Below are 72089 nucleotides of genomic sequence, written 5' to 3' on the forward strand. Positions count from 1 at the left end.
AATTTGCCATATAAATTTGTTGAACAGTTGTAATTATGTCTTTCTTTAAGGACTGAAAAACACCATTAAGATTTAATTCCTTTTGAAATTTAAGTAATTTTTTTATTGTTACATAAAGAAACTAGTAATAATTTGGATTATTATACTCACATATTTTATAAAGATTTGGTTTTAAAATAAATTGATTGAACATTATGCTGTCAAAGTAGTCTCTTTTGTGATAATTGATTTATTCAAAACATTAGGAATATGGTGATATGTAATTCGTGTGAATATTGGTCAGTCCAAAGGAAGGTCTATATTTGGCCGAATTACATACACATATTGATGGTAAATACATATTTGGGTAGCTAATTAAGAATAAAGTAATGCTTATTATTTATGCGAACAATAATCGGTCCAAAGAAAGTTTATTGTTTGGCCAAATAATAAGTATCGCACACTTTTGTTTATTTTTTATTAATTATGCGGTCAATAATCGGCCCAAAGAAAGATTATTGTTTGGCCAATTAATAGAAAATATATGCGGTAATAAATATGTTGCGAAGTTTAAATTTCCAAGTGCGCCGGTCCAAAGAAAGGCTTAATGTGTGACATAAATTTTGACAATATTTGATTACTGCAATGAGAGTATCACTTACAGTTAATTTTGTATCCAAAGATTGAAAATTAATGTTGTTCTAGATATCTCAATATGGACTTTTTCCTATTATTTAACTAATATTTACTGCATGTTTCTTTTGTTCTAATATAGAAACTATGGCTTTAGCTACCAATATTTCTGCACAAATTAGCAGTATTCCTATGCTGAATGGTTCAAACTTTAAAGTTTGGAAGGATACCGTGGAGATTGTCCTCGGTTGTATGGATCTGGATATAGCTCTTTCGAGAGGAAAAATCCACTTCCATTCTAGAAAATCTCAACGAGGTTAAAATAGAAAAGTGGGAGATATCCAATCGAATGAACATTATGATCATGAGGTGCTCAATTTTTGAGGCATTTCAAAGCTCAATTACTGAGGATAAAGATCCAAATAGTTCCTGAAAGATGTTGAAAAATTCTTTGCTAAGAATAAAAGGCGGAGGCAAGTAGCTTTTTGAGCAAGCTTATCTCCATGAGGTATAAAGATAAAAGGAACAGAAGGGAGTACATTATGGAAATGTCTCATCTTGCTTCAAAATTGAAAGCACTAAAGTTAGAGTTGTCTAAAGACTTACTCATGTATTTCATTTTGATCTCCCTTTTTGCACACTTTAGGCAATTCAAAGTGAGTTATATCACTCTGAAGGATACTTGGTCTTTAAATGAACTCACAACTAGAAAATGGATTAATACAGACAGATTTACAGACGGATTTGGTCTTTATTATAGACGGATTTTTGGTTACCGACAAAATTACCGACGGATTTTGTCCCTCTGTAAAAGCCCCGTCGGAAATTATTTATCGATGGATTTTTTTTCTGTCGAAAAATTACCAACGAATTTTTACCAGTTACTGACAGATTTTCTGTATGTAATTATAGACGAATTTTTCGATGAATTTTCCGGTTTCAGAAGAATTTTCCGTCTGTCATTACAAACATATTTTCAGACGAATTTTCCATCTGTAATTACAGACGAAGATTTTCTATCTGTAATTTGAACCTTGAAAAATCATCTCACACTCTAATTACAGACAGAAAATCTGTCTGTAAATCCATCAGTAAGGTAAAATAATTTTTTTTATTTTTCCAATTACAAAATAAACTTGTTTTCATACAAAATAAATATAAATTTAATACAAATTTTTATCTAATTTGTATTCAAATATTTATAATATTTCAAAAAATAAACAAATTCATCGTATTATCAAACTAAAAGAAAAGTACTATAAAGAAGTAAGTCAATATAATTCAAAACATAAACAAAGTGTATTAATACATCAACTATAATAATAAGTAATAACCATACATCAACAAAGTGTATTGATCCATGAATTATAATTCAAAATATAAACTGTGTATTCAAAACATATTTTTGAAATCCCATGTCCAGTAAATGATCAGCTTCATCGAGCACTAACACTTTCACACCCATCAGCCGAGTTGCAAAGCCAACAGTATTCTCCACATGATCTCTAAGCCTTCCAGGTGTAGCAACAAGGATCTGTATAGCATGTATAAAACATTAGTGATTATTTCCTAATAGATCATAATATTCAGCATCTATATGAAAAGGTTATTTAGTAATGTTGAAAAACTACTGATGTTTTTGTTTGCTTATATACATGTCCTTTGGAAAGTGTGCGTGGTTCTATTCCACTAGAAATAACACTTCAGCCGCAATAATAGAAGGATTTACCTGACAAGGATTTGCTTGCATACGTTTCTGTTCTAAGGCAAGTCTCGTCCCTCCAATTACAACCTGAACACCAATGGTAGGATGATACTTAAGCAATTCAGCAACTTCTGTAGCCGCTTGACTTGCAAGCTCTCGAGTTGGACATATGACAAGCACATGAATTGGTGGCCGCCTATGATCACGTTCAATTGGTGGTGAATTTGCAACAACTTCAATTGATGGAAGCTGAAATAAAAAAAATGAAAAAATAAGTTTAGTCAAAATTACCATTCATCACTTACTACAGGTAGAATAAAACAAGCACCAAGTTCTAGCTCAAAGATGTGTCTCCATCAACAAGCTAAAGAAATAAGAAAGCCCAAAGACCACAAACGAAAACAATTCAATTAGGCGAATACAAATTTTAAGAGGCTTACCAAAAAGGCAACTATTTTCCCAGTGCCTGTTCTAGCCTTGGCAAGGACATCCTTACCTAGAAATACAGTTACAATGTAAGCCAACGTCATAAATAAATCGAAGAAATACAAGAATGATGTCAACCATAGCAGGTATAAGTTGCTCTCATGCTAAATATTATCACTTAGGGATAGCCCTATTATAAATGCTAAAGATCTTACATATTTAAATGCTAGCACCCAGCAAACTATATCCTTAACAGTTTACACATGAAGGATCCCAAAATGAATAAGCCAAAAAGGAAAGAGTTAACAGGGCATACTGCAATAAGATGAAATCTCTTACAAATGGAAAAAACACAACCAGCACAAAATGACATTATTGTCAAGATTGCTTTTTCTTAAAATTGATTCGTTGCTCCTGACCAAGATAAAAAAATTAACCTGAGTATTACAAGAAGAGTTTTCCGCCTGTACAATAGTAATCTTTCTCATATCCAGCATCCTTGACTCCTTTTAATGATAGTGGGGAGATTGAACATTGATCAAACCTGTGGCATTATATTTCAAAAATTAGATATACGGAATACATGAGTGCTGGTACAACATAATGAACAAAACCTTATCCATGGGATTGGATTCGAATGCCTTAATTAGAGAAGAAGACACACATTAATTTTAATATAACTTAATAGGGTAGGAGGGTACCTGAGAGTCATGAGGCCCCATAAGATAGGGAAGAGGATATTTTCCAAGCGGCTATCATTGGTGACAAGCTGAATGGTCCATTGATAAGCACTATAGTCATAGTTGTCAAGGCCATCAAGGCATGTTGACTTTGCTTCCCTATTTGCTGCCCAAGCGAATCTTGGCTTCTCATTCACTATCCCATTGCTTCCATAATTTATATGCTGCTTGCAAGATAAGCTTCTCACTCCACAAGGACAAATCACACCTTCTACAATTCTCTATTCTAACTTATATACTACTTTGCTACACTATCTTTGATTAATTGTATGATTTCAAATGGCAGCAACTGAGTTATCTTTTCATCTCTTTGTTCTTTTCCCATAGAACCATGTATAGTCCACACACTATCAGCACTACTCCAAGCACATTGCATATATACCAAATCATATATCTATATTAATACCAAAACCAATAATAAACAACATACATAGAAAAGTCTATATTAATACCAAAATCAGAATATTTTTCAATTGGCTTCCATCATTTTCTTTTGCTTTCTTTTTTTCCTCTTAATGCCTAATGTTTTGCAAATGAAATCACACATTGAACCAGATTAATGATGTAGCAAGCAACTTCCAAGTTACCTTTTCAACAAAGAGGATGTGAAAGAAGAAAAGTTGTGCAACAGGCAAGGTAGCAATCATAGTCAGAATGGTGCAAACAGACTGAAAACAAAAGAAATGAAATATATTTTGATTTCTGAACACGTAATAAAGTAATATGTTATAGCAGTATAGTAGCTATGTACTAAGATAAGAGAAAGACAAGGCAGAATGCTTACCACCACAGTGACAAAGGGAACAATAGAGAAACTACTTCCCAACTTGGAGATGTCAGCAGAAAATTGCTTTCTCTCAACAAAACCATAGATAAGCACAAATATCCCAGTCAACCGTTGAAGAATAAGCTGCAATCTTAAGCCCAAAGATTAAAAAAAACCATGTATAGACCTTTTAGTAGTTAATCTAAATTTAAAATAAATAGGAAATAAAAATGAATACTAGTGTTGCTCTTTAGTAGTTTGGCGCTTGGAAGGGAAATCATAGAATCATGGAAAAGACACAAGATATTTTAGGTATATTCCCAAAAATTGAATCTGGTACTCTTTTAGTAAATAACAGTCAGATTAGGGCACATAAGAACACAGTAAGAGGATTTGGCAATTCAACGAAAAAAAAGCAAATCAAGTGAGAAATAATGCACAACTAAGCTTCTAATCTAAACAAAATATCATTTGGAAGATCCACAATAAACCATACAAAGTATTAAATCCAATAACAACAAAGCAAGACAAATAAGTAACAACAAAGCAAGACAAATAAGATGCATAAACCAATGAAAACACTGACCAAAAATGTGGATAACTCGGTTGACATCTCCAGCATAAGACTGAATGAATGGAATCTGCCGCAGCAGAAGAAAACTCTACAACAAGCAACATAAAAAAAAGAGTTAATCCATTCCATTCCATTCCCTTGCTTTCTTCTCTATCTTATTCCATTCTATCAGCTTCCACTAATTACCAATCCAAACATAAATATGACATGGGTTTATCAGAATTTAGCACTCTTAGTACCTTGTCTGGATGAGGAAGGAAGCAAGACCCAACAGAAAATGAAACCTCTGACCTATCAACATAGAAGAATGAAGGAGTGGTTGAGAGTGAGGAATGATTGCAGCCCTCAATATGGGAATTTCCATTGCTTCCCTTCTTCCTCTCCTTTACACACTGCCACTACCATGAATTGTGAAAATGAACATTTATCGCTTACGATAAAAGAAATAAAATTACAAAGTATGATATAAATGTTAAACAAAATTACAAAGTATGAATGTTTATCCATATTGAAGAACTACTAAACTAAACAATCAAGAGATTTTTCTTGGTCTTGTTAGGTACCTGAGTAAGGGAGGCAGCACTTCAATTGCTTAATTAAACTATTAAACTAAATAAAGTATGAATGTTTATCCTTAATTGATCTGATCATCACTTCAATTGTCCCTTTCTTACCATATTTGCTACCACTCCTCCTTCAAAATGCTCTTTGTTTCTTCTCTAATGTAAACAAATCATTTTATCCTTCAAATTTTAGGGACATACATAACTCTGCTCTGGTTTCAAGACTTTTGCTAATTATTAAAAAGAAAAAAGAAAAGAAAGAATTGCTTGTTTGTCACCTGATCTGAAAAGGCTGAATGGAAAACCAATTCTTTCTGAATGGTGGCATGTCCCATCACCAACACCATCTAATTCATTAGTTTGAAACCACTTCAATGCAAACAACATGGCGTCATCATTCGTCATCATCATCATTCATGGAAATTCATCAACAAAATAATGTTGTAAATTGCTCACCTAAGAATAATAATCACCAAAACCAAGATTCCTTCTACAACAACAACAACATCGATCATAACAACCTTTAATTTGACTCCTCAGCTTTGAGCTCAATGGTTTCATCTCCATCAACAGTAGCACCGAATTTCAACATGATCCAAAATGACAACAGTTTCGTCATAAGAGCAGAAGCAGCAGAATGTACAGTAATAAAGAGTAAAAGCAGAATAAACACAGATAATAATGATATACCTTGAAGGCGAAACAGGGGAAGGTTCACAACAGAATCACCATCCAAGAAAGCTGTTCTGTGGTGAATGTCTTCAATTTCTATGGCATGCAAGTATTATTAATTAGGTTAAACAGAAATGTATTTCTCTTCATAAAAAACTAACCTATGTAAAAAAAAAAACGTACCACCAAGATATGTGAGCAAAGATGGTTCAGCTAAGTGAACAACACCATCACCATCGTCATCCTCGAGGCGGTCTTCCTCTTCCAAATATTGACGAAGAAAGTAGGTGTAGTCTTGTTCCACCTCATCATCTTCCAACAAAAGATCCTGATCCTCCAGATCCATGGCTATTGTGCTAGGGTTTAGGATTTTGTGGGAGGGTAATTGAGCATAAATTTTTGTGTGTAGTTTGCAATTGGAGCTCACTGGTACGGGGTAACTGCATCGGTGTTAGATTTAAAAGGAAGAAAAAGTCGCTAAAGAAAGATTAGGGTTTGTCCTTGTAAAAGAGGGGAAGAGAAGGGACAGCACGGGAACAGCGATAATTGACGACGACGAGAGTGATAGAAGTCCCAAAGGTGTTGATGATGGAAGAATGTGGTGGATGAAGGCGCTGAGGAGAAAGGTTTGGAGTGTGAATGGAGTTCTTGTTTGGAGTATGGAGAAAGGTGCTGATGGAAGATGACTCTGAAAGTTCTCGTTTGGAGTGTGGAGCTCGAGAGGATGGAGGGAGAGTTGGATTTAACTCAATATTTTCGACAGAAAATTTTAAATTATAGACAGATTTTTTATCTGTAATAATTTAATAAAATGCAGCATTTTTGTCTCTTTAATTACAGACGAATTTTCTGTCTGTAACTATTTCCCACGAAAAAAATTAATTTTTTCGACAGAATTATCGACAGATTCTCTTTTCTGTCTGTAATTTATGCTAATTCATTTTTTTGTTTTCCAACAAAAAAATCCCTCTGAAATTCCGTCTTTATTTCTGTGGGATAAAATTCGTCGAAAATATTTGTTTGTAATAACTAGTTTTCTAGTAGTGACTTATATCTCACTGTGTGCAAAAAGAAGAGAGGCTACAGCAAGATAAGACTCAAAGTGCTCCAATGGCTTTATGTACTTAGCAAGATAAGAAGGTGGGACACATGAAGAAGAATTGTACTAAATATGTCACTTGGCGTGTAAAAAATGGTATAATTCTTACTTTTGTTTGTTCTGAGGCTAGTTTAAGTTATGCACCTGTTGATACCTAGTGGGTAGATTCTGCTGCTACTACTCATGTAAGTGTTACTATGCAAGGTTACCTGTGGAGTCGACTGCCAAGTGATGCTGAAATATACATCTATGTGGCAGACGGTGATATAGTTACAGTTGAAGCTATAAGAACCTTTAAATTATGTTCCATGAGTGGATTTTACTTGGATTTATTAGAGACATTTTATGTACCGTCATTTAGACAGAATTTGATTTCTTTTTTTTGTTTGGAAAAATCAGGTTATTTTTGTTCGTTTGGAGACAATAAAGTCAGTCTCTTTTATAATTCGAATAATATTTGCTCTGGTCATTTGGTGGATAATCTATATAGGCTTGACCTAAATTCCTATAATAATGAAATACTACGAACATGTATAAAACAAAAACTAAATGAGAATTCGGCATCATTATGGCACAAACGCCTAGGTCACATCTCTAAATACAAAATTCAGAGGCTCGTGACGGATGAAATTCTTGGACCCCTAAATTTGGCAGACTTTGAAGTCTGCATTGAGTGCATAAAGGGGAAAAGGACAAACGAAAGGAAGTTAGGTGCCGATAGAGTTAAAGATGTCTTAGAACTGATACATACCGATATATGTGTCACATTCCCTACTGTCTCTTGGAATGGATAACGGTACTTTATTACGTTCATAGATGATTACTCTCATTACGGGTATCTATATTTAATTCATGAAAAGTCCCAAACCTTGGATGTTTTTAAGTCTTTCAAAGCTGAAGTTGAACTTCAACTTGGAAAGAAATTAAAGTTGTCAAGTCTGATCATGGTGGTGAATACTATAGAAGATGTGACGGTTCAGGTGAGCAATGTCTCGGACTTTTGCTCTTTTCCTAGAGGACTGTGGTATTGCTCCGCAATACACCATGCCAGGCAAACCTAGCATGAATGGTGTTGTAGAGCGAAGGAACTGAACTCTTAAGGACATGGTGAGAAGTATGATTAGTCATTCTTCCTTGCCTGAATCACTCTGGGGAGAAGCCTTAAAGACCACAGTGTACATCCTTAATAGGATGCCAAGCAAAGCAGTTAACAAAATCCCATATGAAATTTGGACTAGGAAAAGGCCAGTATAAATCATTTGCATATTTGGGGATGTCTAGTTGAGGCGCGATCTTATAGGTCGCATGAAAGAAAATTGGACTCAAGAACAATTAGTTGATACTTTGTTGGTTACGTTGAGCATTCACGGGGGTACAAGTTTTACAATCCTACATTAAGGTCTATTTTGAAACGGAAAATGCGAGATTTCTTAAGGATGTTGAGTTTGAGGGGAAGAAAATATTAGGAATGTAGCTTTTGATGAGGATTCTATAACTGCCAATTATCAGGTCTTTGTGCCTATTATTGTTCAAGATACAGTTATAGTACAAGAGTATAATGAGAATCCTACTGTAGATCCAGTTGCAGTACAAGAGAACAATGAGAATATTGTTGTTGCTCAAGATGCTGCTACAATACAAGAAAATAATGAGAATCCTCCTCAATCCCAACTCATGCAGCAAGCTCAACAACCTTAAGAAGTGTCATTAAGGAGATCCAACAGAAAAAGGAGAAAATTCATCTATGGTCTCAAACAAGCTTCCCATCAATGGAATCACAAGTTTAATTAAGTCATTATCTCATATAATTTTGAGGTAAATATTATAGATGAGTGTGTATACCGCAAGTTAAGTGAGACTAAATACATCTTTTTGGTCTTATCTGTTGATGACATTCGACTTGCCAGTAATGATATTGTTGCATGAAACTAAAAAATTTCTATCGAACAAATTTGAAATGAAAATTCTTGGTGATGTCTCTTTTATATTAGGAATCGAGATACTAAGAGATCGCTCTCAACGTATTCTTGGATTATCATAAAAGGACTATATCGAAAAGATTTTAAGTAGATATGGTATGGAAAGTTATAAACCAACAGACACACCCGTAACTAAAGGAAACAAATTCAGTTTCAAGCTATACCCTAAAAAAATGATCTTGAGAGGACATCAATGCATGATAAATCTTATGCATCAGCATTAGGGAGCTTAATGTATGCTCAAGTCTACATACGTTCTGATATATCATTTATAGTGGAAATGTTGGGTAAATACATGAGCAAATACGGGCATGAATCATTGGACAGCTATGAAACGTGTAATGCTTTATCTAAAGAGAACAAATGATTACATGCTTACTTATCGGAGATAAGAAAATTTGGAGATCATTGGGTACTCTGATTCCAATTTCATGGCATATGGTTGCAAAACTTTGTCACTGAGCTTCGTATAGTAGATGACATTAAAAAGTCATTAAAGATATTTTGTGACAATAAGTCAGCAGTACTATACTCCAATAACAATAAGAGCTTGACAAAATCGAAGCATACATACATCAAGTTCTTAGTTGTCAAGGAGAAGGTTTAAGAAAAACAGATTTTCATAGGACATATAGGAACAGAGTATATGCTAGCAGACTCAATAACGAAGGAATTGATCTCTACAGTCTTTCATGAGCACATTGCTCGGATGGGTGTCAATATTTGTGATGCCTTGATATAGTGGGAGTTTATTTTATGCTATATGTCTTATGACAGATATTGAGTTATTTTTCTGCAGAATTAAGTTGATGGTTTATTTCATGTTATGTGACATGTTCATTTTGCAATATTTGTATTGTGTTTGATCTCAATAAAGTTTTAAAGTTGGACCAGCTGGAAATAGACATGCATGAGATCACTTGGTATGTAATTTCCATATTACTCATCCAAATTTGATCTATGTCGTTAAGTATATTAGGATGGTTGATGAGCGGATAATTTATACACTTTTTGGCACTGTTTTTATATAGTTTTTAGTATGATTTAGTTAGTTTTTAGTATATTTTTATTAGTTTTTAAGCAAAATTCACATTTTTGGACTCTACTATAAGTTTGTGTGTTTTTCTATAATTTCAAGTATTTTCTGGCTGAAATTGAGGGACCTAAGCAAAAATTTGATTCAGAGGCTGATAAAGGACTGCAGATGCTGTTGGATTCTGACCTTCCTACACTCGAAGGGGATTTTCTAGAGCTAAAAAACTTCAAATGGAGTGCTTCCAATTGCGTTGGAAAGTAGACATCCAGGGCTTTTCAGAAATATATAATAGTTCACACTTTGAGCGAATTTTGACGACGTAAATTACCGTCAAAACGCCAGCTCTCTACCATTTTCTGGCGTCAAAATGCCAGAACTGGCATAACTGTTAGAGTTAAACGCCCAAACTGGCACCAAAGCTGGCGTTTAACTCCAGAAATAGCCTATGCACGTGAAAGCTTCAATGCTCAGGCCAAGCACACATCAAGTGGGCCCAAGAAGTGGATTTCTGCACTACCTATCTTAGTTTACTCATTTTCTGTAAACCTAGGTTACTAGTTGAGTATAAAAACTACCTTTAGAGATTTATTTTGTACCTCATGACATTTTACATCTGATTTTGCATCTTCTACGGCATGAGTCTCTAAACTCCATGGTTGGGGGTGAGGAGCTCTGCTGTGTCTCGATGGATTAATACAATTACCACTATTTTCTATTCAATCACGCTTGCTTCCGTTCTAAGATATTCATTCGCACTTAAACATGATGAATGTGATGATCCATGACACTCATCACCATTCTCAACCTATGAACGCATGACTGACAACCACCTCCGTTCTATCTGAGATTGAATGTTTATCTCTTAGCCTCCATTCCGAAAGATCGGAGTCTTCGTGCTATAAGCTAGGATTATTGGCGGCCATTCCTGGGATCCGAAAAGTCTAAACCTTGTTTGTGGTATTCGAAGTAGGATCTAGGAAGGGATGACTGTGGCGAGCTTCAAACTCACGAGTGTTAGGCGTAATGACAGACACAAAAGGATCACTTGATTCTATTCCAACATGATCGAGAACCGACAGATGATTAGCCGTGCGGTGACAACGCATTTTGGACCATTTTCACTGAGAGGATGGGAAGTAGCCATTGACAACGGTGACACCCTATACACAGCTTACCATGGAAGGAGCCTTGTGTGCGTGAAGAAGAAGACAGTAGGAAAGTAGAGATTCAGATGACAGAGCATCTCCAAAACTCCAACCTATTCTCCATTATTGAATCACAAGTACCTTTTATTTTATGCTCTTTTATTTTATTGCAAACAAAACCCTTTTTATTGATAATCTCCTGACTAAGAGTTACAAGGTAACCATAGCTTGCTTCAAGCCGACAATCTCCGTGGGATCGACCCTTACTCATGTAAGGTATTACTTGGACGACCCAGTGCACTTGCTGGTTAGTTGTGCGGAATTGCAAGTGTGATTGCAATTTCGTGCACCAAGTTTTTGGTGCCGTTTCCGGGGATTGTTCGAGTTTGGACAAATGACGGTCTATCTTGTTGCTTAGATTAGGAAAATTTTGTCTTTTGGGTTAGAGTCTTTTATTTTCTTTTCAAAAATTTTTCAAAAAAATTATTATCTTTCTTTTAGATTTTCTATTTGAGTATAGTTGCATGTTTTAAGTTTGGTGTTTTCTTGTTAGTTTTTATTTAAATTTTTGAAAATTTATTTTTGGTTTTCTAAAAATTTTAAGTTTGGTGTTCTTTTTATGTTCTTGAATCTTTCTTGTGTTTTGATCTTAAAATTTTTAAGTTTGGTGTTTCTTGGTGTTTTTCCTCAAATTTTCGAAAGTTTTGCATTAAATTAGTCATCAATTTTCAAAATCAAATCTTTTTAAATTATTTTTCAATCATATCTTTTTTTCCTTTCCAATATTTTTTCATTATTATTATTTCAAAATATATATATATAATAAAATAAATAAAATAAATCCACATCATCTCCCTTTCTCCATCATGAAACTAAGTAGAAATGAACAGTCCATAAGGACTCTGGGGTCATATGCTAACCCCGCTACTACTTCATATGGGAGTAGTATCTGTATACCCTCCATCGGAGTCAGTAGTTTTGAGTTGAATCCTCAGCTCATTATCATGGTGCAACAAAATTGCCAGTATTCTGGTCTTCCACAGGAAGAACCTACTGAGTTTCTGGCACAATTCTTACAAATTGCTGACACAGTACATGATAAGGAAGTAGACTAGGATGTCTACATATTATTACTGTTTCCATTTACTGTAAAAGACCAAGCTAAGAGGTGGTTAAATAATCAACCTAAGGCCAGCATAAAAACATGAAAACAGCTGTCAGAAAAATTTCTGAATCAATATTTTCTCCCAAGAGGATGACACAGCTAAGGTTGGACATCTAAGGCTTTAAACAAGAGGATAATGAATCCCTTTACAATGCCTGGGAGAGTGACATGCGAAATTGTGATAAATACTTTTCACAATTCAAATAATCCCCGGTAATGAATCTAAAAACTTGGTGTTCAATACCATGGCATAAACACAACTTCGCACAACTAACCAGCAAGTGTACTGGGTCGTCCAAGTAATAAACCTTACGCGAGTAAGGGTCGATCCCACAGAGATTGTTGGTATGAAGCAAGCTATGGTCACCTTGTAAATCTCAGTCAGGCAAACTCAAATGGATATGGGTGATATACGAATAAAACATAAAGATAAGATAGAGATACTTATGTAATTCATTGGTAGGAATTTCAGTTAAGCGTATGAAGATGCTGTCCCTTCCGTCTCTCTGCTTTCTTACTGTCTTCATCCAATCCTTCTTACTCCTTTCCATGGCAAGCTTAAGCAAGGGTTTCACCGTTGTCAGTGGCTACCTCCCATCCTCTCAGTGGAAATGTTCAACGCACCCTGTCACGGCACGGCTATCCATCTGTCGGTTCTCGATCAGGCCGGAATAGAATCTAGTGATTCTTTTGCGTCTGTCACTAACGCCCCGCCCTCAGGAGTTTGAAGCACGTCACAGTCATTCAATTATTGAATCCTACTCAGAATACCACAGACAAGGTTAGACCTTCCGGATTCTCTTGAATGCCGCCATCAGTTCTAGCCTATACCACAAAGACTCTGATCTCACGGAATGGCTGGCTCAGTTGTCAGGCGAGCGCTCGGTTGTCAGGCGATCAACCATGCATCGTGTATCAGGAATCCAAGAGATATTCACCCAATCTAAGGTAGAACGGAGGTGGTTGTCAATCACACGTTCATAGGTGATAATGATGATGAGTGTCACGGATCATCACATTCATCAAGTTGAAGAACAAGTGATATCTTAGAACAAGAACAAGCGGAATTGAATAGAAGAACAATAGTAATTGCATTAATACTCGAGGTACAGCAGAGCTCCACACCTTAATCTATGGTGTGTAGAAACTCCACCGTTGAAAATACATAAGAACAAGGTCTAGGCATGGCCGAATGGCCAGCCTCCCAATGATCTAAGATAGCATCAGAACAAAGATAACTACCCCGATATATCAATACAATAGTAAAAGGTCCTACTAATAGAGAACTAGTAGCCTAGGGTTTACAGAGATGAGTAAATGACATAAAAATCCACTTCCGGGCCCACTTGGTGTGTGCTTGGGCTGAGCATTGAAGCATTTTCGTGTAGAGACTCTTCTTGGAGTTAAATGCCAGCTTTTGTGCCAGTTTGGGCGTTTAACTCCCATTTTGGTGCCAGTTCCGGCGTTTAACGCTGGAAATTCTGAGGGTGACTTTGAACGCCGGTTTGGGCCATCAAATCTTGGGCAAAGTATGGACTATCATATATTGCTGGAAAGCCCAGGATGTCTACTTTCCAACGCCCTTGAGAGCGCTCCAATTGGGCTTCTGTAGCTCCAGAAAATCCACTTCGAGTGCAGGGAGGTCAGAATCCAATAGCATCTGCAGTCCTTTTCAGTCTCTGAATCAGATTTTTGCTCAGGTCCCTCAATTTCAGTCAGAAAATACCTGAAATCACAGAAAAACACACAAACTCATAGTAAAGTCCAGAAAAGTGAATTTTAACTAAAAACTAATAAAAATATACTAAAAACTAACTAGATCATACTAAAAACATACTAAAAACAATGCCAAAAAGCGTACAAATTATCCGCTCATCACAACACCAAACTTAAATTGTTGCTTGTCCTCAAGCAACTGCAAATCAAGTAAGATAAAAAGAAGAGAATATGCAATGAATTCCAAAAACATCTATGAAGATCAGTATTAATTAGATGAGCGGGGCTTTTAGCTTTTTGCCTCTGAACGATTTTGGCATCTCACTCTATTCTTTGAAATTCAGAATGATTGGCTTCTTTAGGAACTCAGAATCCAGATAGTGTCATTGATTCTCCTAGTTAAGTATGATGATTCTTGAACATAGCTACTTATTGAGTCTTGGCCGTGACCCAAAGCACTCTGTCTTCCAGTATTACCACCGGATACATACATGCCACAGACACATAATTGGGTGAACCTTTTCAGATTGTGACTCAGCTTTGCTAGAGTCCCCAACTAGAGGTGTCCAGGGTTCTTAAGCACACTCTTTTTGCCTTGGATCACAACTTTATTTCTTTCTTTTTCTTTCTTTTTCTTTCTTTTCTCTTTTTTTTTCGAAATTTTTTTTTGTTTTTTTTTGTATTCACTGCTTTTTCTTGCTTCAAGAATCATTTTTATGATTTTTCAGATCCTCAGTAACATGTCTCCTTTTTCATCATTCTTTCAAGAGCCAACATTCATGAACCACAAATTCAAAAGACATATGCACTGTTTAAGCATACATTCAGAAAACAAAAGTATTGCCACCACATCAAAATAATTAAACTGTTATAAAATTCAAAATTCATGCAATTCTTTTCTTTTTCAATTAAGAACATTTTTCATTTAAGAGAGGTGATGGATTCATAGGACATTCATAACTTTAAGGCATAGACACTAAGACACTAATGATCACAAGACACAAACATAGATAAACATGAGCATAAAATTCGAAAAAAAAAAACAGAAAATAAAGAACAAGGAAATTAAAGAACGGGTCCACCTTAGTGATGGCGGCTTGTTCTTCTTCTTGAAGATCCTATGGAGTGCTTGAGCTCCTCAATGACTCTTCCTTGTCTTTGTTGCTCCTCTCTCATGATTCTTTGATCTTCTCTAATTTCATGGAGGATAACAGAGTGTTCTTGGTGCTCCACCCTTAGTTGTCCCATGTTGGAACTCAATTCTCCTAGGGAGGTGTTTAGTTGCTCCCAATAGTTTTGTGGAGGAAAGTGCATCCCTTGAGGAATCTCAGGGATCTCATGATGAGTGGGGTCTCTTGTGTGCTCCATCTTCTTCTTAGTGATGGGCTTGTCCTCATCAATGGGGATGTCTCCCTCTATGTCAACTCCAACTGAATAACAGAGGTGACAAATGAGATGAGGAAAGGCTAACCTTGCCAAGGTAGAGGACTTGTCCGCCACCTTATAAAATTCTTGGGATATAACCTCATGAACTTCTATTTCTTCTCCAATCATGATGCTATGAATCATGATAGCTCGGTCTATAGTAACTTCGGACCGGTTGCTAGTGGGAATGATTGAGCGTTGGATAAACTCCAACCATCCTCTAGCCACGGGTTTGAGGTCATGCCTTCTCAATTGAACCGGCTTCCCTCTTGAATCTCTCTTCCATTGGGCGCCCTCTTCACATATGACTGTGAGGACTTGGTCCAACCTTTGATCAAAGTTGACCCTTCTAGTGTAAGGATGTTCATCTCCTTGCATCATGGGCAAATTGAATGCCAACCTTACACTTTCCGGACTAAAATCCAAGTATTTTCCCCGAACCATAGTAAGCCAATTCTTTGGATCCGGGTTCACACTTTGGTCATGGTTCTTGGTGATCCATGCATTGGCATAGAACTCTTGAACCATTAAGATTCCGACTTGTTGAATGGGGTTAGTAAGAACTTCCCAACCTCTTCTTCGGATCTCATGTCGGATCTCCGGATATTCACTCTTTTTGAGTGAAAAAGGGACCTCGGGGATCACCTTCTTCAAGGCCACAACTTCATAGAAGTGGTCTTGATGCACCCTTGAGATGAATCTCTCCATCTCCCATGACTCGGAGGTAGAAGTCTTTGCCTTCCCTTTCCTCTTTTTAGAGGTTTCTCCGGCCTTGGATGCCATAAATGGTTATGAAAAAACAAAAAGCAATGCTTTTACCACACCAAACTTAAAAGGTTTGCTCGTCCTCGAGCAAAAGAAGAAAGAAGAGAGTAGAAGAAGAAGAAATAGAGGAGAAGGGAATGGCTTTGTGTTCGGCCAAAGGGGGGAGAAGTGGTGTTTAGGTTTGTGGGAAAATGAAGGAGTGAAGAAGGGTTTATATAGGAGTGGGGGGCTTGGTTCGGTCATGTATGGGAGGGTTTGGGAGGGAAAGTGGTTTGAATTTGAAGGGTGAGGTAGGTGGGGTTTTATGAAGGATGGATGTGAGTGGTGAAGAGAAAGATGGGATTTGATAGGTCAAGGGTTTTTTGGGAAAGAGGTGTTGAGGTGATTGGTGAATGGGTGAAGAAGAGAGAGAGAGTGGTAGGGTAGGTGGGGATCCTGTGGGGTCCACAGATCCTGAGGTGTCAAGGAAAAGTCATCCCTGCACCAAATGGCATGCAAAAATGCGTTTTTAGCCATTTCTGGCATTAAACGCTGGGCTGGTGCCCATTTCTGGCGTTTAACGCCAGCTTCTTGCCCTTTTCTGGCGTTTAAAGCCAGTCTGGTGCCCCTTTCTGGCGTTAAACGCCCAGAATGGTGCCAGACTGGGCGTTAAACGCCCAACAGCTAGCCTCACTGGCGTTTAAACGCCAGTACGCTCTGCTCCAGGGTGTGCTATTTTTCTTTCTATTTTTCATTCTGTTTTTGCTTTTTCAATTGATTTTGTGACTTCTCATGATCATCAACCTACAAAAAAAACATAAAATAACAAAAGAAAATAGATAAAATATAACATTGGGTTGCCTCCCAACAAGCGCTTCTTTAATGTCAATAGCTTGACAGTGGGCTCTCATGGAGCCTCTCAGATACTCAGAGCAATGTTGGAACCTCCCAACAACAAACTTAGAGTTTGAATGTGGAGGTTCAACACCAAACTTAGAAGTTGGTTTTGGCCTCCCAACACCAAACTTAAAGTTTGACTGTGGGGGCTCTGTTTGACTCTGTTTTGAGAGAAGCTCTTCATGCTTCCTCTCCATGGTGACAGAGGGATATCCTTGAGCCTTAAACACAAAATAATTTTTCTTTGATTTAATCTTGTGCCAAACTTTAAGTTTGGTGTTTTCTTGTTAGTCTTTTCATAAATTTCGAAAATTTACTTTGATTTTCTAAAAATTTTAAGTTTGGTGTTCTCTCTTTTGTTCTTGGTGTTCTTGTGAATCTTCAAAGTGTTCTTGAGTTTTTCTTATGTCTTGATCTTAAAATTTTTAAGTTTGGTGTTCCTTGGTGTTTTCCCTCCAAAAATTTTCGAAAATAAGGAGCATTAGATCTAAAAATTTTAAGTCTTGTGCCTTTTGTGTGTTTTTCTCTTTCATCATAAAATTCAAAAAAAAAATTAAATAAATATCTTTTCTAACTAATTTTAAAAACTACATTTTCGAAATTTTTTTTATAAATTTCAGATTTCAATTTCAAAATTTTTCGAAAAATTTTCACAAAATATTTTTAAAATTCTTTTTATATATTTCGTTTTTATTTATTCCACTTTTATAAAATAAATAAAATCAACATATAAATTATCTCTTGTATTCCATCATGGAAGCAAGTAGGAATGAACAGTCCAAGAGGACTCTGGGGTCATATGCTAACCCCACTACTGCTTCATATGGGAGTAGTATCTGTATACCCTCCATTGGAGTTAGTAGCTTTGAGCTGAATCCTCAGCTCATTATCATGGTGCAGCAAAACTGCCAGTATTCTGGTCTTCCACATGAAGAACCTACAGAGTTTCTGGCACAATTTCTGCAAATTGCTGATACAGTACATGATAAGGAAGTAGATCAGGATGTCTACAGATTATTACTGTTTCCATTTGCTGTAAAAGATCAAGCTAAGAGGTGGTTAAATAACCAGCCTAAGAACAGCATAAAAACATGGAAACAGCTGTCAGAAAAATTTCTGAATCACTATTTCCCTCCAAAACGGATGACACAGCTAAGGCTAAGCATCCAAGGCTTCAAACAAGGAGATAATGAATCCCTTTATGATGCTTGGGAGAGATACAGAGAGATGCTAAGAAAATGCCCCTCTGAAATGTTTTCAGAGTGGGTGCAATTAGACATCTTCTACTATGGGCTTACAGAAAAAGCTCAGATTTCTCTAGACCACTCAACTGGTGGATCTATACATATGAGAAAAACAATTGAAGAAGCTCAAGAGCTTATTGATACAGTTGCCAGAAATCAACATCTGTACTTAAGCAGTGAATCTTCCATGAAAGAAGAAGCTAAAACAATAACTGCTGAACTCAGTCCGGTGGATCAGGCTAATGAATTTAATCAGCAATTAGACTTTCTAACTCAGCAGCTGGCCGAATTCAAGGAAATATTACAGGAAACAAGAATGGCTAACAGGAATATGGAAGTGCAATTAAAGCAGACAGAAAAGCAACTGTCAAAACAAACAGCAGAAGAATGTCAAGCAGTTCAATTAAGAAGTGGGAAAACATTAAATACCTCACTTCAAAGCAGCAGGAAACCAAGAAATGAACAATTGGTTACTCAAAATCCTTCTGAGGATAACCAGAGCCCAGAGAGGAATGAAGCTGGCGCTGAACGCACAGACCATGCTCATTCCTGGCATTCAACGCCAGAAACAAGCATGGATCCGGCGTTGAACGCCCAAAGGGAACATGGTTCTGGCGTTCAAACGCCCGTAACAAGCAAGGAGGTGGTGTCTAACGCCACTCCAGCTTCCACCCCTGGCATTCAAATGCCAGTGGGTGATCAGTCACATACAAGTGATGACAACCCTTCTAAAAAGGCTTCCCAAACCACTGCTGTAGGTAATAAACCTGCAGCAACTAAGGTTGAGGAATACAGAGCCAAAATGCCTTATCCTCAAAAACTCCGCCAAGCGGAACAGGATAAGCAATTTGCCCGCTTTGCAGACTATCTCAGGACTCTTGAAATAAAGATTCCGTTTGCAGAAGCACTTGAGCAAATACCCTCTTATGCTAAGTTCATGAAAGAGATCTTAAGTCATAAGAAGGATTGGAGGGAAACAGAAAAAGTTTACCTCACTGAAGAATGCAGTGCAGTCATTCTGAAAAGCTTACCTGAGAAGCTTAAAGATCCTGGGAGCTTTATGATACCATGCACATTAGAGGGTACTTGTACCAAGCAAGCTTTATGTGATCTTGGGGCAAGTATCAACCTAATACCTGCATCTACTATCAGAAAGCTTGGTTTGACTGAAGAAATCAAACCAACCAGGATATGTCTTCAACTTGCTGATGGCTCCATTAAATACCCATCAGGCGTGATTGAAGACATGATTGTCAAGGTTGGGCCATTTGCCTTTCCTACTAACTTTGTGGTGCTGGAAATGGAGGAGCACAAGAGTGCAACTCTCATTCTAGGAAGACCTTTCCTAGCAACTGGCCGAACCCTCATTGATGTCCAAAAAGGGGAAGTAACCTTGAGAGTCAATGAGGAGGAGTTCAAGTTGAATGTTGTCAAAGCTATGCAACATCCAGACACACCAAATGACTGTATGAGCGTTGATATTATTGACTCTCTAGTAAGAGAGGTCAATATGGCTGAGAGTCTCGAATCAGAGCTAGAGGACATCTTTAAAGATGTTCAGCCTGATTTGGAGGAATCAGAGAAGATAATAGAACCTCTGAAAATCCCTCAAGAAGAGGAGAAACCTCCAAAACCCGAACTCAAACCATTACCACCATCCCTGAAATATGCATTTCTGGGAGAAGGTGATACCTTTCCTGTAATTATAAGCTCTACCTTAGAGCCACAGGAAGAGGAAGCACTAATTCAAGTGCTAAGGACACACAAGACAGCTCTTGGGTGGTCCATCAGTGATCTTAAGGGCATTAGCCCAGCCAGATGCATGCACAAGATCTTACTAGAGGATGACGCCAAGCCAGTGGTTCAACCACAAAGGCGGCTGAATCCAGCTATGAAAGAAGTGGTGCAGAAAGAGGTCACTAAATTACTAGAGACTGAGATTATTTATCCTATTTCTGACAGCCCCTGGGTGAGCCCTGTCCAAGTTGTCCCTAAGAAAGGTGGCATGACAGTGGTTCATAATGAAAAAAATGAACTAGTTCCTACAAGAACAGTTACAGGGTGGCGTATGTGCATTGATTATAGAAGGCTCAATACAGCCACCAGAAAGGATCATTTTCCTTTACCATTCATAGACCAAATGCTAGAAAGACTAGCAGGTCATGAATACTACTGCTTCCTGGATGGATATTCAGGTTATAATCAAATTGCAGTAGATCCCCAGGATCAGGAGAAAACGGCATTCACCTGCCCATCTGGAGTATTTGCATACAGAAGGATGCCATTTGGCCTGTGCAATGCACCTGCAACTTTTCAGAGGTGCATGCTCTCAATTTTCTCTGATATGGTGGAAAAATTCCTGGAAGTCTTCATGGATGACTTTTCCGTATTTGGAGACTCATTCAGCTCCTGCCTTAACCATTTAGCACTTGTTCTAAAGAGATGCCAAGAGACTAACCTGGTTTTAAACTGGGAGAAGTGTCACTTTATGGTGACTGAAGGAATTGTCCTTGGGCACAAAATCTCGAACAAGGGGATAGAGGTGGATCAAGCTAAGGTAGAGGTAATTGAAAAATTACCACCACCTGCTAATGTTAAGGCAATCAGAAGCTTTCTGGGGCATGCAGGATTCTATAGGAGGTTTATAAAGGATTTTTCAAAAATCGCCAAACCTCTAAGCAACCTGCTAGCTGCTGACACGCCATTTATCTTTGATAAAGAGTGTCTGCAGGCATTTGAGACTCTGAAAGCTAAATTGGTTACAGCACCAATCATCTCTGCACCAGACTGGACATTACCATTTGAATTGATGTGTGATGCCAGTGACCATGCCATTGGTGCAGTGTTGGGACAAAGGCATGACAAGCTTCTGCACGTCATTTATTATGCCAGCCGTGTTCTAAATGATGCACAGAAAAATTACACAACCACAGAAAAAGAGCTACTTGCAGTGGTTTACGCCATTGATAAATTCAGATCCTATTTAGTAGGATCAAAAGTGATTGTGTACACTGATCATGCTGCTCTTAAATATCTACTCACAAAGCAGGATTCAAAACCCAGACTCATAAGATGGGTATTGCTTCTGCAAGAGTTTGATATAAAAATAAGAGACAGAAAAGGGACAGAGAATCAAGTAGCAGATCACCTGTCCCGAATAGAACCAGTGGAAGGGGCGTCCCTCCCTCTCACTGAGATCTCTGAAACCTTCCCGGATGAGCAACTGTTTGCCATCCAGGAAGTGCCATGGTTTGCAGACATTGCAAACTACAAGGCAGTAAGATTCATACCCAAAGAGTACAGTAGGCTGCAATCAAAGAAATTGATCACAGATGCGAAGTACTATCTTTGGGATAAACCATATCTCTTCAAGAGGTGTGCAGACGGAGTAATCCGTAGATGTGTGCCTAAGGAAGAAGCACAAAAGATTCTATGGCACTGCCATGGATCACAGTATGGAGGACATTTTGGAAGTGAGCGAACAGCCACAAGAGTCCTCCAAAGTGGCTTCTACTGGCCTACCCTTTATAAAGATTCCCAAGCGTTTGTGCTTAATTGTGACAGTTGCCAAAGATCAGGCAACCTACCCCACAGTTATGCCATGCCTCAACAAGGAATCTTGGAAATTGAGTTGTTTGATGTATGGGGTATTGACTTCATGGGACCTTTCCCACCATCATACTCAAACACTTATATTCTGGTGGCAGTGGATTATGTATCCAAATGGGTGAAGGCTATTGCAACACCCACTAATGACACTAAAACAGTGTTAAAATTCCTCCAGAAACACATCTTCAGCAGATTTGGTACCCCTAGAGTATTAATCAGTGATGGGGGCACTCATTTCTGCAATAAACAGCTTTACTCTGCTTTGGTTCGTTATGGAGTTAGCCACAGGGTAGCCACTCTATACCATCCACAGACTAATGGGCAAGCTGAAGTCTCAAATAGAGAACTCAAAAGAATCCTGGAACGGACTGTAATTAACCGTAGAAGGGATTGGGCAAGAAGCTTGGATGATGCTCTGTGGGCGTACAGAACAGCATTCAAGACCCCTATAGGGACCTCTCCATACCAGCTTGTGTATGGAAAGGCATGTCACTTGCCAGTGGAACTGGAACACAAGGCCTACTGGGCAACCAGATTCCTAAACCTTGATGCCAAGTTAGCTGGAGAAAAACGATTGCTCCAATTAAATGAGCTAGAGGAATTTAGACTCAATGCTTTCGAGAATGCAAAAATTTACAAGGAGAAAGCAAAAAGATGGCATGATAAGAAATTGTCATCCAGAGTCTTTGAGCCGGGGCAGAAAGTTCTGCTATTTAATTCTAGGCTCAAATTATTCCCCGGGAAATTAAAATCCCGGTGGAGAGGTCCATATGTAATTACAAGTGTATCACCATATGGATACGTAGAGCTTCAGGATAATGAATCTAACAAAAAGTTCATTATTAATGGACAGAGAGTTAAACATTATCTTGAAGGCAATTTTGAGCAAGAATGCTCAAAACTGAGACTTGATTAAAAGCTCAGTAATAGTCCAGCTAATGACATTAAAGAAGCGCTTGCTGGGAGGCAACCCAGCCATTCACAAAATTTAATTTTATTTGTTCTTTTTTTTAATTGATCAAGTTTTACAGGTAGATGCCAGAGTATCTTCAAAAGGTGAAATAGCAATTGATTGAAGTCACAGAGTTACAGGGAAATTTGGAAGCTCACTGGCGTGAAAAAGCCAGTAAGAAACATTTTGGCCGTTGAACGCCCAAAAGAAGCACCCACTGGGCGTTGAACGCCAGTAAGGGTAGCCATCTGGGCGTTAAACGCCAGAAAGGAGCATCTTCTGGGCGTTGAACGCCAGAAAGAAGCACCTTCTGGGCGTTCAACGCCAGATTGTTAGCATCCTGGGCGTTCAGAAAAACGCCCAGTGACAAAGGACTTCCTGGCGTTCAACACCAGAAAGAAGCATCAGCTGGGCGTTGAACGCCCAGGAGAAGCAGCATTTGGGCGTTAAACGCCCAAAACATGCATCGTTTGGGCGTTTAACGCCAGGATGGTGGGGAGGAGGTAAAATTCGTTTTTCTTTATAATTTTTCTAAATTTTTATGTTTCAATTCATGATTTCTTGCATAAACATGTTTCAAAATGTCATCCTTCAATTCCAAAATTTTTAATCCTAATTTCTAAAAACACTAATTTCTAAAATCCCTTTTTCAAAAATATCAAATATATCTTAATTCATAAACCCAACTCTTTTTCCAATCCAAATCTTTTTTCAAATCTTTTTCAACTCATCATATCTTTTGGATTTCGAAATTGCCTCTCCCTCTATTCCTCTCCTGTCCTTTCTATTGCTTGAGGACAAGCAAACCTCTAAGTTTGGTGTGAGTTGCCATGATCACTGAGCTAAAACTCATCAAGATCATGGCACCTAAGGGAACAAGAAGAGCAAGGATGTGAAATGAAGGAACTAAAGCGTTAGAAGTTATTCCTTGAAGGACCAAGCACCCCACAGACTAGAGGAACATCCACTTCCCAAAAATACAGGTTGTTAAGTTCTAATTTTAAGCTTTAACTCTGTGATAGTATTTTTATAAAAATTTACCTTAGAAGTTATATAGGAGTAGTAGTAATTAGCATATCTATTTTGATTTTATTTTCAATTAAGTTATAATTTATTTTTCTCATCATCATCAAACATGAATAAAATAGTAGATTTTTAGAATAAAGAGGCAATAATTTTTTTGAGATCTTAATAAGAAAAATTCTAATTATTTATATGTGGTGGCAATACTTTTTGTCTTCTGAATGAATGCTTGAACAGTGCATATTTTTGATATTGAATTTTATGAATGTTAAAAGTGTTGGCTCCTGAAAGAATGATGAACAAGAGAAATGTTATTGATGATCTGAAAAATCATGAAAATGATTCTTGAAGCAAGAAAAAGCAGTGAAAAAGCAAAAGCTTGTGCGAAAAAAAAAGAGAGGAATAAAATAGAAAGAAAAAGAAAAAGCAAGCAGAAAAAGCCAATAGCCCTTAAAACCAAAAGGCAGGGGTAAAAAGGATCCAAGGCTTTGAGCATCAATGGATAGGAGGGCCCAAGGAAGTAATTCCAGGCCTAAGCTGCTAAATCAAGCTGTCCCTAACCATGTGCTTGTGGCATGCAGGTCCAAGTGAAAAGCTTGAGACTGAGTGGTTAAAGTCGTGATCCAAAGCAAAAAGAGTGTGCTTAAGAGCTCTGGACACCTCTAACTGGGGACTTTAGCAAAGCTGAGTCACAATCTGAAAAGGTTCACCCAGTCATGTGTCTGTGGCATTTATGTATCCGGTGGTAATACTGGAAAACAAAGTGCTTAGGGCCACGGCCAAGACTCATAAAGTAACTGTGTTCAAGAATCAACATACTACACTAGGAGAATCAATAATACTATCTGAATTCTGAGTTCCTATGGATGCCAACCATTCTGAATTTCAAAGGATAAAGTGAGATGCCAAAACTGTTCAGAAGCAAAAAGCTACTAGTCCCGCTCATCTAATTAGAATCTGAGCTTCACTTGAAACTCTGAGATATTATGGTTTCTTAATTTCTTTTCATCCTATTTTATTTATCTAGTTGCTTGAGGACAAGCAACAGTTTAAGTTTGGTGTTGTGATGAGCGGATATTTTATACGCTTTTTGGGGGTAATTTCATGTAGATTTTAGCATGTTTTAATTAGTTTTTAGTTAAATATTATTAGTTTTTAGACAAAAATCATATTTCTGGACTTTACTATGAGTTTGTGTGTTTTTCTGTGATTTCAGGTATTTTCTGACTGAAATTGAGGGAGCTGAGCAAAAATCTGAGTTAGGCTGAAAAAGGACTGCTGATGCTGTTGGATCCTGACCTCCCTGCACTCGGAATGGATTTTTTGGAGCTACAGGAGTCTAATTGGCGCGCTCTCAACGGCGTTGGAAAGTATACATTCAGGGCTTTCCAGCAATATATAATAGTCCATATTTTGCGCGAAGATAGACGACGTAACTTGGCGTTGAACGCCAAGTATATGCTGCTGTCTGGAGTTAAACGCCAGAAAAACGTCATGATCCGGAGTTGAACGCCCAAAACACGTTATAACTTGGAGTTCAACTCCAAGAAAGGCCTCAACTCGTGGATAGCTTTAGTCTCAGCCCCAGCACACACCAAGTGGGCCCCAAAAGTGGATTTCTGCACCAATTATCTTAGTTTACTCATTTTCTGTAAACCTAGGTTACTAGTTTACTATTTAAACAACTTTTAGAAACTTATCTTGTACCTCATGACATTTTCAGATCTGAATTATATGCACTTTGACGGCATGAGTCTCTAAACTCCATTGTTGGGGGTGAGGAGCTCTGCAGCGTCTCGATGATTTAATACAATTCCTTTATTTTCCATTCAAACACGCTTGTTCTTATCTAAGATGTTCATTTGCGCTTAATTATGGAGAAGGTGATGATCCGTGACACTCATCACCTTCCTCAATCCATGAACGTGTGCCTGACAACCACCCCCGTTCTACATCAGATCGAATGAGCATCTCTTAGATTCCTTAATCAGAGTCTTCGTGGTATAAGCCGGATTGATGGCGGCATTCATGAGAATCCGAAAAGTCTAAACCTTGTCTATGGTATTCCGAGTAGGATTCTGGGATTGAATGACTGTGACGAGCTTCAAACTCCTGAAGGCTGGGCGTTAGTGACAGACGCAAAAGAATCAATGGATTCTATTCCAACCTGATTGAGAACCGACAGATGATTAACCGTGCTGTGACAGAGCATAGGAACGTTTTCACTGAGAGGATGGGAAGTAGCCACTGACAACGGTGACACCCTATATAGAGCTTGCCATAGAAGGAACCTTGCGTGTGTTGAAGGATTTCAAGGAAGAGTTGAAGTTCAAAGGACAAAGCATCTCCAAAACTCCAACATATTCCCCATTACTGCACAACAAGTAACGATTTGATTCTCTCTTATTTTTCTAATAATTTTAAATACTTTGACTTCTTACAATTAAATCCAAATAATCTTATTGGCCTCCTGACTAAGATTAATAAAATAAACATAGATTGCTTCAAACCAATAATCTCCGTGGGATCGACCCTTACTCACGTAAGGTATTACTTGGACGACCCAGTGCACTTGCTGGTTAGTTGTGCGGATTAAAAATTCGTGCACCATCACACAAGGCCTTGTTGAAGGTCATGGTGCCTATGGTACAAGGTATTGAAAACTTCCCAGGATCCTGTCTCTTTTGAGGTAATTTCTGCCTAGACAAGTTATCCAGTTCTTTGGTGAGCAAAGGGGGTTCATCCTTCCAAGTCTCATTTCCAAATAACTTGTCATTTAGCTTCATGATTGCTCCAAGGTATTTAGCAACTTGCTCTTCAGTGACATACTCATCCTCTTCAGAGGAAGAATACTCATCAGAGCTCATGAATGGCAGAAGTAAGTCCAATGGAATCTCTATGGTCTCATTTTGAGCCTCAGATTCCCATGGTTCCTCATTGGGGAACTCATTGGAGGCCAGTGGGCGTCCATTGAGGTCTTCCTCAGTGGCGTTCACTGCCTCTTCCTCCTCTCCTAATTCGGCCATGTTGATGGCTTTGCACTCTCCTTTTGGATTTTCTTCTGTATTGCTTGGAAGAGTACTAGGAGGGAGTTCAGTAATTTTCTTGCTCAGCTGACCCACTTGTGCCTCCAAGTTTCTAATGGAGGACCTTGTTTCAGTCATGAAACTTTGAGTGGTTTTGATTAGATCAGAGACCATGGTTGCTAAGTCAGAGGTGTTCTGCTTAGAACTCTCTGTCTGTTGCTGAGAAGATGATGGGAAAGGCTTGCTATTGCTAAACCTGTTTCTTCCACCATTACTATTGTTGAAACCTTGTTGAGGTCTCTGTTGATCCTTCCATGAGAGATTTGGATGATTTCTCCATGAAGGATTATAGGTGTTTCCATAGGGTTCTCCCATGTAATTCACCTCTTCCATTGAAGGGTTCTCAGGATCATAAGCTTCTTCCTCAGATGAAGCCTCCTCAGTATTACCTGGTGCATTTTGTATTCCAGACAGACTTTGAGAAATCATATTGACTTGCTGAGTCAATATTTTGTTTTGAGCCAGTATGGCATTCAGAGTGTCAATCTCAAGAACTCCTTTCTTCTGATTAGTCCCATTGTTCACAGGATTCCTTTTAGAAGTGTACATGAATTGGTTATTTGCAACCATTTCAATCAGCTCTTGAGCCTCTGTAGGCGTCTTCTTCAGATGAAGAGATCCTCCAGCAGAGCTATCCAAAGACATCTTGGACAGTTCAGACAGACCATTATAGAAAATTCTTATGATGCTCCATTCAGAAAGCATGTCAGAGGGACACTTCCTGATTAATTGTTTGTATCTTTCCCAAGCTTCATAGAGGGATTCTCCTTCCTTCTGTCTGAAGGTTTGGACTTCCACTCTAAGCTTACTCAATTTTTGAGGTGGAAAGAACTTTGCCAAGAAGGCATTGACTAGCTTTTCCCAAGAGTTCAGGCTTTCTTTAGGTTGTGAGTCCAACCATATTCTAACTCTGTCTCTTACAGCAAAAGGGAATAGCATAAGTCTGTAGACCTCAGGGTCAACCCCATTAGTCTTGACAGTGTCACAGATTTGCAAGAATTCAGCTAAAAACTGATGAGGATCTTCCAATGGAAGTCCATAGAACTTGCAATTCTGTTGCATTAGAGAAACTAATTGAGGCTTAAGCTCAAAGTTGTTTGCTCCAATGGCAGGGATAGAGATGCTTCTCCCATAGAAATCGGGAGTAGGTGCAGTAAAGTCACCCAGCACCTTCCTTGCATTGTTGGCATTGTTGTTGTTTTCGGCTGCCATGTATTCTTCTTCTTTGAAGATTTCTGTTAGGTCCTCTACAGAGAGTTGTGCCTTGGCTTCTCTCAGTTTTCGCTTCAGGGTCCTTTCAGGTTCAGGATCAGCTTCAACAAGAATGCTTTTGTCCTTGCTCCTGCTCATATGAAAGAGAAGAGAACAAGAAAATGTGGAATCCTCTATGTCACAGTATAGAGATTCCTTGAGGTGTCAGAGGAAAAGAAAAGTAGAAGGCAGAAGTAGAAAATTCGAACTTATCAAAGAAGATGGAGTTCGAATTTTGCATTAAGGAATAGTGTTAGTCCATAAATAGAAGGATGTGAGAAGAAGGGAAGTAATTTTTGAAAATTAAGTAAAAGATTTTGAAAACATTTTTGAAAAACACTAATTGATTTTCGAAAATGAAAGTGGGAAAGAAATCAAGTGATTTTTGAAAAAGATTTTGAAATTAGAAATCAAAAAGATTTGATTGAAAACTATTTGAAAAAGATGTGGTTAAGAAGATATGATTGGTTTTTAAAAAGATGTGATTGAGAAGATATGATTTGAAAAACATTTTAAAAAGATTTGATTTTGAAAATTAATAACTTGGCTATCAAGAAAAGATATGATTCAAACATTAAACCTTTCTCAACAGAAAAGGCAACATACTTGAAATGTTGAATCAAATCATTAATTGATAGCAAGTATCCTTAAAAATGGAGAGAAATCAATTTTGAAAACATATGATTGAAAAGATATGATTTGAAAAAGATTTGATTTTGAAAAACTTTGAAAACTTGAAAAGAATTTAAATTAAAAACAGAATCTTCCCTCTTGTGCCATCCTGGCGTTAAACGCCCAGAATGGTGCACATTCAGGCGTTTAACGCCCAAAACTCTACCCTTTTGGGCGTTAAACGCCCAACCAGTACCCTGGCTGGCGTTTAAACGCCAGTCTGTCCTTTTTCACTGGGCGTTTTGAACGCCCAGCTTTTTCTGTGTAATTCCTCTGCAGTATGTTCTGAATCTTCAATTGTCTGTATTATTGACTTGAAAAGACACAGATAAAAAATATTTTTGGATTTTTAATAATGAGGAAAAATCAAAATGCAACTAAAATCAGATAACAGTGCATGCAAGACACCAAACTTAGCAGTTTGTATACTACTGACACTAATGAGAATGCACATGAGACACATAAACACTCAAGTCAAGAAAATTTAAAGATTAGAGTACGAAATCATCAAGAACATCTTTGAAGATCACTAAGACACATGAATGAATGCAAGAAAAACAAAAACATGCAATTGACACCAAACTTAAAATGAAACACTAGACTCAACAAGAAATTTTTGGATTTTATGATTTTCTAAATTTTTTTGGGCTTTTTCGAAAATTTAGTGGAAAAAGAAAATAAAGGTATCAAAATTCTTAATGAGAATTCCAGGAATCATGCAATGTTTAGTCTAAGACTCCGGTCCAGGAATTAGACATGGCTTCACAGCCAGCCAAGCTTTCAAAGAAAGCTTCGGTCCAAAACACTAGACATGGCCAATGGCCAGCCAAGCCTTAGCAGATCACTGCTCCAACAGCAAGATTGATAGAAATCAACAAGCTCTTGTGATGATAAGTTGAAACCTCGGTCCAATGAAATTAGACATGGCTTCACAGCCAGCCAGACTTCAACAGATCATCTTGAAACACTAGAATTCATCTTCAAGAATTCCGAAAAAAATACCTAATCTAAGCAACAAGATGAACCGTCAGTTGTTCAAACTCAACAATCCCCGGCAACGGCGCCAAAAACTTGACATGCGAAATTGTGATCAATACTTTTCACAATTCAAATAATCCCCGGTAATGAATCCAAAAACTTGGTGTTCAATACCATGGCATAAACACAACTTCGCACAACTAACCAGCAAGTGTACTGGGTCGTCCAAGTAATAAACCTTACGCGAGTAAGGGTCGATCCCACAGAGATTGTTGGTATGAAGCAAGCTATGGTCACCTTGTAAATCTCAGTCAGGCAAACTCAAATGGATATGGGTGATATACGAATAAAACATAAAGATAAGATAGAGATACTTATGTAATTCATTGGTAGGAATTTCAGATAAGCGTATGAAGATGATGTCCCTTCCGTCTCTCTGCTTTCTTACTGTCTTCATCCAATCCTTCTTACTCCTTTCCATGGCAAGCTTAAGCAAGGGTTTCACCGTTGTCAGTGGCTACCTCCCATCCTCTCAGTGGAAATGTTCAACGCACCCTGTCACGGCACGGCTATCCATCTGTCGGTTCTCAATCAGGCTGGAATAGAATCCAGTGATTCTTTTGCGTCTGTCACTAACGCCCCGCCCTCAGGAGTGTGAAGCACGTCACAGTCATTCAATCATTGAATCCTACTCAGAATACCACAGACAAGGTTAGACCTTCCGGATTCTCTTGAATGCCGCCATCAGTTCTAGCCTATACCACAAAGACTCTGATCTCACGGAATGGCTGGCTCGGTTGTCAGGCGAGCGCTCGGTTGTCAGGCGATCAACCATGCATCGTGTATCAGGAATCCAAGAGATATTCACCCAATCTAAGGTAAAACGGAGGTGGTTGTCAATCATACGTTCATAGGTGAGAATGATGATGAGTGTCACGGATCATCACATTCATCAAGTTGAAGAACAAGTGATATCTTAGAACAAGAACAAGCGGAATTGAATAGAAGAACAATAGTAATTGCATTAATACTTGAGGTACAGCAGAGCTCCACACCTTAATCTATGGTGTGTAGAAACTCCATCGTTGAAAATACATAAGAACAAGGTCTAGGCATGGCCGAATGGCCAGCCTCCCAATGATCTAAGATAGCATCAGAACAAAGATAACTACCCCGATATATCAATACAATAGTAAAAGGTCCTACTTATAGAGAACTAGTAGCCTAGGGTTTACAGAGATGTGTAAATAACATAAAAATCCACTTCCGGGCCCACTTGGTGTGTGCTTGGGCTGAGCATTGAAGCATTTTCGTGTAGAGACTCTTCTTGGAGTTAAACGCCAGCTTTGGTGCCAGTTTGGGCGTTTAACTCCCATTTTGGTGCCAGTTCCGGCGTTTAACGCTGGAAATTCTGAGGGTGACTTTGAACGCCGGTTTGGGCCATCAAATCTTGGGCAAAGTATGGACTATCATATATTGCTGGAAAGCCCAGGATGTCTACTTTCCAACGCCGTTGAGAGCGCGCCAATTGAGCTTCGGTAGCTCTAGAAAATTTACTTCGAGTGCAGGGAGGTCAGAATCCAACAGCATCTGCAGTCCTTTTCGGTCTCTGAATCAGATTTTTGCTCAGGTCCCTCAATTTCAGCCAGAAAATACCTGAAATCACAGAAAAACACACAAACTCATAGTAAAGTCTAGAAAAGTGAATTTTAACTAAAATCTAATAAAAATATACTAAAAACTAACTAGATCATACTAAAAACATACTAAAAATAATGCCAAAAAGCGTACAAATTATCCGCTCATCAGAGAGGCACAGAGAGATGCTGAGAAAATGCCCCTCTAAAATGTTTTTAGAATGGGTGCAGTTAGACATCTTTTACTATGGGCTTACAGAAAACGCTCAGATATCTCTAGACCACTCAGCTGGTGGATCTATACACATGAGAAAGACATCTGAAGAGGCTCAAGAGCTTATAGATACTGTTGCTAGAAATCAGCATCTGTACTTGAGCAGTGAGTCCTCCATGAAGGAAGAGGCTAAAGCAGTATCTACTGACCTTTGTCCTCCAGAAAAAGCTGCTGAACTCAACCAGCAATTACTTGCTCTGACAAAACAGTTAGCAGAATTTAAAGAAATGTTACAAGATACTCGGGATGCTAATAAGAATATGGAAGCACAACTTGACCAGACAAGACAACAGTTATCTAAACAAATAATAGAAGAGTGTCAAGTTGTTCAATTAAGGAGTGGAAAAACATTAAATACATCAACTCAAAGCAGCAGAAAGCCAAGGAAAGAACAGCTGACAGAGGATGAACAGAATATTACCCAAAATCCCTCTGAGGACAGTAAGAGCCCAGAGAGGAATGATTCTGGCGTCCAAACGCCAGAAAAGGGTGACAAGTTGGCGTCAAACGCCAATTCCATGTTCAACTCTGGCGTTCAAATACCAGAACAGGGTAGGAATCTGGCGTTAAATGCCAATCTAGCGTCCAATCCTGGTGTTCAAACACCAGTAAGGGATCAGACACCTACAAGTGCTGATAATGACTCCCTCAAGAAGGCGTCTCAGCCTGCTTCTGTAGGAAATAAACCTGCAGCAACCAAGGTTGAAGAATATAAAGCCAAAATACCTTATCCTCAAAAACTCCGCCAAGCGGAACAGGATAAGCAATTTGCTCGCTTTGCAGACTATCTCAGGACTCTTGAAATAAAGATTTCGTTTGCAGAAGTACTTGAGCAAATACCCTCTTATACTAAGTTCATGAAAGAAATCTTAAGCCATAAGAAGGAATGGAGAGAAACTGAAAAGTTTTTATCACTGAGGAATGCAGTGCAGTCATTCTAAAAAGCTTACTAGAGAAGCTTAAGGATCCCGGAAGCTTTATGATACCATGCACATTAGAAGGGATTTGCACCAAGACAGCTCTATGTGATTTTAGGGCAAGTATAAACCTAATCCATGCATCCACTATCAGAAAGCTTGGTTTGACCGAAGAGATCAAACCAAGCCGGATTTGTCTTCAACTTGCTGATGGCTCCATTAAATACTCATCAGGCATAATCGACGACATGATTGTCAAGGATGGGCCATTTACCTTTCCCACTAACTTTGTAGTGCTAGAAATGGAGAAGCACAAGAGTGCAACTCTCATTCTAGGAAGACCATTCCTAGCAACTGGACGCACCCTCATTGATGTCCAAAAATGGAAAGTGACCCTGAGAGTCAATGAGGATGAGTTTAAGTTGAATGCTGTCAAAGCTATGCAGTATCCAGACACACCAAAAGACTGCATGAAAGTTGATCTTATTGACTCTCTGGTAGAAGAAGTCAATATGACTGAGAGTCTCGAATCAGAGCTAGAGGACATATTTAAAGATGTTCATCTTGACCTAGAGGGACCAGAGGAATTAGAAAAACCTCTGAAAACTCCTCAATTAGAGGAAAAGTCCCCCAAATCAGAGCTCAAACCACTGCCACCATCCCTGAAATATACATTTCTGGGAGAAGACAACACTTTTTCTGTGATCATAAGCTATACCTTAAAGCCACAGGAAGAGGAAGCGCTGATTCAAGTGCTAAAGACACACAAGACAGCTCTTGGATGGTCCATAAGTGATCTTAAGAGAATTAGCCCAGTCAGATGGATGCACAAGATTCTCTTGGAGGATAATGCTAAGCCAGTGGTTCAACCACAAAGGCGGCTGAATCCAGCCATGAAGAAAGTGGTGCAGAAAGAGGTCACTAAATTACTAAAGGCTGGGATTATTTATCCAATTTCTGAGAGCCCTTGGGTGAGCCCTGTCCAAGTCATCCCCAAGAAGGGAGGCATGACAGTGGTTCATAATGAGAAAAATGAACTAGTTCCCACAAGAACAGTTACAGGGTGACATATGTGTATTGACTACAGAAGACTCAATACAGCCACCAGAAAGGATAATTTTCTTTTACCATTCATAGACCAAATGCTAGAAAGACTAGCAGGTCATGATTATTACTGCTTTTTGGATGGCAATTCAGGCTACAACCAAATTACAGTAGATCTCCAGGATCAAGAGAAAATAGCATTCACTCATCTGAAGTATTTGCCTACAGAAGGATGCCATTTGGGCTGTGTAATGCACCTGCAACCTTTCAGAGATGCATGCTCTCTATTTTCTCTGATATGGTGGAGAAATTTCTGAAAGTCTTCATAGATGACTTCTCAGTATATGGAGACTCATTCAGCTCCTGTCTTGATCACCTGACTCTTGTTCTAAAGAGGTGCCAAGAGACTAACTTGGTTTTAAACTGGGAAAATGTCACTTTATGGTGACTGAAGGGATCGTCCTTGGGCACAAGATCTCGAATAGAAGAATAGAGGTAAATCAAGCTAAGGTAGAGGTAATTGAAAAATTACAACCACCTGCCAATGTTAAGGCAATCAGAAGCTTTCTGGGGCATGCATGATTCTATAGGAGGTTTATAAAGGATTTTTTGAAAATCGCAAAACCTCTAAGTAATCTGCTAGCTGCTGACATACCATTTATATTTGACACAGAGTGTCTGCAGGCGTTTGAGACCCTGAAAGCCAGGCTGGTTACAGCACCAGTCATTTCTGCATCAAACTGGACATTACCATTCGAACTGATGTGTGATGCCAGTGATCATGCTATTGGTGCAGTATTGGGACAGAGGCATGACAAACTTCTGCATGTCATTTATTATGCCAGCTGTGTCCTGAATGATACACAGAAGAATTACACAACCACAAAAAAAGAATTACTTGCAGTGGTTTATGCCATTGACAAGTTCAGATTCTATTTGGTAGGATCAAAGGTCATTGTGTATACTGACCATGCTTCTCTTAAATATCTACTCACAAAGTAGGATTCAAAACCCAGGCTCATAAGGTGGGTGCTGCTTCTGCAAGAGTTTGATATAGAAATAAGAGACAGAAAAGGGACAGAAAACCAAGTGGCAGATCACCTGTCCCAGCTAGAACCAATAGAAGGGGTGTCCCTCCCCATCACTGAGATCTCTGAAACCATTCTGGATGAGCAACTCTTTGTCATTCAGGAAGTACCATGGTTTGCAGACATTGCAAACTATAAGGTTGCAAGGTTCATACCCAAAGAGTACAGTAGGCAGCAAACGAAAAAATTAATTTCTGATGCAAAGTACTACTTGTGGGATGAACCATATCTCTTTAAGAGATGCACAGACGGATTAATTTGTAGGTGCATAACTAGAGAAGAAGCGCAGAGGATCCTTTGGCATTGCCATGGATCACAATATGGAGGACATTTCAGAAGTGAGCGAACAGCCACAAAAGTCCTCCAATGTGGCTTCTACTTGCCTACTCTCTATAAAGGCTCCCGAGAGTTTGTACCGAACTGTGACAATTGCCAGAGAGCTGGTAATCTGCCTCATGGTTATGCCATGCCTCAGCAAGGGATCTTAGATACTGAATTGTTTGACGTATGGGGTATTGACTTCATGGGGCCTTTCCCATCTTCAAACTCAAACACTTATATTCTGGTGGCAGACTATGTATCTAAATGGATAGAGGCAATTGCAACACCCACTAGTGATACTAAAATAGTGATAAAGTTCCTCTAGAAACACATCTTCAGAAGATTTGGTATCCCCAGAGCAATAATCAGTGATGGAGGCACTCATTTCTGCAATAAACAACTTTACTCTACTATGGTCTGGTATGGAATTAGCCACAAGGTAGCAACTCCATATCATCCACAGACAAATGGACAAGCTGAGGTCTCAAATAGAGAACTAAAAAGAATCCTGGAACAGACTGTAATGGCCCGTAGAAAGGATTGGGAAAAAACCTTGGATGATGCTCTGTGGGCATACAGAACAGCATTCAAGACTCCTATAGGAACTTCTCCATACCAACTTGTGTATGGCAAAGCCTACTGGGCAACCAAATTTCTGAATCTTGATGCTAAATTAGCTGGAGAGAAAAGATTGCTCCAGTTGAATGAACTAGAAGAGTTCAGACTCAATGCTTTCGAAAATGCAAAAATTTACAAGGAGAAAGCTAAAAAGTGGCATGACAAGAAATTGTCATCCAGAGTGTTTGAACCAGGACAAAAAGTCCAATTATTTAACTCTAGACTCAGACTATTCCCTGGGAAATTAAATCCCGGTGGAAGGGGACCATATGTGATTACAGGTGTGTCACCATATGGATATGTGGAGTTTCAGGAAATTGATTCTGACAAGAGATTCATTGTTAATGGGCAAAGAGTCAAGCACTATCTTGAAAGCAATATTGAGCTAGAGTGCTCAAAACTGAGACTAGAATAACATTCAGTGAGGCCCAGCTAAAGACAATAAAGAAGCGCTTATTGGGAGGCAACCCAATTTTATTTTAATTTTATCTATATTATTTTGTTTTCTTTTAGGTTGATGATCATGTGAAGTCACAAAGACAATTACAAAAATAAAGGAAAAAATCAAAAACAGCATTGAAAACAGCATACCCTGGAGGAAAGACTTACTGGCGTTTAAACGCCAGTAAGGGTAGCGAAATGGGCATTTAAACGCCCAATCTGGCACCTTTCTGGGTGTTTAAACGCCAGAATAGGGCAATAGACTGGCGTTTAGACGCCAGAACAGGGCAACAGACTGGCATTTAGACGCTAGAATAGGGTAACAGACTGGCGTTTAGACTCCAGAACAGGAAGGAAAGTTGGCATTTAAATGCCAGAACAGGGCAGCAGACTGGCGTTTAAACGCCATAATTGCACTCTAAGGCGTTGTGAACGCCCAATTGAAGCAGGGATGAAGAATTCCTTGACCCTTCAGGATCTGTGGACCCCACAGGATCCCCACCAACCTCAACCCACTCTCTCTCATCTTCACACCTTTATACAACACTCTTCCCCAAATATCCTTCACCAATCACCTCCATATCTCCTCCCCAAATACCCTCCATCTCTTCCATTTTCTTCTTCCCCTTTTTTCTTTCTTCTTTTGCTCGAGGACGAGCAAACCTTTTAAGTTTGGTGTAGTAAAAGCATTGCTTTTTTGTTTTTTCATAACCATTTATGGCACCTAAGGCCGGAGAAACCTCTAGAAAGAGGAAAGGGAAGACAAAAGATTCCACCTCTGAGTCATGGAAGATTGAGAGATTTATCTCAAGGGTCCATAGCTCAATAGTAGAGCATTTGACTGCACAACAAGAGAGCCCACTCATGGACCTCAACAAGAGCATGAGGAATTCCCTCATCAAGAAATCCCTAAGATACCTCAAGGCATACATTTTCCTCCACACAACTATTGGGATCAATTTAGGGTGGAACACCAAGAGCACTCTATCATTCTCCATGAGATTAGTGAAGATCAAAGAGCTATGAGGGAGGAGCAACAAAGGCAAGGAAGAGACATAGAGGAGCTCAAGAGCACCATTGGTTCTTCAAGAGGAGGAAGACGCCACCCTCACTAAGGTTGACTCATTCCTTAATCTCCTTGTCTATTTATTTTTCTGTTTTTCGACTTTATGCTATATGTTCTATCTATGTTTGTGTCTTCAATATATGATCATTAGTGTCTAGTGTCTGTATCTTAAAGCTATGAATAATTCCAGGAATTCTTCACCTCTCTTAAATGAAAAATGTGCTTAATTACAAAAGAACAAGAAGTACTTGGATTTCAAATTTTATCTTGAAACTAGTTTAATTATTTTGATGTGGTGGCAATACTTTTTGTTCTCTGAATGAATGCTTGAACAGTGCATATTTTTATCTTGTTGTTTATGAATGTTAAAGTTGTTGGCTCTTGAAAGAATGATGAACAAAGAGAAATGTTATTGATAATCTGAAAAATCATGAAATTGGTTCTTGAAGCAAGAAAAAGCAGGGGAAAATATGAAGAAAAAAAGAGAGAAAAAAGAAAAAAATTGGCGAATGAAAAAAAGGAAAAAGAAAAAGCAAGCAGAAAAAGCCAATAGCCCTTTAAACCAAAAGGCAAGGGCAAAAAGAATCCAAGGCTTTGAGCATTAATGGATAGGAGGCCCCAAGGAAATAAAATTCAGGCCTAAGTGGCTAAATCAAGCTGTCCGTAACCATGTGCTTATGGCATGCAGGTCCAAGTGAAAAGTTTGAGACTAAGTGGTTAAAGTCGTGATCCAAAGCAAAAAAGTGTGCTTAAGAACTCTGGACACCTCTAACTGGGGACTTTAGCAAAGCTGAGTCACAATCTGAAAAGGTTTACCCAGTTATGTGTCTGTGGCATTTATGTATCCGGTGGTAATACTGGAAAACAAAGTGCTTGGGGTCACGGCCAAGACTCATAAAGTAGATGTGTTCAAGAATCAACGCACTGAACTAGGAGAATCAATAACACTATCTAAAATTCTGAGTTCCAATAGATGCCAATCATTCTGAATTTCAAAAGAAAAAGTGAGATGCCAAAACTGTTTAGAAGCAAAAAGCTACAAGCCCCACTCATCTAATTAGGACTAAGTTTCATTGATATTGTGGGATCCATTGTATATTCCCTTCTTTTTATCCTATTTTGTTTTCAGTTGCTTGGGGACAAGCAACAATTTAAGTTTTGTGTTGTGATGAGCAGATAATTTATACGCTTTTTGACACTGTTTTTATATAGTTTTTAGTATGATTTAGTTAGTTTTTTAGTATATTTTTATTAGTTTTTAAGCAAAATTCACATTTCTGGACTTTACTATGAGTTTGTGTGTTTTTTTGTGATTTCAGGTATTTTCTGGTTGAAATTGAGGGACCTGAGCAAAAATCTGATTCAGAGGCTGATAAAAGACTGCAGTGTTGTTGGATTCTGACCTCCCTGCACTCGAAGTGGATTTTCTAGAGTTACAGAACTTCAAATGGCGCGCTTCTAATTGTGTTGGAAAGTAGTCATCCAGGGCTTTCCATCAATATATAATAGTTCACACTTTGAGCGATTTTTGACGACATAAATTTCCGTCAAAATGCCAGCTCTCTACCTTTTTTGGCGTCAAAACGCTAGAACTAGAATAAAAGCTGGAGTTAAATGCCAAATTTGGCACCAAAGCTGGCGTTTAACTCCAGGAACAGCCTATGCACGTGAAAGCTTCAATGCTCAGCCCAATCACACATCAAGTGGGCCCAAGAAGTGGATTTTTGCACTACCTATCTTAGTTTACTCATTTTCTGTAAACCTAGGTTACTAGTTGAGTATAAAAACTACCTTTAGAGATTTATTTTGTACCTTATGACATTTTACATCTGATTTTGTATCTTCTACGGCATGAGTCTCTAAACCCCATGGTTGGGGGTAAGGAGCTCTGCTGTATCTCGATGGATTAATACAATTACCACTGTTTTCTATTCAATCACGCTTGCTTCCATTCTAAGATATTCATTCGCACTTAAACATGATGAATGTGATGATCCGTGACACTCATCACCATTCTCAACCTATGAACGCGTTCCTGACAACCACCTCTGTTCTATCTTAGATTGAATGTTCATCTCTTAGCCTGCATTTCGAAAGATCGGAGTCTTCGTGGTATAAGCTTGGATTATTGGCGGCCATTTCTGGGATCCAAAAAGTCTAAACTTTGTCTGAGGTATTTCGAGTAGGATCTGGAAAGAGATGACTGTGATGAGCTTCAAACTCACGAGTGTTGGGCTTAGTGATAGACGCAAAAGGATCACTTGATTCTATTCGAACATGATCGAGAACCGACAGATGATTATCCGTGCGGTGATAGCGCATTTTGGACCATTTTCCCTGAGAGGATGGGAAGTAGCCATTGACAACAGTGACACCCTACACACAGCTTGCCATGGAAGGAGTCTTGCGTGCGTGAAGAAGAAGACAGTAGGAAAGTAGAGATTCAGATGACAAAGAATCTCCAAAACTCCAACCTGTTCTCCATTATTGAGTCACAAGTACCTTTTATTTCATGCTCTTTTATTTTATTACAAACGAAACCCTTTTCATTGATAATCTCCTGACTAAGAGTTACAAGGTAACCATAGCTTGCTTCAAGCCGACAATCTCCGTGGGATCGACCCTTACTCACGTAAGGTATTACTTGGATGACCCAGTGCACTTGCTGGTTAGTTGTGTGATAAACCCCATTTTGACGGTTTATCTTACATTGATTTTAAGAGATTTTAATACCTTCTACCCTCATTTATCCATTGAATTAGCATAGTTTTGTGATTGTCTCCTTATTTGTGCTTAGATGTGAAAACATGCTTTTTAGGACTCAAAATAGCTAAATCTAATTCTCCTTGATTCCATTAGATGTCTTGATATGTTTGTTAGGGATTTCAGATTGAAAAGACTAGGAATGGATCAAAGGAGTGAAGAGGGAAAGCATGCAAAGTGGAGAAATCATGAAAAGTCAAAGAAGTTGAACTCGCCCATGGACGCGCACGCGCACCTGGCGCTTGCGCGCACCTTGTGAATCACCCATGGACGCGTACGCGTGCTGTGCGCGTACGCGTCGGTGCTGGTTTATGATTTTTTAATGAAAACGTGACCAACGAATTCTCAAGGGTTGTGGGGCCCAATCTCAACCAACTTTGGCGCCAAAGATGCTATTTAAAGCCAAGGATTGAAGAGCAAAGGGACATTAGTTCATTTTTCACTCATTAGGATTAGTTTAGAATTAGTTTCTAGAGAGACAAGCTCTCACTTCTCTCTAGAATTAGGATTAGGATTAGGCTTAGTTCTTAGATCTAGGTTTTCATTCATTCATTCTTCTACTTCTACTTCTCAATTCCTTGTTGTTAGATTCATTCTTCTTCTATTCTTTTGTTGTAATTTCCTTTATGTTGTTCTTGTGTTTTTGTTGTAGATCTACTTTTGTTTCTTCTACTTTCTTTCAATTCAATAAGAGGTAATTCATGTAGATCTTGTTTTCTTTAATTGTTGTTGTTAATTCTTTACATTTGATTGTTGTTAGAATTAATTCTTGTTGTCAATTTACTATGCTTTCCTTTTATGCCTTCCAAGTGTTTGATGAAATGCTTGGTTGGATTTTAGAGTAGAATTTTATACTCTTGGCTTGGAAAGGTAACTTAGGAACTCTTGAGTTACTAATGTCCAAGTAATTGATGATTGGGAGCCATTAACTCTAGTTCTCACTAATTGAATTGGTGGAGAGTTAAGACTTATGGACTAGGATTGATATAGCTCATTTGACTTTCCTTTACTACTAGTTAGAAGATGATTTAATGGGATTAATCCTTGCCAATTCTCATATTGTGGTTAGTAATTAGGATAGAGATCCTTGACCACCAACCCTTGCCAAGACCTTTTTAGGCCTTAGTTTACTTTCTTGCCATTTATCTTTCATGCTTCTTATCAAAACCCCAAAACAACTCAAACCAATAACAAGACACTTTATTGTAATTCCTAGGAAGAACGACTCGAGGTTTCAATACTTCGGTTTATAAATTTTAGGGGTTTGTACTAGTGACAAACAACTTTTTGTATGAAAGGATTATTGTTTGGTTTAGAAACTATAGTTTACAACGAGATTTCATTAGTGAAATTCTAAACCGTCAAAAATCCAATCATCATTGTGCGGAATTGCAAGTGTGATTACAATTTCGTGCACCAAGTTTTTGGCGCCATTGCCGGAGATTGTTCGAGTTTGGACAACTGACGGTCTATCTTGTTTCTTAGATTAGGAAAATTTTGTCTCTTGGGTTAGAGTCTTTTATTTTCTTTTCAAAAATTTTTCAAAAAAATTATTATATTTCTTTTAGATTCTTCTATTCGAGTATAGTTGCATGTTTTAAGTTTGGTGTTCCTTGGTGTTTTTCCTCAAATTTTCGAAAGTTTTTCATTAAATTAGTCATCAATTTTCAAAATTAAATTTTTTTAAATTGTTTTTCAATCATATCTTTTCAATCATATCTTTTTTTTACTTTCCAATTTTTTTCATTATTATTATTTCGAAAAATAAATATATATATATATATAATAAAATAAATAAAATAAATCCACATCATCTCCCTTTCTCCATCATGGAACTAAGTGGAAATGAACAGTCCAAAAGGACTTTGGGGTCATATGCTAACCCCGCTACTGCTTCATATGGGAGTAGTATCTGTATACCCTCCATCAGAGTTAGTAGTTTTGAGTTAAATCCTCACCTCATTATTATGGTGCAGTAAAATTGCCAGTATTCTGGTCTTCCACAGGAAGAACCTACTGAGTTTCTGGCACTGTTCTTACAAATTACTGACACAGTACATGATAAAGAAGTAGACCAGGATGTCTTCAGATTATTACTGTTTCTATTTGCTGTAAAAGACCAAGCTAAGAGGTGGTTAAATAATCAACCTAAGGCCAGCATAAGGACATAGAAACAGCTGTCAAAAAAATTTCTGAATCAATATTTCCCTCCAAAGAAAATGGCACAGCTAAGACTGGACATCCAAGGCTTTAAACAAGAGGATAATGAATCCTTTTACAATGCCTGGGAGAGGTATAGAGAGATGCTAAGAAAATGCCCCTCTAAAATGTTTTTAGAATGGGTGCAGTTAGACATCTTTTACTATGGGCTTACAGAAAAAGCTCAGATATCTCTAGACCACTCAGCTGGTGGATCTATACACATGAGAAAGACATCTGAAGAGGCTCAAGAGCTTATAGATACTGTTGCTAGAAATCAGCATCTGTACTTGAGCAGTGAGTCCTCCATGAAGGAAGAGGCTAAAGCAGTATCTACTGACCTTTGTCCTCCAGAAAACGTTGCTGAACTCAACCAGCAATTACTTGCTCTGACAAAACAGTTAGTAGAATTTAAAGAAATGTTACAAGATACTCGGGATGCTAATAAGAATATGGAAGCACAACTTGACCAGACAAGACAACAGTTATCTAAACAAATAATAGAAGAGTGTCAAGTTGTTCAATTAAGGAGTGGAAAAACATTAAATACATCAACTCAAAGCAGCAGAAAGCCAAGGAAAGAACAGCTGACAGAGGATGAATAGAATATTACCCAAAATCCCTCTGAGGACAGTAAGAGCCCAGAGAGGAATGATTCTGGCGTCCAAACGCCAGAAAAGGGTGACAAGTTGGCGTCAAACGCCAATTCCATGTTCAACTCTGGCGTTCAAATACCAGAACAGGGTAGGAATCTGGCGTTAAATGCCAATCTAGCGTCCAATCCTGGTGTTCAAACACCAGTAAGGGATCAGACACCTACAAGTGCTGATAATGACTCCCTCATGAAGGCGTCTCAGCCTGCTTCTGTAGGAAATAAACCTGCAGTAACCAAGGTTGAAGAATATAAAGCCAAAATACCTTATCCTCAAAAACTCTGCCAAGTGGAACAGGATAAGCAATTTGCTCGCTTTGCAGACTATCTCAGGACTCTTGAAATAAAGATTCCGTTTGCAGAAGCACTTGAGCAAATACCCTCTTATACTAAGTTCATGAAAGAAATCTTAAGCCATAAGAAGGATTAGAGAGAAACTAAAAAAGTTTTTCACACTGAGGAATGCAGTGCAGTCATTCTAAAAAGCTTACCAGAGAAGTTTAAAGATCCCGGAAGCTTTATGATACCATGCACATTAGAAGGGATTTGCACCAAGATAGCTCTATGTGATCTTGGGGCAAGTATAAACCTAATCGCTGCATCCACTATCAGAAAGCTTGGTTTGACCGAAGAGATCACACCAACCCGGATCTATCTTCAACTTGCTGATGGCTCCATTAAATACCTATCAGGCATAATCGAGGACATGATTGTCAAGGTTGGGCCATTTGCCTTTCCCACTAACTTTGTAGTGCTGGAAATGGAGGAGCACAAGAGTGCAACTCTCAATCTAGGAAGACAATTCCTAGCAACTGGACGCACCCTCATTGATGTCAAAAAAGGAAAAGTGACCCTGAGAGTCAATGAGGATGAGTTTAAGTTAAATGCTATCAAAGTTATACAGTATCCAGACACACCAAAAGACTGCATGAAAGTGGATCTTATTGACTCTCTGGTAGAAGAAGTCAATATGACTGAGAGTCTCGAATCAGAGCTAGAGAACATATTTAAATATGTTCAGCCTGACCTAGAGGGGCCAGAGGAATTAGAAGAACCTCTGAAAACTCCTCAATTAGAGGAAAAGTCCCCCAAACCAGACCTCAAACCACTGCCACCATCCCTGAAATATGCATTTCTGGGAGAAGACAACACTTTTTCTATGATCATAAGCTATACCTTAAAGCCACAGGAAGATGAAGCGCTGATTCAAGTGCTAAAGACACACAAGACAGCTCTTGGGTGGTCCATAAGTGATCTTAAGGGCATTAGCCCAGCCAGATGTATGCACAAGATTCTCTTGGAGGATAATGCTAAACCAGTGGTTCAACCACAAAGGCGGCTGAATCCAGCCATGAAGGAAGTGGTGCAGAAAGAGGTCACTAAATTACTAGAGGCTGGGATTATTTATCCAATTTCTGATAGCCCCTGGGTGAGCCCTGTCCAAGTCATCCCCAAGAAGGGAGGCATGATAGTGGTTCATAATGAGAAAAATGAACTAGTTCCCACAAGAATAATTACAGGGTGGCGTATGTGTATTGACTACAGAAGACTCAATACAGCCACCAGAAAGGATCATTTTCCTTTACCATTCATAGACCAAATGCTAGAAAGACTAGCAGGTCATGATTATTACTACTTTTTGGATGGCTATTCAGGCTACAACTAAATTGCAGTAGATCCCCAGGATCAAGAGAAAACAACATTCACATGCCCATATGGAGTATTTGCCTACAGAAGGATGCCATTTGGGCTATGTAATGCACCTGCAACCTTTCAGAGATGCATGCTCTCTATTTTCTCTGATATGGTGGAGAAATTTCTGAAAGTCTTCATGGATGACTTCTCAGTATATGGAGACTCATTCAGCTCATGTCTTGATCACCTGACTCTTGTTCTAAAGAGGTGCCAAGAGACTAACCTGGTTTTGAACTGGAAAAAATATCACTTTATGGTGACTAAAGGGATCGTCCTTGGGCACAAGATCTCGAATAGAGGAATAGAGGTAGATCAAGCTAAGGTATAGGTAATTGAAAAATTACCAGCACCTGCCAATGTTAAGGCAATCAGAAGCTTTCTAGGGCATGCAGGATTCTATAGGAGGTTTATAAAGGATTTTTCAAAAATTGCAAAACCTCTAAGTAATCTGCTAGCTGCTGACTCGCCATTTATATTTGACACAGAGTGTGTGTAGGCGTTTGAGACCCTAAAAGCCAAGCTAGTTACAGCACCAGTCATTTCTGCACCAAACTGGACATTACCATTCGAACTTGATGTGTGATGCTAGGATCATGCTATTGGTGTAGTATTGGGACAGAGGCATGACAAACTTCTGCATGTCATTTATTATGCCAACCGTGTCCTGAATGATGCATAGAAGAATTACACAACCACAGAAAGGAATTGCTTACAGTGGTTTATGCCATTGACAAGTTCAGATCCTATTTGGTAGGATCAAAGGTGATTGTGTATACTGACCATGCTGCTCTTAAATATCTACTCACAAAGCAGGATTCAAAACCCAGGCTCATAAGGTGGGTGCTGCTTCTACAAGAGTTTGATATAGAATTAAGAGACAGAAAAAGGACAGAAAACCAAGTGGCAGATCATCTATCCCGGATAGAACCAGTAGAAGGGGCGTCCTTCCCTATCACTGAGATCTCTGAAACCATTCCGGATGAGCAACTCTTTGCCATTCAGGAAGTACCATGGTTTGCAGACATTGCAAACTATAAGGCTGCAAGGTTCATACCCAAAGAGTACAACAGGCAGCAAATAAAAAAATTAATTTCTGATGCAAAGTACTACTTGTGGGATGAACCATATCTCTTTAAGAGACGCGCAGACGGATTAATCCATAAGTGCATACCTAGAGAAGAAGCGCAGAGGATCCTTTGGCATTGCCATGGATCACAATATGGAGGATATTTCAGAAGTAAGTGAATAGCCACAAAAAGTCCTCCAATGTGGCTTCTACTGGCCTACTCTCTATAAAGACTCCCGAGCGTTTGTACGAAACTGTGACAATTGCCAGAGAGCTGGTAATCTGCCTCATGATTACGTCATGCCTCAGCAAGGGATCTTAGAGATTGAATTGTTTGACGTATGGGGTATTGACTTCATGGGGCCTTTCCCACCTTCATACTCAAACATTTATATTCTGGTGGCAGTAGACTATGTATCTAAATGGGTAGAGGCAATTGCAACACCCACTAGTGATACTAAAACAGTGATAAAGTTCCTCTAGAAATACATCTTCAATAGATTTGGTGTCCCCAAAGCAATAATCAGTGATGGAGGTACTCATTTCTGCAATAAACAGCTTTACTCTGCTATGGTCTGGTATGGAATTAGCCACAAGGTAGCAACTCCATATCATTCACAGACAAATGGGCAAGTTGAGGCCTCGAATAAAGAACTAAAAAGAATTCTGGAACGGACTGTAATGGCCCATAGAAAGGATTGGGCAAAAAGCTTGGATGATGCTCTGTGGGCATACAGAACAGCATTCAAGACTCCTATAGGAACTTCTCCATACCAACTTGTGTATGGCAAAGCCTGTCATTTGCCTGTGGAACTGGAACACAAAGCCTACTGGGCAACCAGATTCCTAAACCTTGATGCTAAATTAGCTGGAGAGAAAAGATTGCTCTAGTTGAATGAACTAGAAGAGTTCAGACTCAATGCTTTTGAAAATGCAAAAATTTACAAGAAGAAAGCTAAAAAGTGGCATGACAAGAAATTGTCATCCAGAGTGTTTAAACCGGGACAAAAAGTCCTATTATTTAACTCTAGACTCAGACTATTCCCTGGGAAATTAAAATCCCGGTGGAGGGGACCATATGTGATTACAAGTGTGTCACCATATGGATATGTGGAGTTTCAGGATATTGATTCTGACAAGAGATTCATTATTAATGGGCAAAGAGTCAAGCACTATCTTGAAAGCAATATTGAGCAGGAGTGCTCAAAACTGATACTAGAATAACATTCAGTGAGGTCCAGCTAAAGACAATAAAAAAGCGCTTATTGGGAGGCAACCCAATTTTATTTTAATTCTATCTATATTATTTTGTTTTCTTTTAGGCAACCAGAATAGGGTAATAGACTGGCGTTTAGACGCCAGATCAGGAAGGAAAGCTGGCGTTTAAATGCCAGAACAGGGCAGCAGACTGGCGTTTAAATGCCAGTATTGCACTCTAAGGCGTTGTGAACGCCCAATTGGAGCAGGGATGAAGAATTCCTTGACCCTTCAGGATCTGTGGACCCTACAGGATCCCCACCAACCTTAACTCACTCTCTCTCATCTTCACACCTTTCTACAACACTCTTCTCCAAATACCCTTCACCAATCACCTCCATATCTCTCCTCCCCAAATACCTTCCATCTCCTCCATTTTGTTATTTCCCTTCTTTCTTTCTTCTTTTGCTCGAGGACGAGCAAACCTTTTAAGTTTGGTGTGGTAAAAGCATTGCTTTTTTGTTTTTCCATAACCATTTATGGCACCTAAGGCCGGAGAAACCTCTAGAAAGAGAAAAGGAAAGACAAAAGCTTCCACCTCCGAGTCATGGGAGATGGAGAAATTCATCTCAAGGGTCCATAGCTCAGTAGTAGAGCATTTGACTGCACAACAAGAGAGCCCACTCATGGACCTCAACAAGAGCATGAGGAATTCCCTCATCAAGAAATCCCTGAAAATAAAATTGATAACCTGAGTAAGCTTTAGCTATATCAAAAATTAAGCTCTCATAACGAGCCTGCTGGATGTTTGTCATGATCTGGTTTGTAATATCATCCATTTTGATTAATTTATGGACGTTATCCCCCGCCGCCAAGTAAATTTCCATTCTATTCTGAATTTAGATTTGAATCGGCCTATGTTAAGTAAGGGAGGAAGTAACTATTTGAAGTGGTGTATGGTAAGAGGACTAACAGGGGGGAGCGCATATCTCAAGGGATACATTTTCCTCCACACAACTATTGGGACCAATTTAGGGTGGAACACCAAGAGCACACCATCATTCTCCATGAGATTAGAGAAGATCAAAGAGCTATGAGGGAGGAGCAACAAAGGCAAGGAAGTGACATAGAGGAGCTCAAGAGCACCATTGGTTCTTCAAGAGGAGGAAGACGTCACCCTCACTAAGGTGGACTCATTCCTTAATCTCCTTGTCTATTTATTTTTCTATTTTTCGACTTTATGCTGTATGTTCTATCTATGTTTGTGTCTTCACTATATGATCATTAGTGTCTAGTGTCTGTGTCTTAAAGCTATGAATAATTCCAGGAATTCTTCACTTCTCTTAAATGAAAAATGTGCTTAATTATAAAAGAACAAGAAGTATTTGGATTTCAAATTTTAGAGAAAAGGACAAATTAGTCCCTGACTTTTTACCCCGGGGACATTTTAGTCTCTGACCATTGAAAAATACTTTTAAGTCCCTGACATTCTTAAAAGTTGGACGGATCAGTCCCTCCGTCCCTAAGCCACCGTCAGACCCAATGGAAAAGGCTGACGTGGCTCTCCCCTCTGCTTACCTGGCATCACAGCTTCCCACGTGGCACATTAGTGGGATGGAGCTTTTGAAAAATGGACATATAAGTCCCTGTTGCTCAAAACGACGTCATTTTATGTGCTACCCTAATCCTCACCTTCTTCAATGACACTGAACCTTGTTCTTCTGATGGCAATGGTGGCCACCAACATCCTCTCACTCTATCACCTCTCTTCAACTCTCCAATCGCCAAAATCACCCCCTCTCTCGCCGCCGCTAGCTACTTCTCCCGAACCGTGCCGCACAAACCCTCATCCCCTCTCCCTCAATCCCTTTCACTTCTTCACTCCCCAATTTCTCTGTAATTTGGGACCATTACCCTTGCAAATCCTTCGATTGTTTCCACTGCCAAAACCCTAACCTAGGCTTCAACCCTTCCTTTGATTCGTCCAAGTTCACAACCTACAAGACCAACCTCGATCTCCCGATCTCGCAGCTCTTCCAGATCGCCAAGTCCACAAAGTCAGTCATCCGGCTGGGCTTCGATGTCGGTGGCGGCATTGGGTCATTTGCCGCCACGACGAAACTCCGCGACGTGACAGTTGTGACGACGACTATGCGCATGGGTGTGCCATACAGCAAGGCGGTGGCGCTAAGGGGGCTTGTGCCACTTCACGTGCCGCTGCAGCAGCGGCTACCGGTGTTCGACGGAGTGGTCGACCTTGTGCGGTGCGGGTGTGTCGTGAACCGGTGGATTCCAGTAATGATGATGGAGTTCTTGCTGTTTGATGTGGATAGGATTTTGAGAGGTGGAGGGTACTTGTGAATTGACAGATTCTTCAACAAAGGGGTGGACTTTGAAAAGCTGTATGCGCCGTTGATTAGGAAATTAGGTTACAAGAAGGTGAAGTAGGCCAATGGGAATAAGACTGATGCTAGTGATTTTTTTTTGTGCCTGTAAGCTACATTGTGAATTTTGGCTGTGTACCTAAATTAAAAAAAATTTATGATCCACAAGTTATTCGAGTGAGTTGCAGCTGAGGCATATTTTTTATTCTCAGGGGAAAAAATTGGTTTTTGTTGTTGATCACAGGGAACTAAATCTTGTATCTTTGGTGCATTTGAATACCATAGAATGAGCATATACCAGGGTGAAAAAAATGCAGGCTGAGGCACAAATCTCGGTTATTCCGGATACTAACCTTAACCCGGAGAATGCTGTTTCAATCCAAAATGGGGATCCTGTTGTTTCTTCATCTCTTTCAAATGCAACCACAACTCAACAGCCAGGTTGCTTGTTTACTTTCGTCCCTAATTTGTTTCATTATGACTTATGAGTGATGTCAGGCTTTGATGATTAATATGTTTCATGGTTGAGAAGTATAGACGAAGGAAGATCGACGAATCTGCACACTGTGTTCTTCAATGTTCTAAATCTAAACGCTTCGTTTCCAGTCTAAATTTTTTTTAGGTACAGGGACTTATTTGTCCAATGTTTAAAAGTACTCTTCCAGTCAGCAGTCCACATGTTAATCCGTCATGCCATGTCATCAGAACGGAGCCATGTCAGACTTTTCTGTTGGGTCTGACGGAGGCAATTGGACGGAAGGACTCATCCGTCCAAAATTTGTGAAGGTCGGGGATTTAAATGTATTTTCAAATGCTCAGGGACGAAAATATCTGCGGGGCAAAAGGTCAGGGACCTATTTGTCCTTTTCTCCAAATTTTATCTTGAAACTAGTTTAAATATTTTGATGTGGTGGCAATACTTTTTGTTATCTGAATGAATGCTTGAACAGTGCATATTTTTTATCTTGTTGTTTATGAATGTTAAAGTTATTGGCTTTTGAAAGAATGATGAACAAAGAGAAATGTTATTGATAATCTGAAAAATCATGAAATTGGTTCTTGAAGCAAGAAAAAGTAGGGAAAAAATATGAAAAAAGAAAAAAAGAGAGAAAAAAGAAAAAAATTAGCGAAAGAAAAAAAAAGAAAAAGAAAAAGCAAGCAGAAAAAGCCAATAGCCCTTTAAACCAAAAGGCAAAGGTAAAAAGGATCCAAGGCTTTGAGCATTAATGGATAGGAGGGCCAAAGGAAATAAAATTCAGGCCTAAGCGGCTAAATCAAGCTGTCCCTAACCATGTGCTTGTGGCATGCAGGTCCAAGTGAAAAACTTGAGACTGAGTAGTTAAAGTCGTGATCCAATGCAAAAGAGTGTGCTTAAGAACTCTGGACACCTCTAGCTGGGGACTTTAGCAAAGTTGAGTCACAATCTGAAAAGGTTCACCCAGTTATGTGTCTGTGGCATTTATGTATCCGGTGGTAATACTGGAAAACAAAGTGCTTAGGGTCACGGCCAAAACTCATAAAGTAGCTGTGTTCAAAAATCAACGCACTGAACTAGGAGAATCAATAACACTATCTAAAATTCTGAGTTCCAATAAATGCCAATCATTCTGAATTTCAAAGGATAAAGTGAGATGCCAAAACTGTTCAAAAGCAAAAAGCTACAAGCCCCGCTCATCTAATTAGGACTAAGTTTCATTGATACTGTGGGATTCATTGTATATTCCCTTCTTTTTATCCTATTTTATTTTCAGTTGCTTGGAGACAAGCAACAATTTAAGTTTGGTGTTGTGATGAGTGGATAATTTATACGCTTTTTGGCACTGTTTTTTATAGTTTTTAGTATGATTTAGTTAGTTTTTTAGTATATTTTTATTAGTTTTTAAGCAAAATTCACATTTCTGGACTTTACTATGAGTTTGTGTGTTTTTCTGTGATTTCAGATATTTTCTGGCTGAAATTGAGGGACCTGAGCAAAAAACTGATTTAGAGGCTGATAAAGGAGTGCAGATGCTGTTGGATTCTGAACTCCCTGCACTTGAAGTGGCTTTTCTTGAGCTATGGAACTCCAAATGGCACGCTCCTAATCGTGTTGAAAAGTAGACATCTAGAGTTTTCTAGCAATATATAATAGTTTACACTTTGAGTGATTTTTGATGACATAAATTTCCATCAAAACGCCAGCTCTCTACCATTTTCTGGCGTCAAAATGCCAGAACTGGCATAAAAGTTGGAGTTAAACGTCCAAACTGGCACCAAAACTGGCATTTAACTCCAGGAACAGCCTATGCACGTGAAAGCTTCAATGCTCAACCCAATCACACATCAAGTGGGCCCAAGAAGTGGATTTCTGCACTACCTATCTTAGTTTACTCATTTTCTGTAAACCTAGGTCACTAGTTGAGTATAAAAACTACCTTTAGATATTTATTTTGTACCTCATGAAATCTTACATCTGATTTTGTATCTTCTCCGGCATGTGTCTCTAAACCCCATGGTTTGGGGTGAGGAACTCTGCTGTGTCTCGATGGATTAATGCAATTACCACTGTTTTCTATTCAATCACGCTTGCTTCCGTTCTAAGATATTCATTCGCACTTAAACATGATGAATATAATGATCCGTGACACTCATCACTATTCTCAACCTATGAACGCATGCCTGACAACCACCTCCATTCTATCTTAGATTGAATGTTTATCTCTTAGCCTCCATTTCAAAAGATCAGAGTCTTCGTGGTATAAGCTAGGATTATTGGCGGCCATTCCTGGGATCCAGAAAGTCTAAACCTTGTCTGTGGTATTCCGAGTAGGATCTGGGAAGGGATGACTGTGACGAGCTTCAAACTCGCGAGTGTTGGGCGTAGTGACAGATGCAAAAGGATCACTGATTCTATTCCAACATGATCGAGAACCGACAGATGATTAGTCGTGCGGTGACAGCGCATTTTGGACCATTTTCACTGAGAGGATGGGAAGTAGCCATTGACAACGGTGACACCCTACACACAGCTTGCCATGGAAGGAGCCTTGCATGTGTGAAGAAGAAGACAGTAGGAAAGTAGAGATTCAAATGACAGAGCATCTCCAAAACTCCAACATGTTCTCCATTATCGAATCACAAGTACCTTTTATTTCATGCTCTTTTATTTTATTGCAAACAAAACCCTTTTCATTGATAAAATCCTGACTAAGAGTTACAAGGTAACCATAGCTTGCTTCAAGCCAACAATCTCCGTGGGATCGACTCTTACTCACGTAAGGTATTACTTGGACGACCCAGTGCACTTGCTGTTTAGTTGTGCGGAATTGCAAGTGTGATTGCAATTTCGTGCACCAATGGTGATTGTCGTGGTTTAGTCACGACATTAATGTGATAAACGCTGCGTTAATTCCATATCTAATGTATGAGACGGACTAGATTGTTAAAGTAATAAGGGAAATAGCATTCATATGCGCGCATAAAGTTTATAAGATGTGATTATGTCAAGAAAGAATATATGTATAACCCAAGTGGGAGATTGTTAGAAAATTATTTTAATTTTTTAATTTGTTTCTGGGCAATACATATATTATTTATAATAACAAATTATACTGTTTCAAATTAAATGACTTATATAATAGTAGTCTCATTTATTGTTATAAATGCTAAATTGAATAAGTCATTATTACTTTTGATTTGGAATTAAATGAGAATAAAACCATATATTATCTTTTGTTCTTTAGATAATTATCTTTTAGATTTTAGATATATTATCTTTTGGACTCTAGATACTATTTTATTTGGGCTTTAGAGTTTAATGGGTGCTATGCTCAAATATAAATAGTGCCTTCAGGATTTCGGTCTCTAATATACCAAAAGCCACCTTTGTCGCTTTTTCTCCATCAGAAGAGTCACAATTCAGCCGCCTAGGGACAGAAGGCTTTGGTTGAAGAAGATCGAAAGAACCACAAAATTCAAACTCTTCCGATCATGATTCATGTTTATGAATTCAGGTACACTTCCGCATTCAGTATTTTCTTTCTTAATGATTTAACATAATAGATAATCTTTGGACTGAGAAAATTCCAACAGTTTTTGGTTGGATAATTTGGGTGGAGTGTTTTTTGTTTTTAACTTTATTGGGACAAATTTTTAGCTTATTGTTTATGTTGTTCAGATTTTTTATTGCCTACCTAATAAAATCGATAAGATTAATATAAAACTCATTAAAGATAAAATTTATTGAGTGGAAATTTCAAATGTTTTTTTAATTAAATTTTAAATAATTTTATTTTTAAACATTTTGGATTTTTTTCTTCATGTTAAATGTTAACTGCAATATTGATAGTTTTGTATTAACTCCTAACACTTTTTTTTAAATTTATTTTATATGCATAATGAATATCTAAAATATTTAAAATAAGCCAATGAATATCTAAATTTAATTAAATAAGTGATAACTCTAAAATTCAATCATCTAAATATTGAATGTAAAATAATATATAAAAAGAATACGTGAATTTATATTTACTAAAACTATATGGTTATTTTATAATTTACACTTGTTTAATTTGTATATTTATTTATTTATTTTCCCTGCCTCAATAGTAACTAAGACCCACGGCCACGAGAAAGGGACAGTAACACGTCATCAACGTTTCAATTTATGAAGTTTGTTATGCCTTATTGCTGTATTCTAATTAAGCTAATAAGTCTAACCATGATATCGTCATGTTATATTTTATTTCTGATCCGGGTTGCTTTGCCAGTACGAGACAAAATGAGGGTTGTTAAGCCCAACAATCATTATTAATTTGTGGTATCAATATCCTATTATCCTCAATGCACCTCCTTTAAACCTTATTATATCCTCTACCTAACTAATATTCTCTATGAAAATAATACTTAAGATGCACGCAGAGGCATCTTGTAATTAACTAATTCAGTGATGCTCTCTTTCCAGTTTTGCGTTGGATAAATGCTTTCCCGTCGTTTATCACTTGAATAATATTATATGTATTACAATAATTTTTATATTTTTATTATTTTTTATTTTTTATATTAAAAATAATTAATAAAAAATTAAAAATGGTATGTCTCTTATATAAAAAAGATATACAAAAAAATAGTATAAATGTCTTTTCTCTTATTATTTTGAATTTAATTTTAATATACTATCAATATAAAATAATTTTATACGTGTATATATTAATAAAAATATTTTTTTTATATTAATTACACAAATAATTATCTAAAAAATTTGATATAATTACACGATTATACAAAATATTTTATATATACCGTTAATACATTCGAATTAAACTCTATTATTTATACCATCGTTGGATTAATTATAGGAAATATTTCGTAATACCTTGCAATACTTACAATATACTACTGCAGAAAATGTTTGCCATACTCTTCTTTTTCTAGAAAGATATATATGTCTGCATACGTATAGTATATATTCTAAACAATACTTTAGACTTCATATTCATATTTCACATTTTGAATTATTTTATTAGAATCGATTTTATCTTCTGGTCATACTATGACTTAAAAATAAAAGTCAGGATCCAAGTAATTAATTTAATCCAATTTACAAAAAATTCAAAAAAGCTTAACAAATCGCCACACAGATTGGTGTGAGTTAGCCACATGGGTCAATTCGTCCAATTTATTTGGACATGGGTATCAAAAACTATATTCAATTCGATTTGCATGACAAATAAGACTTTATCAAATTACTATAGATATCCGTCCACAATCGATTTACTACTTTAAATGTGGAATAACTCTTCAGATACTAGAGGAAAAATTATTCACTATTCTAAATAACGAAATTTGAAAATGATGGCCACGTAACCACTTACTTTTATAATTACATCACTTAATTCTGATATTTTTTAATTTCAATTTATTTAAAATTTATTTAAAATTTTTGTTAACTTAAATATCAAAATACTTTATAAATATTCCATCATTATCTATTCGAGGACGCTATATAACTTCACTCTTCTAATGAATAAGCTTTCATTTAAAATAATTTGGATCTCACATCTAGACATAAATCACATACATAATTATTTATTTATTGTTTTTTTCTTAACTGATGTCCTTGATATCAGCCATAGCATGGTTTTACTGTATATATCAATGGTTGTTGATTAATGATTCTGTCAAAGATGCGGGCAAATGCAATAAAACTCTCTTCAGACGTATATGTGTATCCTATCTTATAACATATTTTGTTTAAAGTATTCTTTATATGAATTTAAATCTTCTAAGTGAAAAATAAATAAAATAATAGAATGATAAATTAATTACTATTAAATTTATAGTGAAATTAACTAAACAAGTTATTTTCAATTAATAAAATTAAAAGAATACATAAAGAATATACAAAAATAAAAAATAGTTTGTGATATATGTTTTTATTGATTAAAATCTGATAAAAGATAAAATAAAGATAAGATAAGATAAAATAATAAAAGTTAAAATTATAATTGAATTTATGCATTCTGTTAGGCTGAATTTGTGGGCTATGAGACTTCTTTATTATTGTCATGGTCTAAGGTAAAAAAGTGGCTTAATAATCATATATAGTTAAAGCACACATTGTTAGGGGAAAAACAATTATTTTCCACATACAAGTTATTTTTTCATACAAGTCATTTTACCTAATTCACCTCACGCGCTTTGTAATATAATTGTTGAGTTAAGAACTTAACTAAATTGATGATGACAAACATTGATGCATTGGATTAAACATCCAGTTAGTTTTGATTATGTTTGATTAGTGTTACACGCCAAAGAAATAAAATAGCAGCAACCCAAACAAATAGAACAAAGAAACAGAAGCTGCTATAGTGTGCAAAGCTCACAAGCACAGCCCAAACAAAAGTGTGACAGAAGATATTTGGGCTGAATGAAAAAAATTCAACTCAAACCCAATAAGAAGTCCACCAAGCAGAAGCATTCCAGTGCCTATGTTCACGAGCTTGCTTAGTCATGATCAGAAAGAAAGAGAGAGAAAGGTAAATCACAAAAAGCTAATGTCTAATCACCCAAATTAAAAAAAGCTAAGCTAAGTTAAATGATAAAGATGATTTATTTTCATTTGCATGCAATTATACTTTTCTTGCTTCTTCTCCAAATTTCTGTAACTCCAATTTAAGATAAATGGAGAAAGTGTTTTCTGATAATCACTGTTGTGAATCAAATGCTAAAATTATTTTTTGGCGACAAAGCACTTACTCAAGGGTTCAGATTTGGGTTTACTATTGAAACTCTTCTCTTTACTGATCTGAGGTCTTCGGTCAAGCAAAAAGACCAGCTTTAAAATTCCTAATTTTGGGGTTAATTGAATAAAGTGAAATGACAAGCTTGGAAAGCACACAACTCAAAGAGTTGACTCAGAAGAAATCAAAACAACAATTTTTGAAAGAGGTACAAATAAAAAAATTTTCATTTTTCTGAGGCAACGAGAAAGAACCAGATTTTGAGTTCTTGTTCTGAAAAGTTTCTTTGTGAAGAGTTCATCAACTTTGGACAGTGTTTTTGATGAGCGGATAATTTGTACGTTTTTTGGCATTATTTTTAGTATGTTTTTAGTATGTTCTAGTTAGTTTTTAGTATATTTTTATTAGTTTTTAGTTAAAATTCACTTTTCTGGACTTTACTATGAGTTTGTGTGTTTTTCTGTGATTTCAGGTATTTTCTGGCTGAAATTGAGGGACCTGAGCAAAAATCTGATTCAGAGACTAAAAAGGACTGCAGATGCTGTTGGATTCTGACCTCCCTGCACTCGAAGTGGATTTTCTGGAGCCACAGAAGCCCAATTGGCGCGCTTTCAACGGCGTTGGAAAGTAGACATCCTGGGCTTTCCAGCAATCATACTTTGCCCAAGATTTGATGGCCCAAACCGGCGTTCAAAGTCACCATCAGAATTTCCAGCGTTAAACGCTGGAACTGGCACAAGGATGGGAGTTAAACGCCCAAACTGGCATGAAAGCTGGCGTTTAACTCCAAGAAGAGTCTCTACACGAAAATGCTTCAATGCTCAGCCCAAGCACACACCAAGTGGGCCCAGAAGTTGATTTTTATGTCATTTACTCATCTTTGTAAACCCTAGGCTACTAGTTCTCTAGAAGTAGGACCTTTTACTATTGTATTTGTATCTTGGGATCTTAGATCATCTTTAGATCTTTGTATCTTGGGATCAATTTTAGATCTTTTGATCACGTTTTAAGAGACTGGCCATTCGGCCATGCCTAGACCTTGTTCTTATGTATTTTCAACGGTGGAGTTTCTACACACCATAGATTAAGGTGTGCAGCTCTGCTGTACCTCGAGTATTAATGCAATTACTATTGTTCTTCTATTCAATTCCGCTTGTTCTTGTTCTAAGATATCACTTGTTCTTCAACTTGATGAATGTGATGATCTGTGAGACTCATCATCATTCTCACCTATGAATGTGTGCCTGACAACCACCTCCGTTCTACCTTAGATTGGGTGGATATCTCTTGGATTCTTTAACCGGAATTTTCGTGGTATAAGCTAGAATTGATGGCGGCATTCAAGAGAATCCGGAAGGTCTAAACCTTGTCTGTGGTATTCTGAGTTGGATTCAATGATTGAATGACTGTGACGAGCTTCAAACTCCTGAAGGCTGGGCGTTAGTGACAGACGCAAAAGAATCATTGGATTCTATTCCAACCTGATTGATAACCGACAGATGAATAGCCGTGCCATGACAGGGTGCGTTGAACATTTTCACTGAGAGGATGGTAGGTAGCCACTGACAACGGTGAAACCCTTGCATACAGCTTGCCATGGAAAGGAGTAAGAAGGATTGGATGAAGACAGTAGGAAAGCAGAGAGACGGAAGGAACGCAGCATCTCCATACGCTTATCTGAAATTCCCACCAATGAATTACATAAGTATCTCTATCTTTATCTTTATGTTCTATTCATCATTCATAACCAATTGAGTTTGCCTGACTAAGATTTACAAGGTGACCATAGCTTGCTTCATACCAACAATCTCTGTGGGATCGACCCTTACTCGCGTAAGGTTTATTACTTGGACGACCCAGTACACTTGCTGGTTAGTTGTGCGAAGTTGTGTTTATGCCATGGTATTGAACACCAAGGTTTTGGATTCATTACCGAGGATTATTTGAGTTGTGAAAAGTATTGATCACAATTTCGTGCACCAGTTTTCTAAGTTAAAGAAGCATTCCTCCAAGATGAAGAACTCAATCAGAGTCAGCTGAATCGGGTTCAACTTATAGCAATAGAGGCACCAAAAACTTGGTGTGAAATTTATAACCCACAAACTAACCGGCAAGTGCACTGGGTCGTACCAAGTAATATCTTAGGTGAGTGAGGGTCGATCCCACGAGGTTTAATGGATCAAGCAACAACGGTTAAGTGATTTACTTAGTTAGGCAAACAGAAAATGGTGTTTGAAGGTTCAAAAGCATTAACAGTGAATCAGAGAATCAAAAAACAAGCAATAAATAAGTTGTGAATAATATATGAAGAAACAGTTAAGGCTTCAGAGTTATCTATTTTCCGTATTGATTTTTCTTACTAAATATTTTAATCATGCAAGATTTAATTCATGGCAAACTATATCTGACTAAATCCTAATTCCTTAGACCCTTTTAGTCTCCTCTAAAATTCATCAACTGCTAATTCCTTGGTCACTTAATTCCAATTAGAGGGCGAAGTACAATTCTAGTTTATATGCCACAGAAATCCTAATTACCCAAATATAAGAGAATTATATGTCATGTATCCCGTTAAATCCAGAAAATTAGAAATTTAGGAGAATATGTTTTCAAGCTGTTGTTCAAGTAAAGAGTTTTTCCAAGTTATACAAGAACTCAATTAGAACAAGGGTCATACTTCCGTTCCACCCAAATTCATAAGATAAAGAATAAAAACAATTCTTGTATTATAAATCAGTACAAGAATTAAAATAGAAAAATAATAGTATCAATCCATACAGTAGATAGAGCTCCTAACCTTAACAATGGATGTTTAGTTGCTCATGGTGCATAGAGAAAATAAGAATTCAGAAAAACTGTAAATTATTTTCCCATTTATATCTAATCCTAATTAATGTAAAATATATTTCCTAAAACTAAAATAATATCTTTTCCTATTTTAAAATACTATACAAATTTAATCAAAATTAACTAATCATTCGTGCAAGCTCTTGGACGTATGTGGGACCATTGGCGTTATTGGAGTCCCCGCTGAACTTGGATTTTTCCATGTTCAGCGTGGAGAAGGCAGTGGAGTCTCGTGCGTGTCCCCTTGAATCCACGTTGAACTTGGCTTTTCCCAAGTTCAGCGTGGAGAAGGCAGCGTGTGCTTCCCTGGGAGTTCTCAAATCCATACTACGTGGAGGAGGCAGAGGTTGCTGGAGGAGAAATATGCACTATAATATATTACGTTGGAAAGCCCTGGAAGTTAGCTTTCCAATGCCGCTGGAATCATGTCAATTGGATTTCTGTAGCTCAAGTTATTCCTGTTTGATTGCAAGGAGGTCAGGATTGACAGCATCATTCGCTTTCTTCCTTTTCTGCTACAAAACTCCATCAAATCCATCCGAATGCTACCTAAAATAAATAGAATTGTACACAACTCAAATTAGCATCCATAGTAGCTAAAAGATATTTAAATTTTGATTAAACTCAACAATATGAATGCAAATTCACTAGGAAAAGATAGAGAAGATGCTCACGCATCACAACACCAAACTTGAATTGTTGCTTGTCCTCAAGCAACCAAAATCAGTACATGATCAAGATGTGAATTTTCATGAGAAGTGAGAGTTTAGTCATGCTCAAGTCTATTCTTAAAATGGGGTTTATTCATTGTAACTCTGAACAGTTTTGGCATCTCACTCTCCTTTGAATCAGAGGAATGTCAGTGTTATTTGGAGTTAGAATCCGGATCATATGATGAATTCTCTGAGCCTTATACTCCAGTTTAATCCTTGAACACAGCAAAATTTACCATAATTCTCTTTTTCTTTGGTGCTTTGCACCTTAAGCCTAACCGTGACTTTTTAAATGTTTTGTCTCAAACTTTACTTGACACAGAAACACCACAAGCACTTGACTAGGAAACTCTTTCTAAGTTCTGATTTCTCTTTCAATTTCTCTCAGATAGTGGTGCTCAAAGCCTTTGGCATACTCTGCTGAATGCATTTGGTCACGACTCTAAATATTTCGTCTCAAGGATTACTTGAAACAAGAATACCACAAGCATATAACTAGGAAAACAACTCTTTGAGCTTTTAATCATTTCAGACTCCCTAGTCATTGATGCTCAGAGCTTTGGACCTTACTCTTATGCTCATTTTGCTGTTTCTTTTGCTTCAAGGATTAAAATTTTTTTTATTTCAGAGAAGTCATAATAGTTCTCTAATTTCCTATTCCTCATACATAAACATCCCTTGATTCAAATTCAAATATGCAGTTTTCTTGTCATTCATTCAGAGTTACAAATAACACCACCATATTTAAGTACATAAGACTAATGCTAAATATAAACTCTCTCTTTTTATGCATTACATCACTCTTTTTTTTCTTTTGATTCAAGCTCAGTGAGCAATTCATGAGACACATTTTCAGAATAAAATTTAAATAACAAAATAAACAGTAAATTAAACTAGAACCTAGAATCTGAAATAACAAATGATCATGCAATAACTAAAACAAAATAGTAGAAAACCGGTACATAACATAGTAAGAACGGGAAGGAATATAGATGAAAGGAACTCAACCACCTCAGTTATCCTAGTGGCCATTTCATTCTTCAGGCTGTGCTCCTCCGTGAAGATGATTCGCCTCCCTTTGGTGCCATAAAAATAAACAGAAAAGTCATGAGTGAAGCGACAGTGATGCGTGAGCATCTTCACTATCTTTTCGTAGTGAATTTACATTCAAATTATTGATTTTAATAAAAATTTAAATATCTTTTAGCCACTATGGATGCTACTTTGAGTTGTGTATAAATCTATTTATTTCAGATAGCATTCGGATGGATTTGACGGAGTTTTGTAGCAGAAAGGGAAGAAAGCGAATGATGTTGTCAATCCTGACCTCCTTGCACTCAAATAGAAATAACTTGAGCTACAGAAATTTAATTGACATGATTCTAGCAGCATTGGAAAGCTAACTTCTAGGGCTTTCCAACGATATATAATAATACACATTTCTTCTCTAGCAATCTCTGCCTCCTCCATGTTGAACTTGGCAGGAGCCAAGTTCAGCGTGGATTTGAGAACTCCAAGGGAAGCACACGCTGCCTTCTCCACGCTGAACTTGGCAGGGATTCAAGGGGACATGCACGAGACTCCACTACTTTTCTCCACGTTGAACTTGGAAAAAGCCAAGTTCAGCGTGGACTCCAATAACGCCAATGATCCCCTCATATGTCCAAGAGCTTGCACGAATGATTAGTTAATTTTGATTAAATTTGTATAGTATTTTAAAATAGAAAAAGATATTATTTTAGTTTTAGAAAATATATTTTACATTAATTAGGATTGGATATAAAAGGAAAAAGAATCAGTCCTTTGGGATCTCCTCTCCTCTACCTTATTCCATAATTTATAGTTTTTCAGAATCCTTATTTTCTCTCTGCACCATGAGCAACTAAACCTCCATTGTTAAGGTTAGGAGCTCTGTCTATTGTATGGATTGATACTATTATTTTTTTATTTTAATTCATGTACTGATTTATAATTCAAGAATTTTTTTCATTCTTTATCTTATGAATTTGGGTGGAACGGAAGTATGATCCTTGTTCTAATTGAGTTCTTGTATAACTTGGAAAAGCTCTTTACTTGAACAACAGCTTGAAAATATATTCTCCTAAATTTCTAATTATCTAGACTTAACGGGATACGTGATATATAATCCTCTTATATTTGGGTAATTAGGATTTCTGTGGCATATAAACTAGAATTGTACTTCACCCTCTAATTAGAATTACGTGACCAAGGAATTGGCAGTTGATGAATTTTAGAGGAGACTAAAAAGGTCTACGGAATTAGGGTTTAGTCACACATAGTTTGCCATGAATTAAATCTTGCATTATTAAAATAATTAGTAAGAAAAGTCAATTCGGAAAATAGATAACTCTGAAGCCTTAACTGTTTCTCCATATATTATTCACAACTTATTTACTGCTTGTTTTCTTATTTTTCGATTCACTATTAATGCTTTTGAACCTTCAAACACCATTTTCTGTTTTCCTAACTAAGTAAATCACTTCACCATTGTTGCTTAGTCCATCAATTCTCATGGGATCGATCCTCCCTCGCCTGAGGTATTACTTGGTACGACCCGGTGCACTTACTGGTTAGTTTGTGGTTATAAATTTCGCACCAAGTTTTTGGCTCCGTTGACGAGAATTGGTTATGATTGACAACTACTCATTGTTTGATTGCTTAGATTAGATCATTTTTCTTTTAATTAATTTTATTTTCCTATTATAAATTTTTTAATTCTCAATTTTTTTCTTTTCCTTTAATTTTTCCTTCCTTTCGTTTCCCACCCCATGCCCCTGTTTTCTTCTTTTTTTTTGACTTCCTTTTTACTTTTGATTTTTTTTTTAATTTTTGTCCATTTTTTTTCATTTTTATTTTTATTTTTTATTTTTGTTTTTGTTGCTTTTCATTATCTTTTTCATATTCTATTAGTTTTGTTTTATTTTTGTCTTTAATTTTCCAAAAAAAGAGAAATTTTATCATATATTTTTTTTAATTTCTGAAATTAAGTTTGGTATCCCCTAATTATTTTTATTTTAATTTTCTTGTTTATTTTTTTATAATTTTTAAAATTTTTCGGCTTTAATTATTTAGTTGTTTTATTTTATTTCTTTTACACAGGTTATCTTACTGGAAATTCTCTGCACTCTAACGTAGAGATTTTCATCTTTTCTTATTTTCTGTTTGTTTATGAGTAAAAACAGAGATAAGAAATCTCTTTTAGACTTTGATCCTGAACCTGAAAGAACTTTGAGACGGCGTTTACAACAAGCAATACTTTACAAGGCTGCAGACTCCACTATGGATCATAATAATGCTGTTAATGCCAATGTGGCAAATCCAATTGGGAATGAGCAACCTAGAAGAGTTCTTCACTCTTACATTGTTCCTAATGCAGACCTTTATGGCAAAAATATTGTGGTGCCTCCAATAGCTGCAAATAATTTTGAACTGAAGCCACAGTTAGTTACTCTTGTGCAACAAAATTGTTAATATCATGGACTCCCTCAGAAAGACCCAAATCAGTTTATTTCTGATTTTCTGCAGATTTGTGATACTGTGAAGACCAATGGAGTAAATTCTGAGGTGTACAAACTCATGCTCTTCCCATTTGCTGTGAGGGATAGAGCAAAGCTGTGGTTAGGTTCTCAACCCAAGGAGAGTCTGGATACTTGGGGGTAAGGTTGTCACCGGATTTTTGACTAAATTTTTTTCACCTCAAAAGCTTACTAAGCTAAGGGTGGAGGTTCAGACTTTCAGACAGAAAGATGGTGAGACCCTTTATGAAACTTGGAAGAGATTCAAGCTACTGACTAGGCAATGCCCTCTAGACATGTTCTCTAGATGGACTTAGCTGGATATCTTTTATGAGGGCTTATGTGAAATGTCCAAGATGAGCTTAGATAATTCTGTAGGTGGTTCTTTGCACATGAAGAAGACACCAGAGGAGACTATTGAGCTTATTGACTTGGTTGCTAACAACCAATACTTATATTCCTTCAACAGGAATCCTTTGAACTCTGAGACTCCTCAGAAGAGAGGCATTTTGGAAGTGGAAGCTGTTAATGCTCTCCTTGCTCAGAACAAGCTTATGTCTCAGCAAATAAATCTACTTACTCAATAGTAGAGTGGAATGCAAGTTTCAACTGTCAACACTCAGAATGCACCTCAAGAGGTCCCTTATGACATGACAGGTAATTTTATGCCAAATGAGAATTATAATTATACTCAATCTTCTATTGAACAGGTCAATTACATGGGGAATGCTCCTAAAAACCCCCAATAATGATTCCTATGCTAAGACCTACAATCAGGAGTGGAGAAATCACCCAAATTTTGGGTGGAGAGAGCAACCTCAATGGCCACAAAATTTTAATAATAATTCTCAGGGTGGTTCTCAACAGAATAATTTTAATAACCACCAGTTTCAGTCATCTCAGCAAAACAATGATTTGGAAGTAATATTGGCAAGTTTTGGACAGGAAACCAGAGCATCAATCAAGAATTTGGAGATTCAGATGGGTCAATTAGCCACAAAAGTTAATGAAATTGATTAGAGGACCACTAATAGCCTTCCTGGTAACACAATTTCAAATTCAAGAGAGGAATGCAAGGCTATCACCTTGATAAGTAGACATGTGGCAAGTACGGAAGCACAAGTTAATGAGGAGCCAGTTGAAAAAGAAGCTCCAGAAGAGAAGAAGGAAGAAGTAGAGCACGTCCCTCTAAAGCGTACGGACAACCCATTTCCAGACTCTCCTGGCAGTTATCCTACATTTCCAAAGGCTCCTGAGTACAAGCCTAAAATGCCATATCCTCAGAGATTTTAAAAGGAGACAAAGGACAAGCAGTTTTCAAAGTTCTTGGAAGTCTTCAGAAAGTTGCAAATCAATATTCCTTTTGCTGAGGTTTTGGAGCAAATGCCTCTCTATGTCAAGTTCATGAAGGAGCTGTTGTCAAAGAAGAAGCCTTTAAAGGGAGATGAGACAGTGGTTCTGACTAAGAAATGTAGTGCCATCATTCAGAATAACTTGGCAAGAAAGATGCCAGATTCAGGGAGCTTTCAAATTTCATGTACCATTGGGAGCACCACCTTTGAGAAAGCCCTATGTGATTTGGGGGCAAGCATAAATTTAATGCCCTTGTCTGTGATGAAGAAGTTGCAAATCCAAGAGGCACAACCCACAAGAATAGCATTACAGATGGCAAACAAATCTATAAAGCCTGCATACGGATTAGTGAAGAATGTCTTGGTCAAAGTGGGTAAGTTCTTCCTCCCAGCAGATTTTGTGATTCTTGACACGGAGAAGGATGAGAATGCCTCTATAATTCTAGGAAGACCATTCCTAGCCACTGGAAGAGTTTTGATTGATGTGGAAGAAGGTGAATTAGTGCTTAGAGTGCATAATGAGCAACTAGTCTTTCATGTCTTCAAAGATATACATTCAGTAGGTGAAGAAGAGAGGTGCATGCACACTGAGCTTATTGATCCAAACCTTCAAGAACCCCCTGATGATGCATAGCAGAATGTGAAGCTCAAACCTCCTGTGGTGACAACCAATAAAATTTCTCCTGACATCAAACCTAAGTTTGGTGTTAGAAATACATCATCCACCAAGGCGGAGGTTCCCAAAAAGAAGAAAGTATCTAGGGGATGGAGAAACAAAAAGATTTTCACTGAAGACTTCTCCCCAAGAATGAAGGTGGTGTTGACTAGCAATCCAGTGTTCACCTATACAGTAAACAGAATCCTCTCTCTGGAGCATATTGAGCTACTTTATGGGGACACAGGGAGAAGATTCACAGTGAAGGGTGAAGAGTTGAGTCCCTATGATCCTCCTCCATAAAGGAGCTGACCGTCAAGCTAGTGACGGTAAAGAAGCGCTTGTCGGGAGGAAACCCGATAATTTCGTATCCTTAGTTATTTGTCCGTTGCGTTGATTATATTATTTGTTTAATTTTTATTGAGTTTTTACTGTTTTTTCTTTGTTTTACGTGTGTTTTGATCATGCAAAAATTTTTAGAACAAGAACCAGACACTTAAAATTTTTTTTGCTCACTTTGAAAAAGATTGATTCTGCCAGCTCCACGCTGAACTTGAAATTTGCCAAGTTCAACATGGAGTATGCGTACAAACTGGGCAAGAGGCACTGTCATGTCCACACTGAACTTGAAATTTTTCAAGTTCAACGTGATAAACGACGTCACAAGAGTATAATTGAGCTAAGACCCACGCTGAACTTGAAAAATCCCAAATTCAGCATGGTGAACGACGTACAAAGAGGACGCATCAAAACCAAGCAAAAGTTGACTCCAAACTTGATCCGTTGCAAGTTCAGCGTGGGAGCCTTTTCTTTTAATCCAAGTTGGGCGCCCCATTGCCAAAGTTAGGCGCCAGCTTCCATAATTCAGAACCATATCAATTAAAATCACAAGAGATCATATCAATAACTCGGTCCACCCCTGCCTCATATCAAATCCCATCCCAATTTTTGTTTCTAGGGTAAAGTACTAAATTGGTCCCCTAAGTTTGGGCGTAATTCTGTTTTGGTCCTTAAGGTTTAAAGTGTTCTATTTGAATCCAAAAAAGTTTTATTTAGCATCAATTTAGTCCCACAGTGAGATCAAAATTAAATAATTAACAAAATGTCCTACATAACAACAGTACAAGAACAAAATCGATAATTTAGAGAACAAGTACAAGCACTAGATGCATAAAATCAACCATTGATACATCAATATATTTATTTATTATTTTTTTTATAATATAAACAAAATATTTTCTATAAAACTAAAGAAAATGATAAATAAATGTATTGATGCATCAATGGTTGATTTTGTGCCTCTGGAGCTTGTACTTGTTCTCCAGATTATCGATTTTATTCTTGAATTGTTGTTATGTAGGACATTTTGTTAATTATTTAATTTTGACCTCACTGTGGGACTAAATTGATGCTAAACGAAACTTTTTTAGATTCAAATAGAACACTTTAAACCTTAAGGACTAAAACATAATTACGCCCAAACCTAGGGAACCAATTTAATACTTTACCCTTGTTTCTATTTCCTTCCTTTCCCCATATATTATTTACACCTTATATATATATATATATATATATATATATATATATATATATATATATATATATATATACATCTATGTTCCCTTCCCCATCTATATAAATAAATAAATAAATATCTGAATAAAAAAATAATATATATATATTTTATTATTTTAGTTCCTCTTGTCCTTTTATTCTTCTTTTACAATAATATTTGTTTTTACTCTTCCGTACGTTTTTTTATGTTTTTCTCTATTTGCAGTTCTTCTTTGTTTGAGGACAAACAAATTTTTAAGTTTGGTGTTGTCGCTTTGCTCATGACTTTTCTGTTTATTTTTATGGCACCAAAGAGAGGCAAATCATCTTCACGGAGGAGCACAGCTTGAAGAATGAAATGGCCACTAGGATAACTGAGGTAGTTGAGTTTCTTTCATTCTATATTCCTTCCCGTTTTTACTATGTTATGTACCGATTTTCTACTGTTTTGTTTTAGTTATTGCATGATTATTTGTTATTTCAATTCCGAAGTTCTAGTTTAATTTATTGTTTATTTTGTTATTTAATTTTTATTCTGAAAATGTGTCTCGTGTATTGCTCACTGAACTTGAATCAAAAGAAAAAAAGTGATGTAATGCATAAAAAGAGTGAGTTTATATTTAATATTAGTCTTATGTACTTAAATGTGGTGGTGTTATTTGTGATTCTGAATAAATGACATGAACAGTGCATATTTGAATTTGAATCAAGGGATGTTTGTGTATGAGGAACAGGAAATTAGAGAACTATTATGACTTCTCTGAAATACAAAAAAAATTAATCCTTGAAGTAAAAGAAATAGCAAAATGAGCATAAGAGCAAGGTCCAAGGCTCTGAGCATCAATGACTAGGGAGTTTGAAATGATTAAAAGCTCAAAGAGTTGTTTTTCTAGTCATATGCTTGTGGTATTCTTTTTTCAAGTAATCCTTGAGACAGAATATTTAGAGTCGTGACCAAATACATTCAGCAGAGTATGCCAAAGGTTTTGAGTACCACTGTCTGGGAGAAACTGAAAGAGCAATCAGAACTTAGAAAGAGTTCCCAGTCAAGTGCTTGTGGTGTTTTTATGTCAAGTAAAGCTTGAGACAAAATATTTAAAGTCACAGTTAGGCTCAAGGTGCAAAGCACCAAAGAAAAGAGAGTTAAGGTAAATTTTGCTATGTTTAAGGATTAAACTGGAGTATAAGGCTCAGAGAATTCATAATATGATCCGGATTTTGATTCCAAATAACACTAACATTCCTCTGATTCAAAGGAGAGTGAGATGTCAAAACTGTTCAGAATTACAATGAATAAACCCCACTTTAAGAATAGACTTGAGCATGACTAAACTCTCACTTCTCATGCAAATTCACATCTTGATCATGTACTAATTTTGGTTGCTTGAGGACAAGCAACAATTCAAGTTTGCTGTTGTGATGCGTGAGCATCTTCTCTATCTTTTCCTAGTGAGTTTAATCAAAATTTAAATATCTTTTAGCCACTATAGATGCTACTTTGAGTTGTGTACAATTCTATTTATTTCAAGTAGCATTTGGATGGATTTGACGGAGTTTGGTAGCAGAAAAGGAAGAAAGCGAATGATGCTGTCAATTCTAACATTCTTGCACTCAAACAGAAATAACTTGAGCTACAAATGTCTAATTGACATGATTTCAGCGGCCTTGGAAAGTTAACTTCTAGGGCTTTCCAACAATAGATAATAGTGCACATTTTTCTTCCAACAACCTTTGCCTCCTCCATGTTGAACTTCGCTCCTGCCAAGTTCAGCGTAGATTTGAGAACTCCCAGGGAAGCACACGCTACCTTCTCTACGCTGAACTTGGAAAAAGCCAAGTTCAGTGTGGATTCAAGGGGACACGCACGAGACTCCAATGCCTTCTCCACACTAAACTTGGGAAAATCCAAGTTCAGCGTGGACTCCAATAACGCCAATGGTCCCCACATACGTCCAAGAGCTTGCACGAATGATTAGTTAATTTTGATTAAATTTGTATAGTATTTTAAAATAGGAAAAGATATTATTTTAGTTTTAGGAAATATATTTTACATTAATTAGAATTAGATATAAATGGAAAAAGAATCAGCCCTTCGAGATCTCCTCTCCTCTACCTTATTTCATAATTTATAGTTTTTCAGAATCCTTATTTTCTCTCTGCACCATGAGCAACTAAACCTCCATTGTTAAGGTTAGGAGCTCTGTCTATTGTATGGATTGATACTATTATTTTTCTATTTTAATTCATGTACTGATTTATAATTCAAGAATTGTTTTCGTTCTTTATCTTATGAATTTGGGTGGAATGGAAGTATGACCATTGTTCTAATTGAGTTCTTGTATAACTTGAAAAAGCTCTTTACTTGAACAACAGTTTGAAAACATATTCTCGTAAATTTCTAATTATCTGGACTTAACGGGATATGTGATATATAATCCTCTTATATTTGGGTAATTAAGATTTCTGTGGCATATAAACTAGAATTGTACTTCACCTTCTAATTGGAATTAAGTGACCAAGGAATTGGCGGTTGGTGAATTTTAGAGGAGACTAAAAAGGTCTAAGAAATTAGGGTTTAGTCACATATAGTTTGCCATGAATTAAATCTTGCGTGATTAAAATAGTTAGTAAAAAAAGTCAATCCAAAAAATAGACAACTCTAAAGCCTTAACTATTTCTCCTATTATTCATAACTTATTTACTGCTTGTTTTCTAATTCTCTGATTCACTGTTAATGCTTTTGAACCTTCAAACATCATTTTCTGTTTGCCTAACTAAGTAAATCACTTAACCATTGTTGCTTAGTCCATCAATCCTCATGGGATCGACCCTCACTCACCTGAGGTATTACTTGGTACGACCTGGTGCACTTGTCGGTTAGTTTGTGGTTACAAATTCCGCACCATTGACGTATTAATCTCCTTCATGTTTTACAGTTTGTATTTTATTTTCAATGTATATCTTTTTGTAATTTATTGAGAGGTAAAAGGCTGAAAGAGAGAAATCAAGAAAAGCCTGAGAGTGACAAGAGGCTGAGTGAAACAATTGAAAGAAAAGCCTAGAGTGATTCCATATTTCTTTAGGTTGTTTCCTATTTCTTGTGTCTTGTACTTGAGAGGTGTCCCTTTCTAAGTTGGGTTAGCACTTAGAGTGAAGAGTTAAGTATTAGCATAATCAAGTCAAGTTAGATGAGAACTTGAGAGAGAAAGGATTTAGTGAATCCTAAGAATTGGTGTATGTAATATTTTAACTATAGTGAAAATTCCAGCACTGTTGTGGTGGAGACTGGATGTAGGTTGCATTGCACAAGGCAACTGAACCAGGATACATGCCTGTGTTATTTCTCTTCTCTTTCTCTGAGTTTTGTTTTTTGATATTTATGAGACAAAATGGAATTGTCTCATAAAGTTTCTGCTATACAATTCAAACAGATTCTAAGTGAAAGTTTGTAATTAAAGGCTTAATTTATTAAAGTAAAAGAAGACCATAGATTCAACCCCCCCTTTTCTAAGCCTTCTATAACCTTCACTAACTAACTTTTCAATCAACGCACGAATATATAACTGCCTTTTTCGAAAAGATTTGGTTTTTGTTTTTGAATTTTCTCAATGTTTTCAATTTACGTTCTCTTCCATCTCTGCGTTCTCTGCGTTTCTCTTTGTTCGTTCTTTACGTTTTTGAAATCAAGCTCTAAAATTAGTTTTGAACAATTTTTTCGTTGTTGAAGATAATGTATAATTCAAGTTCAGATTGTCAATTGACCTAGAACGAAGTTAATTATTGTTTTGAATCTAATCAAGTGGTTAAGGTGTGGTTCAATTCTAGTTAATATTTTCGTTAGTAGTTTATGATTCTATAGGAGAATAATGTTGTTTTTGTTTGTGAAAATTATTGTTTATTGTTGATGGTTTGAATTGAATGTAATGTAAAAGTTCTGCATTTAAGAAAATATTTTCTGTATTTGCAGCAAATTTGGGTGTAACACGAAGATATTTGAATGTATTGTTTAAGAATTTTTGGTGTATGTTTGCTGATAAGTTCTGCATAATTCAAAACTCTTTCTCTTCCTCCTCGTCATCTTCTACCGCTTCTTCTTCTTCTTTTTCATCATCATCACCATCTTCTTCTTCTTCTTCTTCTTCTTCTTCTTCTTCTTCTTCTTCTTCTTTTATTCATCTTTTTTTTTCTTATTTTATCTTCTTAAATTTTTTCTTGTTTTACTTTCTTAAAAAGAATAAAAACAAAACAAATCAAATAAAGAAGAAGAAGAAACACATAATGGTACAAAATTACTTGAAAGAGGATGAACTTATATTCATTCAACTAAAAGAAAGAAAGAAATAAGAAAAAAAGGAAGAAGAAAAATGCAGCATTAGAGAAAATATTTTTCTATATTTGCAGCAAATATGGGTGTAACACGAAGATATTTTGATGTAATACGAAGATATTTGAGTGTATTATTTAAGAATTTTCGGTGTATGTATGCTGATAAGTTCTGCATAATTCAAAACTCTTCATCTTCCTCTTCCTCCTCTTCATCTTCTGCTTCTTCTTTTTCTTTTTTTCATCATCATCACCATCTTCTTCTTCTTCTTTTTCTTATTCGTCTTTTTTTTGTTTTACCTTCTCAAGTTTTTTCTTATTTTACTCTCTTAATAAGAATAAAAACAAAAAAATCAAACAAAGAAGAAGAAGAAATATATAATGCTGCAAAATTACTTGGAAGATGATGAACTTGCATTCATTTAATTAAAAGAAAGAAAGAAATAAG

At 37.3% G+C, this 72089-nt stretch overlaps 2 protein-coding genes, 1 non-coding gene and 1 pseudogene across 4 annotated transcripts; 1 reads left to right on the plus strand and 3 right to left on the minus strand.

Moving 5' to 3' along the window:
- Positions 1–1871: 1871 nt before the first annotated feature.
- Positions 1872–6819, minus strand: LOC112800746 (uncharacterized). Of its 2 annotated transcripts, none has more exons than XM_025843131.3 (12): positions 6242–6819; positions 5843–6154; positions 5665–5755; positions 5063–5215; positions 4836–4911; positions 4268–4393; positions 4071–4151; positions 3445–3647; positions 3181–3287; positions 2758–2813; positions 2342–2566; positions 1872–2146 (listed from the first exon to the last, which is right to left on the minus strand). In XM_025843131.3, exons 4-9 carry the CDS (start codon positions 5185–5187, stop codon positions 3188–3190), a joined length of 711 nt encoding a protein of 236 aa, XP_025698916.1. In that variant the 5' UTR covers positions 5188–5215; positions 5665–5755; positions 5843–6154; positions 6242–6819; the 3' UTR covers positions 1872–2146; positions 2342–2566; positions 2758–2813; positions 3181–3187. The 2 variants fall into 2 exon arrangements, with proteins under 2 accessions (XP_025698916.1, XP_025698917.1); XM_025843132.3 differs by having other exon boundaries at positions 5063–5221; positions 6242–6807.
- LOC140184813 (DEAD-box ATP-dependent RNA helicase 31-like) lies at positions 1985–2847 on the minus strand. Its single transcript, XM_072237992.1, has 3 exons — positions 2758–2847; positions 2342–2566; positions 1985–2146 (listed from the first exon to the last, which is right to left on the minus strand). Exons 1-3 carry the CDS (start codon positions 2845–2847, stop codon positions 1985–1987), a joined length of 477 nt encoding a protein of 158 aa, XP_072094093.1.
- LOC112803261 (probable methyltransferase At1g29790) lies at positions 6403–49553 on the plus strand (annotated as a pseudogene).
- A 14399-nt stretch (positions 49554–63952) lies between these two features.
- Positions 63953–64058, minus strand: LOC112804498 (small nucleolar RNA R71). Its single transcript, XR_003203112.1, has one exon. It is a non-coding gene; the product is annotated as a small nucleolar RNA R71 (small nucleolar RNA).
- Positions 64059–72089: the final 8031 nt, after the last annotated feature.

Source organism: Arachis hypogaea, chromosome 5 (genome assembly GCF_003086295.3).
Source record: "Arachis hypogaea cultivar Tifrunner chromosome 5, arahy.Tifrunner.gnm2.J5K5, whole genome shotgun sequence".
Classification (NCBI taxonomy): domain Eukaryota; kingdom Viridiplantae; phylum Streptophyta; class Magnoliopsida; order Fabales; family Fabaceae; genus Arachis; species Arachis hypogaea.

What these genes read in the sequence shown, in the direction of transcription:
- LOC140184813 (XM_072237992.1), bottom strand. Translation starts at nt 2,847, where the DNA reads ATGACGTTGGCTTACATTGTAACTGTATTTCTAGGTAAGGATGTCCTT. An exon ending in GGAAAATAGTTGCCTTTTTG is followed by an intron (nt 2,567 to 2,757) that starts GTAAGCCTCTTA and finishes TTTTTATTTCAG; the next exon opens with CTTCCATCAATTGAAGTTGT. An exon ending in TGCAAGCAAATCCTTGTCAG is followed by an intron (nt 2,147 to 2,341) that starts GTAAATCCTTCT and finishes CATGCTATACAG; the next exon opens with ATCCTTGTTGCTACACCTGG.
- LOC112800746 (XM_025843131.3), bottom strand. Translation starts at nt 5,187, where the DNA reads ATGGAAATTCCCATATTGAGGGCTGCAATCATTCCTCACTCTCAACCA. An exon ending in TTCCCTTTGTCACTGTGGTG is followed by an intron (nt 4,152 to 4,267) that starts GTAAGCATTCTG and finishes TTTTGTTTTCAG; the next exon opens with TCTGTTTGCACCATTCTGAC. An exon ending in TGGGGCCTCATGACTCTCAG is followed by an intron (nt 3,288 to 3,444) that starts GTACCCTCCTAC and finishes ATAATGCCACAG; the next exon opens with GTTTGATCAATGTTCAATCT.